The following is a 72,089-nucleotide window of genomic DNA, read 5'->3' as shown; positions in this document are numbered from 1 at the left end:
AGGGGGGCTTGACAAGGTAGATGCAGAGAGGATGTTTCCCTCATGGGGAAATCTAGAACTAGGGGACATAGTTTCAGAATAAGCGGTCTCCCATTTAAAACGGAGATGAGGAGGAATTTATTTTCTGAGAGTCGTGAATCTTTGGAATTTTCTACACCAGAGAACTGTGGCGGCTGGGTCATTGAATATATTTAAGGTGGAGATAGACAGATTTTTGAACAATAAGAGAGTCAAGGGTTATGGGGAGTGGGCAGGAAAGTAGAGTTGAGGCCAAGATCAGATCAGCCATGATCTTATTGAATGGCGGAGCAGGCTCGAGGGGCCAAATAGCCTACTCCTGCTCCTATTTCTTATGTTCTCTAACGCCAAAGTTGGAGGGATATGTAACCATGCGAGTCAGCAGAATTCCATTCGTATCCATCTGGACATACCAATTTTATGTTACGGATATAGATCGGAATTTGATTTTAAGGTGCTGGCTGAGCTGTTTTTTCAACATCAGGTTCTTACATCATATAACTTCAGTTCTGTCCATTCATGTGAATAATCAAAGGTGCCAACAGAGATTGGGTTAAATATACATCTTCCTTTTCATAATTGATATCGGTAGGTGGAGAATCAATACATTTTTCTCTAATTTTTAGACTAATAACTGTCTACTTTTTATTTTAATATAAGCTTATGGCATTTTCTATTTTTAAATGGCTTAACCAATACAAACATTGCCTTCTGTAGCCTCCATCCACTTTCCCCTTTGCCCTCCTCACGCATAAACTCACAGAAACAGCATTGACTAGTTATGAATACTGTATTTCACAAATATCTATTAATTTATTAATGGAGATGATGAGACGATGTGATAACAATTGTGTCTGTAAAATAATAAGTCTCATAATAATTCAACTCCAGAACCTACCCTTCATGTATTTTTATGAGACAGTTGAATTTGCAATATAAGCTCAATTTTAAAGCAAACGAAAGTTCCTTTTCCCAACACACTGCTTTTGCTATTTAATAGGTACTTCCTTATAATTTTCTAACAATTCAGCTACCTTCAGAGATCTGTGGACCTGCACTCCAAGGTCCCTTCGTTCCTCTACATTTTTCAGTGTCATACCATTCAATGTGTATTCCCTTGCCTTGTTAGACCTCCCCAAATGCATTACCTCACACTTATCCAATTGAATTCTATTTGCCACTGTTCTGCTCACCTGACCAATACATTGATATCTTCCTGCACTCCGTAGCTTTCTTCTTCATTATCAACCACACAATCTATTTTAATTTCATCTGCAAACTTCTTAATCATACCCCCAACCTTTAAGTCCAAGTCATTGATATATACCACAAAAAGCAGAGGACCCAGCACTGAGCCCTGCAGAACCCCACTGGATACAGCCTTCCAGTCACAAAAACACCCATCAACCATTACCCTTTGCTTCCTCTGAGCCACTTTTGGATCCAACTTGCCACTTTGCCCTGGATCCCATGAGCTTTTATTTTCGTGACCAGTCTGCCATGTGGGTCCTTATCAAAAGCTTTGCTAAAATCCATATACACTGCATCATACACAAAGCCCTCATCGACCCTCCTGGTTACCTCTACGAAAAATTCAGTCAAGTAAATCAAACACGACTTTCCCTTGACAAATCCACGCTGACTGTCCTTGATTAATCCGTGTCTTTCCAAATGAAGATTTATCCTGTCCCTCAGGATTTTTCACAGTAATTTTCCCACCACCGAGGTTCGGCTGACTGGCCTGTAATTACTCAGTCTATCCCTTTCCCCCTTTTTAAACAAAGGTACAACATTAGCAGTCATCCAGTCCTCTGACACCATACCTGTAGCCAGAGAGGATTGGAAAATGATGGTCAGAGCCTCTGCTATTTCTTCTTTTGCTTCTCTTAATAGCCTGGGATACATTTCATCCGGGCCTGAGAATTTATCCACTTTCAAAGCTGCTAAGTCCCTTAATAGTTCCTCTCTCACTATGTTTATCTCATCTAATATTTCACACTCCTCCTCTATCATTGCAAAGTCTGCATCACAGCTCTCTTTTGTGAAAACAGATGCAAAGTATTCATTAAGAATCCTACCCACGTCTTCCGCCTCCACACACAGATTTCCTTTATGATCTCAAATAGGCCCGACTTTTTCTCTAGTTATCCTCTTGCTCTTAATGTATTTATAAAACAACCACAACAACTTGTTTTTGATAGCACCTTTAACCTTATGAAATGTCCCAATGCGCTTCACCGGAGTATTATGAGATAAAAAATTTGACACCAGCCACATAAGTAGAAATTAGCGCAGGTGACCAAAAGCTTGGTCAAAGAGGTAAGGAGCATCGTGAAGGAGGGTAGAGAGTGGAGAGGTTTAGTTCCAGCGTTGGGGTCTGGGTAACAGAAGGCACAGTCACCAATGGTTCAGCGATTATAATCAGGGATGCTCAAGAGGGCAGAATTAGAGGAGTGCAGACATCTCGGGAGGGTTGTGGGGCTGGAGGAGATTACAGAGATAGGGAGGGACGAGGCCATGGAGGGATTTGAAAATAAGGATGAGAATTTTGAAATCGAGGCTGTCATGTATGTAACCACAATATAACACCACTGTATTGCTGTATACACTCAACCTAAATGCACACCTTGACCACAAGGGGTAAACTTGTGGGAGAAACTCCTTACCTGTCTTAGGTATTAAAAAGGGAGGTCCCACGCAAGGTCATCACTTGAGGTCCTGTGAATAAAGAGTTAACGTTACAGAGTGACCTTGTTCCCAGAATGTGCCTTGTGTGGTTTCATATTGTAGAGTAAGGACTTTACAGAGGCGTTGCTTAACCAGAAGCCAATGTGGATCAGCGAGCACAAGGGTGATGGGTGAGCGGGACTTGGTGCGAGTTAGGACACGAGATGGATCACCTCTAGTTTACGTAGGGTAGAATGTGGGAGGCCAGCCAGGAGTGCATTGGAATAGTCAAGTCTAGAGGTTAAAGGCAGGGATGAGAGCTTCAGCAGCAGATGAGCTGAGGCAAGGGCGGAGATAGATGATGTTACGGAGGTGGAAATAGGCGGTCTTAGTAATGCTGCAGATGTAAATTAGTGCAAAGGGTGCTGGATTTACTTTCAAATCTAGCCAGATTAATGAACTTCTATAATGTAAGGTATTTTAGGGGAAGTGAATTGACTGAATTGTATTTGCATTTTTTTGCTGACCAAGAAAGAGCCACCAGCCTAAATTAGAGATTCAATCCGTCAAAGATTTTGCGCATGATAAAATTTGCCACGTTAGTTAAATGTGATCAGTTATGGAGACATTTGATGAGGACTGGATTAATGGCTCAAGATTTCCTCTCAAAACTACTGACATTGCTTCTCTAATTTTATCCTGATGTGAGAACACGAGAGTTAATGCAATAAGCAAATCTGCTCGTCAGGCTTTTGAAATACCAAGTAGGGACTGGACCTGCTGAGCGGGCAAAAATTCTGCGTATATAGGTTGTCCCACAGACCATCAGACACTTCTAGTGTCCAACCATCGAGTCTCTTCGTTGTTGACTTTCTTCATGGTAATTAGGGTATTAATGATAGTATAGTAACCCTAATTGATATTCGTGATATTGAGGATTAGTTATTTAGACATCCCACCGTCTTTAACGTGTTGGAATGTTATTGTTTTTTATTTGTAATTATAGACTGGAATGTAACAAACCATTATTGTTTTGAGACTGACTCGCATAAAATGAAATGATTTTGTATACCGTATTTCTAAAGATGGCCTTCCATTTTCAGTAATGACATACGGATGATTTACCTATCCTTTTTCTTTTGTTACAGTTGCTGTACACATCTTTTCATTGGCCATGATCATTCAAGGTAAGGGATGCTAATTCAGCTGAATCTAAACTACATTGCTTAAAGAGAAAACAAACCTTAATAGATCACCTTAAAATTAAATTTTATAGAAAGTGCTGATTATTTAATATATAAAGCTCCACTGCATGTTAATTAGTCATTATTGACTGGCATACTGGTTGTCATCCAAGACCATACCACAAGCAGCTGGTTCAGAAACGATGTACACACAGTATCATATATCAATTTCAGTGACATCTGATCAACACACACTGTCATGTATCCAGCTGCACAGAACACTCAAGGGTGTTCATACATTTCTATTAATGCAGAAATTGCAATGTAATGGACTCGCGAGCTACTTGCTGGTCTGAAAATTAAAATTAAAACCATATTGTAAATATGTTAGACAAGGAATCATTAGATTGAAACATTGTGTTAAGGTAGCATTCTCCCCCAACATTTTTTTTGCAACATTATTAAGGTGAAGGTAAAATATTATACACTACATAATTGTAAGGATTTTCTAAAATAAAACCACCTTCCACTTTTTAGCTAAAAAAAGAATAGGGGACAGTAAAGTTGCACTGTTTTACATTTTTAAAACAAAGTGCCAGGAAATAAGAACAAAGTGTTGAGTATAACCCAGATGTAATTCCATTAAACAGTAAGCAACAATTGCATCGTTTATATAAATATACACACTTATGTCAGCAACTAACATTAGTTAATATTAATCGCAGCTGACCAGGAACAGTTTACACGGATTTGTAAAAGACAGGTTATGCTTAACTGCTTTAATGGGATTATTTGAGAGTTATAGATATGGGGAGAGATATAAAAACCTGGAATATGTGCTCATTAGAACAGAAAAGGTCAAGAGGATCTAATGAAAATATTTGAAATTCTGACAGGATTTCAGAGGCTGAATGTATGAATATAAAGGGGCTGCAGGAGGGGTCAAAACTAAAAATCATGGTTTAAAAACTAGTATTAAAACACTCTACCTAAACGCACGCAGCATTCGAAATAAAGTAAATGAGTTGACGGCACAAATCATTACAAATGGGTATGATTTGGTGGCCATTACAGAAACGTGGTTGCAGGGTGGCCAAGACTGGGAATTAAACATACAGGGGTATCTGACAATTCGGAAAGATAGACAAGAAGGGAAAGGAGGTGGGGTAGCTCTGTTAATAAAGGATGATATCAGGCCAGTTGTGAGAGACGATATTGGCTCTAATGAACAAAATGTTGAATCATTGTGGGTGGAGATTAGAGATAGTAAGGGGAAAAAGTCACTGGTGGGCGTAGTTTATAGACCCCCAAATAATAACTTCACGGTGGGGCGGGCAATAATCAAGGGAATAATTGAGGCATATGAAAAAGGAACGGCAGTAATCATGGAGGATTTTAACCTACATATCGATTGGTCAAATCAAATCGCACGAGGTAGCCTTGAGGAGGAATTCATAGAATGCATACGGGATTATTTCTTAGAACAGTATGTTACAGAACCTACGAGGGAGCAAGCTATCTTAGATCTGGTCCTGTGTAATGAGACAGGAATAATAAACGATCTCCCAGTAAAATATCCTCTCGGAATGAGTGATCACAGTATGGTTGAATTAAAATACAGATTGAGGGTGAGGAAGTAGTGTCTCAAACGAGCGTACTATGCTTAAACAAAGGGGACTACAGTGGGATGAGGGCAGAGTTGGCTAAAGTAGACTGGAAACAAGGACTAAACGGTGGCACAATTGAGGAACAGTGGAGGACTTTTAAGGAACTCTTTCATAGTGCTCAACAAAAATATATTCCAGTGAAAAAGAAGGGCGATAAGAGAAGGGATAACCAGCCGTGGATAACCAAGGAAATAAAGGAGAGTGTCAAATTAAAAACCAATGCGTATAAGGTGGCCAAGGTTAGTGGGAAACTAGCAGATTGGGAAAATTTTAAACGACAGCAAAGAATGACTAAGAAAGCAATAAAGAAAGGAAAGATAGATTACGAAAGTAAACTTGCGCAAAACATAAAAACAGATAGTAAAAGCTTTTACCGATATATAAAACGGAAAAGAGTGACTAAAGTAAATATTGGTACCTTAGAAGATGAGAAGCGGGATTTAATAATGGGAAATGTGGAAATGGCTGAGACCTTAAACAATTATTTTGCTTCGGTCTTCACAGTGGAAGACACAAAAACCATGCCAAAAATTGCTGGTCACGGGAATGTGGGAAGGGAAGACCTTGAGATAATCACTATCACTAGGGGTGTAATGCTGGACAGGCTAATGGGACTCACGGTAGACAAGTCCCCTGGTCCTGATGAAATGCATCCTAGGGTATTAAAAGAGATGGCGGAAGTTATAGCAGATGCATTCGTTATAATCTACCAAAATTCTCTGGACTCTGGGGAGGTACCAGCGGATTGGAAAGCAGCTAATGTAACACCTCTGTTTAAAAAAGGGGGCAGACAAAAGGCAGGTAACTATAGGCCGGTTAGTTTAACATCTGTAGTGGGGAAAATGTTTGAAGCTATCATTAAGGAAGAAATAGCGGACATCTAGATAGGAATAGTGCAATCAAGCAGACGCAACATGGATTCATGAAGGGGAAATCATGTTTAACTAATTTACTGGAATTATTTGAGGATATAACGAGCATGGTGGACAGAGGTGTACCGATGGATGTGGTGTATTTAGATTTCCAAAAGGCATTCGATAAGGTGCCACACAAAAGGTTACTGCAGAAGATAAAGGTACGCGGAGTCAGAGGATAGCATGGATAGAGAATTGGCTAGCTAACAGAAAGCAGAGAGTCAGGATAAATGGGTCCTTTTCGGGTTGGAAATCAGTGGTTAGTGGAGTGCCACAGGGATCGGTGCTGGGACCACAACTGTTTACAATATACATAGATGACCTGGAAGAAGGGACAGATTGTAGTTTAACAAAATTTGCAGATGACACAAAGATTAGTGGGAAAGCGGGTTGTGTAGAGAACACAGAGAGGCTGCAAAGAGATTTAGATAAGCGAATGGGTTAAGGTTTGGCAGATGGAATACAATGTCGGAAAACGTGAGGTCATCCACCTTGGGAAAAAAAACAGTAAAAGGGAATATTATTTGAATGGAGAGAAATTATAACATGTTGTGGTGCAGAAGGACCTGGGGGTCTTTGTGCATGAATCCCAAAAAGTTAGTTTGCAGGTGCAGCAGGTAAACAGGAAGGCGAATGGAATGTTGGCCTTCATTGCAAGAGGGATGGAGTACAAAAGCAGGGAGGTCCTGCTGCAACTGTACAGGATATTGGTGAGGCCGCACCTGGAGTACTGCATGCAGTTTTGGTCACCTTTCTTAAGGAAGGATATACTAGCTTTGGAGGGGGTACAGAGACGATTCACTCAGCTGATTCTGGAGATGAGGGGGTTACCTTATGATGATAGATTGAGTAGACTGGGTCTTTACTCGTTGGATTCAGAAGGATGAGGGGTGATCTTATAGAAACATTTAAAATAATGAAAGGGATAGACAAGATAGAGGCAGAGAGGTTGTTTCCACTGGTCGGGGAGACTAGAACTAGGGGGCACAGCCTCAAAATACGGGGGAGCCAATATAAAACCGAGTTGGGAAGGAATTTCTTCTCCCAGATGGTTGTGAATCTGTGGAATTCTCTGCCCAAGGAAGCAGTTGAGGCTAGCTCATTGAATGTATTCAAATCACAGATAGATAGATTTTTAACCAATAAGGGAATTAAGGGTTACGGGGAGCGGGCGGGTAAGTGGAGCTGTCCACGGCCAGATCAGCCATGATCTTGTTGAGTGGCGGAGCAGGCTTGAGGGGCTAGATGGCCTACTCTTCTTCCTAATTCTTATGTTTATGTTCTTATGAAAGATTATTTCCGCTGGACTGTGAATGATTAATAAAGAGGCATAAATTTTGAATGAATGCTAAAATTATAAAGGGAGAGGTTAGAAGAATATTTTTTCACAAAGAATTAAAATATAGAATGCATTACAATCGGTCAATCAGTAAAGCCAAGCCAATCAGAGCATTTAAGATGGAACTAGACAAACACTTGAAGAGAAAAGCTAAAGGATTCGAAAACAAAGAATGGGGAAATGGGATTGGAGAAGATAGCTTCAATGAGGATTCAACACTAGTACAGACAGTATTTGAGCTGAATGATTCCTGACCTGAAATGTTATTCTAAACTAAAAGCACTGGGATTCAGAAGTGGTAGAATTTGGAGCAGCTGCTATATTTGTGAAAATTTAATAAAGAGAGACTCGAAAGTTAGAACCAACTATTGGATGCTAAGATTTACAACTGACCTGGCTCCAGAGTTATTTAACTATGGCAGCTGAAATTGTTCTATGTGAATGTGACAAAAATGAACTTTTAACTAGATTCAGTTTTGAATTATGTTTTGTATTGCTAGAAACAGCATGCAAGAGATTGACACCCAATATCACACAAAACAACTTTTCAGCAGTAAAGCCATCAGCTCAGAACAGTTGGGTTGTCTGAAAAGGACCCCATAAGGCACTTTTTTTTAATGCTCATATAGTGGTTAACGTGTTTATTGATTAATCAAACCAGGGCAAACATCTTTGCCGTAGTCAAAGATTACCAGTTCAATATTGATGAATGGCTGTTTAATTTAATGTTGCCTTGGTAAACAAGGCAGTCTATTTTGGGATAGCTGTGTTGGTGGTCCATGCCACCTGGAGAAAGATAGAAGGATCAGCTCCAGTTTAGGGTAATGGTTTTGATAGACAGCTGTTTCAGGGTCATTGATTGCGTGGAATCATTGTTGATTGACAGATCAGTGGTCAGGGAATTCTTCTTGCAGAATACTATTAGGAGCCAGTTGTCAGCCTGCCATCAGTTCTCTGTCTCAAAGCCAACGGCTACAGATGTGTATGTTTTTGAAAGTCAGTGCCAACAAATGTATGTCTGGTAAGTTCAATTGATGTTACAGTAAGTGCATTTTTGTTTAAAGTCTATGGGCCCAAATTTGGCCAATACAGATTTCTGGCACACCCACCAGATGTGCGCCACTTTTGTAGAACTCCAAGGGTGCCAAAAATCTTCCGGCCAAGTTTGGCCACTCCCCAGCCTCTCCTCAATGGTGGCGTAATGTGGCAACTGGATTCAGGGGCGGAGCCAGATCCCGGCACCGAAAACAGTGCCGGGACCTCTGCTCATGCGCGCTGAAGTGTGCGCACATGCGCAGTAGCTTCTCGCCCCCAGAATCTGTGAGAGTGTGCTGCAGGATGTGTGGGATGGGTCAAAGAGCGCCGCCCCTATCCCTGGCTAAATGGACTCCCTCATCGGCAGCCCGCTGCCTTCCCGGGCCATGTTTTGATAGGACTTCTATTTTTTTATTTGTTATTGATTGATTGATTGCTTATTGCTTTGGTCTTGGTGCTTTAGCTGCAGAGTTTCTTCTATTTTTTATTTGTTAATTAATTGCTTATTACTTTTTGTGCTTTGTTTAGTGCTTTGTAAGTCTTGGTGCTAGATACAGGTCCTCTCAGCTTCCTTGTAATTTTTATTTGTTATTGAATGCTTATTTTTGTGCTTTGTTTAGTGTTTGGTGCCTTAGAATGTACTTACCTGCGCTGATTTCTTAACTCTCCACAAGTGGCCACATACGCTGGCCTAAGTTAGTTTAGAGCAACTATTGGCTGTCCTAACTGGTTTAAATGGCCAAAACAGGTGTAGGTGGCTGGTAACGCCCCCTTATGAAAAAAAAAACGAATTAAAAAAAATCCTAACTAACTCACTTACACTGGCACAAGTTAAATGTGCAGAATGGGGATTTTTAAGGTACTCCAGAAAAATCAAATTGCTCCAAAAAAAAAACTGAGCATCTTCTGGCCAAATTTGGGCCCTATGTCTAGAGAAAAAGTGAGTAGTATTTATATTATTTTTATGTATCACAAAGCATAAATAAATATGTATTTTATACTATGTGATACGGTTTATTGTTCATATATCTATCTTGTGAAAATAAAGCCACTGGTCCAAAACCTGTGTCTCAATTTGATAAAAGTGCACACCGAGTCGGTCTTTGAAGGAGAGAATCACGTGGTGGCACATGATACATTCCAGGAGCCACAGTACAGTGTCAGTGTTATAATCATTGGGTCTCACTATTATCTACCTACGTAATGGGCAGAAAAGGGTACTCTCCTGATTGTATGGGGATGCAAGGTCTCCTTACAGGAGACGCAAATAATGCTGAACCTGAGAAAATATCTAGTGTAAAAAACTTGTAAGTGCTTGTATAACTGTACCATAAAAATACAATCCTCTGTTTCCCTATAATTTGCAGTGATATCTTAAATGTTTTACAATTCTTGTTTTTTATTTTACTGCAAAAATTGTTCCATCTAACGTTACCTGTTAGAATTTAAAAAAAATATCCACATAACGTCTTTATTTCCTCTGGTTTTCATTTAGAATGGTAATGGAATTTTGTATGCACGTATTTATGTTATCACCACAAACAGCTAACAGCAGGACCCTTTTGTCTACAGAGTTCAAATTGCAACTTCGATTGTATCTCCTGGCGATTGTGTTTCATATGGCTTTCTGAAATAGTGACAACCAGATATAATCCTTTTATAGGGCCCAAGTATGGCCAGTACAAATTTCTGGCGCACTCACCAAAGGTCCGCCGCTTTTGTGAAGCGATTAGGGCACCATAAATCTTCAAGCCCATTTTGACCGATCCTCAGCCTCTCCTCAATGGTGGCATAGTGTGGCAACTTGATTCGGGGGCGGAGCAGTGCCGGGACCTCTGCAAATGCACGCTAGAGTGTGCGCGCATGTGCAGTAGCTCCTCGCAGCCCGACGCTGTGTGGGAGAGGCCGAAGCACACCGTCCCTAGCCCGGGCCGAGTGGCTTACCGCATACTCTGATATCAAAGAATCGCAGACTGGTGCAGAGCCTGGATGGCAAGGAGAATTCACAGGACACTGAAGAGGAGAGCATTGACAGCCAAAAGTGCCCAGTGTGTGAGGTCGTTTTAATGTTCAACCTGGAGGACTTTGATTTCGAACAGCACGTTGCAGTACTTTGTTTACGAGTGTCCAGTGTGCCAAAGGACCTTTCCAGAGAACAGACCAGCTGCCTATGAAGACCATGTGCAGTCCCATTTTATGGAGGCCAACTGAGGCGCAAACAACAAACCAGTTTGAGTTCTACTTTATAAAGATGCTGCCGAACCCAGCCTTTCCTCTCCCTCCCCCCCTCCCGACCCGGCCCACTGCCTTCCCCGGCCAATTTCAACTAAAGGTAGGATTTAATACAATTTTTTAATTGTTGTTTAATTGTTTACCCTATTTTTATGTAGTTATTTGAACTTTTATATTGAATGTTTGCTGCTTGGTGCTTGGTGCAGGTCTTACCTGCGCCGATTTGTTAACTGCCCACAACGTTTTTCAGAGTTGGCCACATACGCTGACGTAAGTGGATTTGGAGTAACTTTTAGCTGGCCAAAATGGCATAAATGGCCAAAACTGGCTTAGATGTCTGGGAACACCCCCTTTTGGAAAAAAAAGCTGAACTAAAAAAAAATCGTATCTAACTGACTTACTCTGGAGCAAATCTTTTAGGAAAAATGGCATTTTTTAACTTACGCCAGTAAAAAACAACTTACTCCAAAAAAATTGATGCAAGTCATGGCCAAAATTGGGCCCATTGTCCCTTTGAACTGTCTGTCTAATAGTTTGAAGTTGACTCTATATCGGTAACAGTTATGATTTTTATTTTAGCATAAGTGGGACTTAATACATGCAGTATTTGAGCAGCAGTTTACAAAGAATAATAGAGAATTATATTACCCTGTTGATCTTTGGGTTGGGCTGTGATTTTGTCCCTTGTACTCCCTGCAATTCATTCTCATCCACTGCCTGGTGTCCCCTATTAAAACCACTACCCGGAGCGCAGCCCCAGCCCCTACAGTTATACCCCAAAACTAAATTGTAGCAAAATTCATCCAGTCATGTATCTATGTATCTTCCATACACCCCCATGCTACACAATCATGAGATCGGCACATAAATGTCCAGACCCAGAATAATGTCTCATAACCCCTTTGTCTTTGTTTTTAGCCTTTCTACAAGCTTCCTTTGTTTCAGCAGTTAATGAAGACCTTGGGGGCAATTATCCGGTGAATCAGCGGGCACATTCGTTGACGGGTCGGGGGGGGGGGGGGGAAATGTTTTCTTTTGACAGCGGTTCAGGACCCCGTTCTGTATCCAGTGTCACCTCATTGGAAAAACCTCTCACACCACAGACAGATTGCTTCTGTCATCTCAAGTTCACCTGCCATCCATTACATCAGAAAGGGTACGTTTATACTGTCTCACCTTGGTCCTCAGAACCCCACCACGATCAGCCCCAACAACAGCATCTTTTTAAACCCTTTTCCCCCATCTCCACACTCACCTCTGTCAATAACTGTGAGGAGTTCATGGACTTCTTTGTCTCTAAGATTGAGACCACCTGTTCAACCGCCTCTGCCTCTTTCCTTCCTTCTCCTAGCCCACAGGGCCAAACTTCCTCTAAGGATCCCCCCTGCCCTAGCCATGACCTCACATCTTTCTCCAGTTTCTCTCCGATCACCCACAGTGACGTTTCCGAGCTCCCTTGACCCTATTCCCACCAAACTGCTGAACATCCAACTTCCTTTTCTGGCTCCCATGTTAGCTGACATGATTAACTGTTCTCTGTCCTCAGGTACTGTCCCCTCTCCCTCAAATCTGCTGTCATCACCACTCTCCTCAAAAAACCAACCCCAACCACTCCGTCCTTGCAAACTAATGCCCCAACCTCCCTGTCCTCTCCAAAGTTCTTGAAAGTGTTGTCGCCTCCCAAATCTGTGCCCATCTTTCCCGCAATTCCATGTTTCAGTCCCTCCAATCCAATTTCTGTGCCTGCCACAGTACCGAAACGGCTCTCATCAAAGCCACAAATGACATCTTTTGTGACTGTGACAAAGGCAAACGATGCCTCCTCGTCCTTCTTGACTTGTCTGCAGCCTTTGGCACGGTTGACCACTCTATCCTTCTCCAATGCCTCTCCACCACCGTCCAGCTGGGTGGGACTGCACTCACCTGGTTCCATTCTTATCTATCTAATCGTAGCCAGAGAATCGCCTGAAATGGCTTCTTTTCCTGCCCCCGCATTGTTACCGCTAATGTCCCCCAAGGCCACTAATGGTTGAGCGATTATAATCAGGGATGCTCAAGAGGTCAGAATTAGAGGAGCGCAGACATCTCGGGGGATTGTGGAGCTGGAGGAGATTACAGAGATAGTATCCTTGGCCCCCTTCTATTTCTCATCTACATGTTTCCCCTTGACGTCATCATCCAAAAACACAGCGTCAGTTTCCACATGAAGCTGATGACATCCAGCTCTACCTCACTAACACTTCTCTCGACCCCTCCACCATCTTTAAATTGTCAGACTGATTGTCCAACACCCAGTACTGGATGAGCAGAAATGTTCTCCAATTGAATATTGGGAAGACCGAAGCCATTTTTGATCTCCACCACAAACTCCCTTCCCTAGCCACTGACTCCATCCCTCTCCCCAACTTCTGTCAGAGGCTGAACCAGACTGTTCGTAACCTTAGTGTCATATTTGACCCTGAAATTAGCTTTTGACCACACATCCACAGCATCTCCATAATATCGCCCATATCCACCCTTGACTCAGCTCATCCACTGCTGAAGCCCTCATCTTTGCCTTTGTTACCTTCAGACTTGACTATTCCAACGCACTTCTGGCTGGCCTCCCACATTCTACCCTATGTAAACTAGAGGTGATCCAAAACTCGGCTGCCCCTGTCCTAACTCACACCAAGTCCCGCTCAACCATCATCCCTGTGCTCGTTGACCTATATTGGCTCCTAGTTAAGCATTGCCTCAATTTCAAAATTCTCATCCTTGTTTTCAAATCCCTCCACGGCCTCAACCCTCACTATCTCTGTAATCTCCTCCAGCTCCACAATCCCCCGAGATATCTGCACTCCTCTAATTCTGACCTCTTGAGCATCCCTGATTATAATCGCTCAACCATTAGTGACCGAGCCTTCTGTTGCCTAGGCCCTAAGCTCTGGAATTCCCTACCTAAACTTCTCCACCACTCTACCCCTCTTTCTTCCTTCAAGACACTCCTTAAAACCTGCCTCTTTGACCCTGCCCTAATTTAAGGAGGGATATACTTGCATTGGAGGCAGTTCAGAGATGGTTCACGAGGTTGATTCCTGAGATTAAGGTGTTGTCTTATGCAGAAAGGTTGAGCAAGTTAGGCCTATATTCATTGGAGTTTAGAAGAATGAGAGGTTATCTTATTGAAATGTATAAGATTCTGAGGGGCTTGACAGGGTAGATGCAGAGAGGATGCTTCTCCTCGTGGGGGAATCTAGAACTAGGGTGCATAGTTTCAGAATAAGGAGTCACCCATTTAAAATGGAAATGAGGAGGAATTTCTTCTCTGAGTAGTGAATCTTTGGAATTCTCTATGCCCAGGGAGCTGTGGAGGCTGGGTCAGTGAATAGGTGGAGATAGACAGATTTTCGAACGATAAGGGAATCAAGGGTTGTGGGGAGCGGGCAGGGAAGTGGACTTGCATTCAGCAATGATCCATCGTTCACACTGACTTATTCCAGCTTTTAAAGGGGAAGTTGTATCATTGTGCAGCTGCTCATTTTCAGCATTGCTGACTCTGAAGGCGATCTGCAAGGAAATGAATCCTATGATGGCAGTGGCTGATCCCAATCCCAGAGAGAGAGCTCGTTGCTTCACATACGTGGCATTGAAGGTCTTTGTGTCTACAGTGAGCAAAGGAAGGAAATGCTGTTCCCAGCCAGTGGAAGGGGGCCATTGCCCCAGGTCTTCAAGGATATGTGGAAGGAAGTGGCACAGGAGGATTTGGCCACTACTGTGGTGCAACGCAGCCTGATACAGTGTCGGAAACAATTCAATGACCTCAGTTGGGTGTTCAAGGTGAGTACATGCTTCAACAGTTCCTACATATCAGCATCTGAACCTCAGTCTGTGCACACTGCACAAAGCACCACACCCCACCACTCACCCAGCAAACATCTGCACCTACTGAAACTCACATCCATATCTCACACCTTGCATACAATCACACCTGTTCAATGACGACAGGCATATCTCCAAAACAAAAAACAAAAACAAAACTCTGACTCACACACATTCATCTTTTTTGCAGGCCAAGATGGCACAAAACAGGAGGGAGCAGCAGAGGACAGGCTGGGGTGAACCTCAGCTACAGCAGATCTGGAGGAGCGAGTGCCGCCTCTCATTGGGCGGCAGGTGGTGGGTGCTGTGACCGTCGGTGACATGGAGCCTGTTGGGGGCAACAATGGTATCTTCATCCTCTCTTTTCTCATCCCACTTCCCCCTCACACCAGAAGCCTTTATCACTTTCCAGTTCATATTTACTGCCTGCATTCCTTGTTCCATTCCTGCCTCCCTGCCCTCAACTTAACATGAGTCTTGTGCCTTTATGCTTTCAGATAATCAGCAACCAGATGAGCAGCCTGTCCCTAAGCCCCCCGAGAATGAGGAAGAAGAGGATGAGGAGCAAAGCACTGCGTCACTGCATCTATCACCTGCAGGTAGCACCTCAGAGACTAGCACTACGCAATCATTACATTCTTTGAAGAACCCAATCAAATTAGTCAGACATGATTTGCCTTTAACAAATCCATGTTGGTTGTCATTTATCAACCCATGTTGTTCCAAGTGACAATTTATTTTGTCTCGGATTATGGTTCCAAGAAGTTTCCCCATAGCCGACTTTTGGCTGACTGGCGTGAAATTGCCTGGTTTATCTCTCTCCCCGTTTTTAAACAGGGGTGTAACATTTGCAACCCTCTAATCCTCTGGCACCACTTCCATATCGAAGGAGGATTGAAAGATTGTCCAAAACCTCTGCTATTTCCACCCTTCCTTCCCTCAACATCTGGACTGGGTCACTTTTCTACTTTGAGCAAGGCCAATTATTTTATCCTCTCCAGTTCCTCTACTACTCCTCCTTCATTATAACATTTGTTGCATCCTCTCCTTCAAAGAATACTGATGCAAAGTACTCATTAAGTACATCAGCCATACCCTCGGCCTCCACAAGAAGATTTACTTTAAGTTCTTAAAAGGCCTCACCTTTCATTTGACTATCCTTTTACTCTTTATATGTTTATAAAATATTTTCGGGTTCCCTTTTATGTTACGTGTTAATCTTTTCTCATACAATCTCTTTACTGCTCTTACTTCCTTTTTCAGTTCTCATCTGCATTTTCTGTATTCAATTTCATTCTCTACTGTATTATTAACCTGGCATTTATCATAAACCTTCTTGTTCTCTTTTACTTTAATCTCAATTTCTTTAGTCATCCAGGGAGCTCTAGCTTTAGATGCCATCCCTTTCCCGCTCATAGGATTGTGTCTCGTCTGTGCCCAAATTATTTCCTTCTTTGGCGTCCTCCCGTTGCTCATTTACTGTTTTACCTCCCAATGTTTGTTTCCAATGCACCAGGGCCAGATCCCTTTTGAACTCACTGAAATGAGCCCCCGTTCAGCTCAGGAACTTCACATTTGATTTTTCCTAGTCTTTTTCCCTCATGTCAAGACTGAGCAGTGATGTGTGGAGCAGTCATTAGCCCTGCCCTGGTGAGGATTCTTCAACAGTCACTGCAGCCTAAGCAGCAGCCAATAATAAAAGTTATGTTTTTTTTATACAAAATTATTCCTGTGGAGCCAGGAGGGGCAGAAATGCTTTTCCAACTCCATACTTTTCACAGTCGTTCCACTGTTGCCCTCTCTAAACCCGCTCCTGAGAATGACTTTCAGGCTGCTGCTGGCAAAGTCAGTGATCAACAATCTTCAAATCTGCGAGCTGCCCATGGAGGCAACACAGGTGCCGGCAGCCGGTGTTGTCTGTGGGACCAGACGAATTTGCACCGCATAATTTCAATGCTATAATAAAGACATGGCAGATTCTTGATTGCCAAGATTTCATATGCACCATTCTAAAGATATGGCAGATTCTTGATTAGCAAGATTTTATATGCACCATTCCAATAATTTTTCATTTTTATAGTCACACCAAACTTATGTTTGCAATGTAATTTTGTTGCCGTTTTTCTGTGCATCACTTTTTTCCTAGCATGATTATTGAATCATCGAACAATCATAAGATGACAAAGAAACATTTTTCAGAATTGCCATTTTATTTCTATGGACAGCACTACATTTATAAAACTATGTTACATGAAATACACATTTTGTGGATTTCTTCTTTGGATCATTTGAGATTGTCATTTACTCTTCAGCGGACTAAAAGGTAAAAAGAAAATGCAAATGGTTAAATCAATATAATGAAAAGATTGCTTTTAAGCATATTTATATTCTGTTTAACAACAGAAAGCTTTACCAACAATTGCAATTATTGTCAATGTTTCTTGAGCTGTATTATTGATGCAATTTTAAAATCAGTTGCATGTACTGTACCTTGACACTTATGTCACGGCTTTTAGTTCTAAGTTTGTTGACTTGAGACTCTGCAATGTCAGCGCGTTCCTCAGCTTCCTCCAGTTCATGCTGCACCTTCCTGAACTTGGAAAGGTGAACATTGGCCTGCTCCTCCTAAAGGGAATACAGTAAAATAAATGATCAGATTGCAGGCTAGAATATTGATCACAGGAGAATGTAAACTATCAGTGGAATAGTAAAAATGCGTGTTATTCACAGAGTTTTTGACAAAAGCCATTGTGTGTTTAGAGGGTGACTATCAGTTGTAGGACTGTGATCCACACATTTTGAGATTCCTAGTCCAACTACTCACAACATACACCAGCGTTTTATTCTTTGTGAGAGAAGATTGGATAGTGGACTAGTTTAGCACATTGTTCTTTTGCATCAGGGGCATCAGTTTGAATCCAACCTAGATTGGATGAAGGTTTCTGCTCACTGATAGGGCATTGGGTGTTGCAGTGGTCCCTGAAAATGGGCTATACTGCACATGTTTTACACCCATAAAACAGATACAATGTGATCTAATTTCTGCCCCAAAATGTCTTCAGGCAGGATGGAAGACAGTAATGAAATGAGAGGGGAATTAGGTAAAATGTCATAAAAATCTTTACTGGAAAAATGCTTGAGGACATCGCACTGGGTGCTACCAGTGCTGCCCTGAAGAGCAACAGGTCTACCCCACTCATTGCTAGAATTCTTTGAAAATGTAGTGGATGAAGACTACTAAGTGGATATCATTTATATTGATTTTCAGAAGAGATTTCAGGAACCATGTGTAAGTCTTTTAAAACAGCCAATTCCCGTGGAAAATAACAAATTGATGAGGTAGATTGAAAATTTCCTTGGCAGTAGAAAGTAGAAATTAAAATAAATGGAAGAGCTCTGTCACTTATGATTAGAGTTCTGAATGCCATATTCTAGGGTTCCTTCTGGTCACAATATTCTTAAATAATGATAATAAGCTTTATAATCAGATGATAAATATAAGGGAGATTAAAAGCAATCACAAAGATCTAGACCAATTAGTTACAATACGGAATGACACATTGATTTTAATATAAAAAGGGTAAACATGAAAGGTGAAGAATTTCAACGTGAATAATAATAAGTCACTGAAATCTTCTGCTTAATTTAATGTTGTTAAGAAAGAACTAATAAAATTCTGATATATGTCTCCAAGCACTCGAGTATAATGAAGTTATTATAATTGTATATAGATGGTTAACTCAAAATTATAATCCTGTGTGTAATTTTTGGGCACCTATTTCCAGAAAATATTGATGCAGTTGAGAGTTTAGTTAAGAGCGTAAATAATGATTCTGTACCTTAGTTCTGAGCCTAAGATATGAGTAGAAGCTTACAAAGCTGAATATGTACTTAGCGAACAGTATAGGATACATGGATCAGTGAAAGGAGATGGCCTGATAACCTAAATGAGCTATGCTTTCTGTGTAAACAAATTGATGATGTTCCTGACTTTCTGTTACTGTAGGTTGCCTGAGCATTTGATGATCTTTACACTGCAGAAAAAATCTCAAATATTTAAAATTTACATTTTAGTTTTACAAAATAATTTTCTCTATTTTTAAAGAATAAATGCATCTACTGTCCTCAGTTACTTACAGTCTCCTCAGATTGTCTCTTGTAGGCCTTAACCTTCATCTGCAGCTTGTCAACTAAGTCCTGTAATCTCAGCACATTCTTTCTGTCTTCTTCTGACTAAACAATGGAAAAGAGGCAACATTTATATCGATATTTTGTAAAAATGATTACTATTAGTTCCTACAATGGTGTGCCACTCCAAGTAATGAGCTTATGAACTGTACAATACCTGGTAGGACAGTTCCTTGACTCTTCTTTCATATTTGCGAACACCTTTGACAGCATCAGCACTTCGTTTCTGCTCAGCTTCCAGTTCATTTTCCAGCTCACGCACCTAAACCAGTCACCAATTGGTGTTAATTGTTTTACAGCCACGCAAGTTTCATGTTGCCTTTTAAATGATTATGTTCCTTATTTTGTTGCTAAATCCTCAACATATTCACAAGCTTCAGCATGCAGCATATAATAACACAATCTTGATGCTTACCCTAGACTCCAGTTTCTGGAGCTGTTTCTTTCCTCCTTTCATTGCCAGTTGCTCAGCCTCATCCAGACGATGCTGCAGGTCCTTCACTGTCTGCTCGAGATTCTTCTTCATTCGTTCAAGGTGAGCACTGGTATCCTGTTCCTTCTTCAGCTCTTCCGCCATCATGGCAGCCTTATAACAGTGAGGTAATTGGGCAAATCATTATTCAAGCTCAAGCTTGAAATAATATCAACAAAGTACTCGAACTGAGACAATCAGTAATTGTAATAAGATGAATAAATAGTTAAAATAACTTCTGACTTACATCTGTGATAGCCTTCTTTGCTTTATCTTCAGCATTTCTTGATTCCTGAATTGTTTCTTCCATTTCAGATTGGAGATGATTCAGGTCAGAATCCAGCTTCTTCTTCGTGTTGATGAGACTTGTGTTCTGCAGGAATCAATTTGTCAGAACTTGTTTTCTATGATGTCTAAACTGCAATAAAGACTGCAGCCTTGTTATTAATCCCCATGAAGGGCAATTGGGAGCCCAATTTAACATTTCGTGTTGCTGCTCAGGTTTCCCAGAGGTCGGAAACTCAGCACTGAAAGGAAGACAGGGGCTACAGCCACCTGTTGCTGGTATTTCCACCTATCAGCCAGCCATGTTATCCATTTGGTTGGCTGCCAGGTGGGAAACGGAACTAAAAATGTTAGTGAGGTCCTGCCGTTAACTTCGGCAGAAACACCCGCTCCCCAGCCTTGCCGGATTCTTTGGCCATTTTAGACCTCAACCACACCCTCTCCGTATATAACAGGACCTATGTGTCTGTATGGTTCAAATTAACATTGGTGTGTGGACAAACCTGAGAGTGCAGCAGCTGTACCCTCTCTGTGACATCAACAAGCTCTTGTTCAGCAATTTTGCGAGCTCTATCTGTCTGTTCCAGTGCTGCTCTCATTTCTTCAATCTCAGCCTGTTGCAGACCACTTCTGCGCTCAACCATGGCCAATTGTTCCTTCAAGTCTTCCTGGCTTCTGCAAGCATCATCCAGTTGTATCTGGGTATCCTATTTAGAATGTAGAAATATTTTGTGAGCAAATAGCGTAGTAAACTGCAATATTCATATATTAGCATAAATTAGAATAATACACTTTTTAGTGAAATCTAAGTCATTTGAATGATCTAAAACTGCTGACAAATTATAATTCCGGCATTTTTCTATTAAATTAGGTCATAGGAAAATATCATTAAATTTACTTAATTGACAGATGATTGCACAATATTTAGAGCTAGATTAAAACTAACTGTAAATCAGAAATAAATGCACTATTATACAGACCTTTAATTGACCCTGCAGGTTCCTGAGATGTTTCTGAGCTTCTGAAGCCTGACGATTAGCATGTCCCAACTGAATCTCCATTTCATTTAGATCGCCCTCCATTTTCTTTTTGATTCTTAAAGCATCATTTCTGCTCCTGACTTCAGACTCCAAGGCACTTTGCATTGTGTCTACAACCCTCTGGTGGTTCCTCTTCAGCTGATCAATCTCCTCATCTTTCTCAGCAATTTTCCTGTCAATTTCAGATTTTATTTGGTTCAGTTCTAGCTGAATACGGAGCATCTTGCTCTCTTCGTGTTCCAGAGAAGCCTAAAAAGGGCAGCACACATATTTTTGAACATTTCACACATTTTAGTCATAAAAGTTGCTTGCATTCTCTAAGATATTAGTGTGAATTAAATTGAGCACATAAATTGAGCACTGAAGTGCAATGTTGAGGGAGTGCTACACTGTCAGAGTTGCTGTCTTTTGGATGAGACGTTAAACCGAGGCCTGTCCTCTTGGGTGGATGTAAAAGTTCCTATGGCACTATTTTGAGCATAGGCGTTATCATCGGTGTCCCGGCCAATATTTATCCTCAATCAACATAACAAAAACAGATTATCTAGTCATTATCGCATTGCTGTTTGTGGGAGCTTGCTGTGCGCAAATTGGCTGTCGCATTTCTCATATTACAACAGTGACTACACTCCAAAGGTACTTCATTGGCTGTAAAGTGCTTTGAGATGTCCGGTGGTCGTGAAATGCACGATATAAATGTAAGTCTTTCTTTCTTTCATCAATCTTTCCAGACTATTATACTATGACATTACTTGAAGAGCAACCACCTAAGTAACAACTCCAAAAATTCTTATATTCTGCGCACAATGGTCACAGTGATTATCCTCTTGAATAACACCCAGAAATGGGCAGAACCAGGGCAGATAATAGAGGAAAAGGGGTCCCCAACTCAGCATATATAGAATGTTCCATCGCTCATCGCAGGAGCGTTATCAAACAATGTCTTCGTACTTCCCAATATTTAGTTGGAGGAAATTGCTGCACCTCCTGGGCTGTATGTTGGACAAGCAGCATGAAAAATCAGAAACAGTGGAGGATCCTGGAGTTATTATTTTGCTGTGCTCTTCCTCTATTTCCAGCCTTTGCCCTGTTCAATTTTTTGAAACAACAGCTTCACACTTTGGGAGCCTGCCCAGTTGCTCCAGCCAGCCCTTTTAAGAAGTTTCAGTGAATGAAATGCTGCAGCAGTTGATTTCCCTTCCACTCAGAGCACACTCGCAGGGAGGAGTGATACAAGCCTTGGGAAGTCAACTTGAATATAAAATTAACACGTCCCAGGAAAATGGAAGAGATTCACAGTGGTGTCAGAGCAGGAGACAGAAATACCATCTCGCCCCAATTCTGGTCGGAACCCCAATGATAAGGAACATCCAGGCTATCACACAGAAATATGATGTTAAAGATGAGGCCAGAATTTTCTTTTGAGGTCCTGATATAAAGTCAGTAATTGTGCAAAAATGCCAGCATCCAATCAGTACCTGGACATTCATCCCATTGTTGTTTTTACAACACTGTTGGTGCAGAGTGGTTGCCACATTTGCTTACATAATAAGTTGTTGCACTGCAAAATGAAATTCATGTTGTTAATTACTTTGAAACATTTTCATAATGTAATAAGCTGTTGTGTTGCTGAAAATATTATTATTGTAAGTAGCCAGAAAATGTTTGAAACTTCACAACCATCTATCTCTGCCACTTCAGGGCTGCATTCTAATATTGACCTCCTAATGTGAATATGCAAGAAAAAGAGTTGTAACTTTTGAGATTTAAAAGCTTATCATTTTGAAATGCAAAAATAGTAATCCATTTATATGGCTCAAAGGTATACTAACCAGTCATAAATGGCTGTATATAAATCCAGTGGTTTATCTGCTATTACAAAGTAATGCAAACTTTGCTAAGGAAAGATCATCCATAAATTACTTTCAGTGGATACCATTTAGACCATTTAAAGCGTTCCTTTGGAACTGATGCCTTTTAGATATTTCAATCAATTTTTAACCCTCTCCAATACCCAAGACTATTGTTGCAAGTGCATTTCATCATTTGACAAATACTACTGATCTAAATTTAGATTTCTAATGTGTACTGCTAAAATAATTATTAGTTTTACCTCTGCCTCCTCCAGAGCCGCCTGAATTTCACTCTTCTCCTGCTCAGCTGTCTTCTTTGCCTTTTCTAGTTCATGCAGGGCCTTGCTGCTTTCACCCAGCTGCTCAGTCAAATCAGAGATCTCCTCTGTTTTATGAAGCAAAATTGCAAATTATATCTATTTTAGCAGTGATAAAACTAAGATTACAAAAGAAGTAAGTGTATAATTATAATATTGATGTGAGACTGATTCATGGAGAGTATGAAGCACAGTGGGCAAGAATGGAATTTGACTATGGGTTTTAACTCCAAGGTAGACATTTATCAATTTAATATCAACATTTATAAATATTTAAATGACAAGGAATGTTTAATACTTACGCTGCAGATTCTTGTTCTCGCGTTTAAGAGTTTCAAGCTGATCCAGAGACTCCTCATATGCATTCTTCATTTTGAAGAGCTCAGTACTGAGACTGCGGGATTCCTTCAGAGCTGCTTCCAGTTCAGACTGGCCTTCCTCATATTTCTGTTTCCAATCTGCCAGAACCTTTATTGCATAATTGCAAAAGTTACAAATGAAATATGAGGATGTAGTTATATCTCAATAACAATTTGAAATGATGGCTGGAGAGTATGAAGTGCAGACTTCAACTTCAAGACTGGAATTATACTTTGGGCCGCAACCAATACCCTGCCTGTCATGACAAAACTTCATGCATGCATGTTTCAACAGATGCACAAAGGTCTGCTTCCCAATGACTATAATTTGTTAGGTTAGAGCAGGGGACAGCATTTGCTTTCTTATATTAAAAAGATCCAGTACTGAATTTTGAAGTACCTAGGAGATGAAATGCTCAGCCTAAGTACATTTTAAACATGTTTTCACACATAGGAAGAGGAGTAGGCTATTTAGCCCCTGGAGCTTGTTCCGTCATTCTATTAGATCACGGCTGATCTGTAGCTCAACTCCATTTATATGCCTTTTCTCCATATCCCTTCATAACTTCACCCAACAAAAAGCTATCAATCTCAACATTGAAAATTTTAATTGACCCAGCAGCCACAAACTTTTCAGGAAGAGAAAATTACACACCACCCATTGTGAACTGTATATGTTATTAGATAGGTACCTGGTGAGGCCTCATACACTTGCCGTTAGTCCATTCACGAATCAGGTCTAATCCTAATAGAGTTACACTGCCACTCTTATATATTTTCACAGCTGAAATTACTTAATATCAATATGAAAGTGGTATTGTAATTGTCTTTAGAATGACAGAGAAAGGGAAACATTGAGACAACATACTCTTACCTTGTCAAAGTTTCTCTGTTTCTTGTCAAGAGCTGCTGCTGCTGAATTTGCCCTCTCTACATCTATCATAAGATCTTCCACTTCACCCTGCAATCTCTGTTTTGTCTTTTCCAATGAAGCACATTTAGAATTCACAGCCTCAATGTGCTCTTCTGCATCCTGCAAACGCTGAGCAAGTTTTTTCCTGAGAAGTACAAAACCAAAGATGTTGTAGTATCATCCCACTGAACATGTTGTATGAAGCAAACTTCTAATTTTATTATCACATACTTGGCTTCCTCCAGTTCCTCTGTGCGCTGGATTGCATCAGTTTCATATTTTGTTCTCCACTGAGCTACTTCGCTGTTGGCCTTGGACATGCCACGCTGGAGCTCAGCCTTTGCCTCCTGTTCCTCTTCATATTGTTCACGGAGCAAATCACAGTCATGGCGGGCGGATTGCAGAGCATGTGCCAAGGCACCCTTAGCCTGAAATAATTACCAAGTTGGATGAAGAAATAATTGTTAATATTTCTATAATTATTAGTGTGTTATTGAACCGTGATACTTTGCTTATGGTCACTAATGTGTCTCTACTTATTTGTAGAATAACTCCACAAGGCCTAGTGCTGTGCTTGAACTGCTGTGACCTTAGTCTCTTTATTTCTGCAGAGTGCCTTCACCGCGTAGTGCCCAGCCTTTTATACAGCTCCTGCCTGGGCCTCCAACTCACAGTTGCACCCTCTAGTGGTACCAGCATAGTATATACACAGAGTATACATATATGACAACATTCCCCCCCCAAAGTCTTTGATGCGAGTTAGTTACAGGTTGAGGCGATCCGGAACTCTGCACTCCCTAGTTGATCGTCTGAGTATCACTTCTGGCATGGGTGAGTTGGTTGGGCCACTGCTCTCTTGCAGCGCTGTTGGTCATACTGGACTGTTGGAGATGGTGGGATCATCCTCGTGGTTGGCAGCTCGGTCTGTTGCTGATTGGGTGTGTGTAGATGGATCACTGAAGGTAAGGTCCTCTCCCGGTAGTTCCTGGTTACCTGTAAATCGCAATTTGGTCTGGTCCAAATGCTTTCTGCATGTTTGTCCGTTAAGCAGTTTGACAACAAACACTTTATTTCCCTCCTTGGCTGAAACAGTTGCCAGCGACCCATTTGGGGCCATGACCGTGATTCAGCACAAACACCGGGTCGTTTACAATAATGTCGCATGATACAGCTGCGCGATCATGGTACATGTTTTGCTGAGAACGCCTGGTTTCCACCTGATCGTTGAAGTCAGGGTGGACTAACGAGAACCCGGTTTTGAGTGCACGTTTCATTAGTAGGGGGGGCCCCGGTAAGCGAGTGGGGTCGTATCCTGTAATTGATCAGCCCTCAGGATAGGCAGGTTTGTAAGGAGCCCTGCTCTGCTTTATGGTTTGGACTGCCCGCTCCGCTTGGCCGTTGGATGTGGGCTTGAACGGGGCAGACCTGACATGCTTGATGCCATTGTGGGTCATGAATTCATTGAATTCCAAGCTGGTGAAACACGGACCATTGTCGCTGACCGGGCATGACATGGTTGGCGAACATGGCCCTGAGGCTTTCAGTGGTGGCGGTGGAGGTGCTGGATGCCATTATTGCACATTCGATCCAATTAGAGTAGGCGTCCACTACAACAAAGAACATTTTTCCTAGAAAGGAACCCACATAGTCTACATGGATCCTGGACCATGGTTTTGAGGGCCAGGACCACAAACTGAGTGGAGCCTCCTTGGGGGCATTGCTCAATTGTGAGCAAGTGTTACACTGGCGCACGCACGACTCCAAGTCCGAATCAATGCTGGGCCACCAGACGTGGAACCTGGCAATAGCCTTCATCATGACTATGCATGGGTGGGCACTGTGTAGGTCACATATGAAGATTATCCTGCCTTTTTTTGGCAGGATGACGCGGTTGCCCCATAAGAGGCAATCCGATTGGATGGACATTTCTTCTTTACGACGGTGAAACGGCTTTATCTCGTCTTGCATTTCTCTTGGGACCGCTGACCAGCCCCCATTGAGGACGTAACTTTTTACAAGAGATAACACGGGGTCCTGGTTGATCCAGGTCCTGATCCGGCGGGCCATTACAGGTGACCCTTCGATTTCGAAGACGTCCATGACCAGGCACAGGTCTGCGGGCTCTGCCAGTTCCACCCTGGTGGTGGGCAACGGTAGCCGGCTGAGGGCATCGGCGCAGTTCTCAGTGTCTGGCCTGTGGCAGATTGTATAATTGTAGGCCAACAATGTTAGTGCCCATCTTTGGATTCACGACGAAGCATTGGTGTTTATGCCTTTGCTTTCTGAAAACAGTGAGATTAGGGGCTTGTGGTCAGTTTCTAACACGAACCCGAGTCTGAACAAATACTGGTGCATTTTTTTTTAACCCATAGACACAGGCCAAAGCCTCCTTCCATAAGCTCTTTCGGCCTTGGATAGACTTCTAGATGCATATGCAACCGATTGGAGTTTGCCCGCTACATTTGCATGCTGTAAAACACACCCGACACCATACGATGACGCGTCACACGCTAAAACTAGACATTTACCTGTCATACAATACACGCAACTTGTTCGAACACAGCAAGTTTCTGGCCTTTTTGAAGGTGGCCTCTTGATTTTGACGCCAAACCCAGTCATCTCCCTTGCGTAGTAACTTATGCAACGGTTCGAGTAAGGTGCTTAACCTTGGAAGTTACCGAAATAGTTGAGGAGTCCCAGGAACGAGTGCAGCTCCGTTACATTTCATGACATTTCGTATTCTTGATGGTCTCTGTCTTCAAGTCCGTGGGCCTGATGCCATCTGCCTCAATCTTCCTCCCCAGCAATTCTACCTCTAGCGCCAGGAAGACACACTTGGATCGTTTCAGCCGGAGTCCGACTCTGTTTAGTCGACTTAAAACCTCTTGCAGGTTGTGCAGGTGTTTGGTGGTGTCTTGACCAGTGATTAGGATATCATCCTGAAATACAACGGTGCATGGAACTGATTTCAAGAGACTTTCCATGTTCCTTTGGAAGATGGCTGCAGCCGAGCGGATCCCGACCGGACACCTGTTAATTTTTTTCGACGACTCAGCCAGCTCCTGGGTCATGTAAGTAGAGGTTAGATCCAGCTTGGTGAACGCCTTTCCCTCTGCTAATGACACAAAGAGATCATCGGCTTTGGGTAGCGGGTACTGGTTCTGTAATTAAACTCGGTTGATCGTTACCTTGTAGTCGCCGCAGATTCTGACTGTGCCATCGCTCTTTAGTACCGGAACAATCGGGCTGGCCCACTCGTTGAATTCGACTAGTGATACGATTCGCTCGGATTGAAGTCTGTCCAATTCGATCTCCACTTTCTCCCTCATCATGTAAGGGACTGCTCGAGCCTTGTGATGAACAGGCCTCGAGGACCAAGTGGATCTGCACTTTGGCACCTGTGAAGTTGCCGATGCCTGGTTCAAATAAGGATGGCAACTTGCTCAGCACTTGAGCACAGGAATCATCGTCCACTGAAGATAATGCTTTGACGTTTTCCCAGTTCCACCGAATCTTCCCCATCCAGCTTCTACCAAGCAGCGTTGGCCCGTTGCCTGGTACAACCCACAGTGGCAATTCGTGTATCTCTCCATTATAGGATACTTTTACGTTCACACTGCCGATAACTGGGATCAGTTCCTTGGTGTAAGTGCGCAGCTTGTCTGAATCGGGCTCAGCTTGGGTCTTTGTTCTTTGGTGCCCCACAGCCTCTCAAATGCCTTCTGGCTCATGAGACTGACTCGCCCCCGTATCCAACTCCATGGAAACAGGAATGCCATTTATCTTGACTCTCATTATCATGGGGGGACTTTTTGATAGTGAAGGTGTGCACCCTGTGTACTGCTTCCTCGGGCTGAGTCGCCTCTCTAGCTTGTACTTTATGATCCTTGCTGGATTGGAAACCTCCTGCCGACTCCTCTGCCATGTTTTGAGTCGCAGTTCTTCTGCACATTCACTGTGGGTGGCCCTTTTGGCCGCAGCCTTTGCACACAGTGTCTGAATCGACACAGATGGGCCCGATAGTTACTCCCGCAACGCCAGCATGTGAAACGATTCACATTTACACCCTTTGGCGGTCTCTGAGTCAGACTAATTCTTTGATCAACAGTTATTTTCTGCACAGTACTTGCCAGTGAGTTTTGATTCTGGGAGAATCTCAACATTGAGGTCGTGAACGCCTGGCTTAAGGTGATAGTCCACTTCACATCCCATCCCGTTGCGGAAACGTCCCGCAACACATAGTTGAGGAGTTCGCCAAATTCGCACGGTTTCGCGCGTCTTCGTAGGTCTGCGACATATTCCGTTAAATCCTGGCCCTCGGTGCGGCGGCGTATGTAAAGCGATACCTGGCCAGCGAAACCTGAGTAAAGGCTTCACCCTCTGTAAACTTTTCTAAACTATCAACGACAACCATCTCTGTGTGTAAGTCCATGATCTGTACTCGTCGCCAATTAACGTGTCTCTACTTATCTGTAGAATAACTCCATGAGGCCTAGTGCTGTGCTTGAACTGCTGTGACCTTAAACTCTTTATTCCTGCAGAGTGCGTTCACCGCGTGGTGCCCAGCCTTTTATACAGCTCCTACCTGGGCCTCCCACAGTTGCATCCTTTAGTGGTACCAGCATAGTATATACACAGAGTATACGTATATGACGGTCATGATGAATAGAAATAGCTCCACTTCCAAAAACAGCATCTTAAGTCAATCACTAGACAACCACATCACAAATGTAATATTTTATATTGTTGCAATTTGAAAAATTTCAATTGTTGCAAAAGTAAATTCTCAAACACATGGAAATTCTTTTACATTAATGTAAAGGTTTTCTTCTAAAACTAAAGGGGAAGATTTACTTAAATTATTCAGTTACCTTTGTTTCTTCCTCCAGCTGCCTCTTGAGCTCCTCAAGCTGTTGAGCATATCCTTGTTTACCTCTTGTCAGCTGAGATACCAAGGCTTCCTTCTCCTCTACCTGGCGATTCAGTTCACCTGCAAATCAGAAGAGGTTGCGAGCAAAAAGGTTACAAAATAACATAGTATTTTCTAGACACCTTACAATAAATAGTTATAGAACTGATAAATACCATTTTCCGTTCCAAGGCGAGCTTTATGAGTTGATAAATCATTGATCAAACGTTGATGCTCATCGTGTTTGGCCTTCAGTTCGCCGACCTGGTCCTCAAAAGACCGGGACAGCTTCTCAAGGTTCGCCTGAAACCAAAATTCCCAATTCTCAAAAGATTCAAAACCAAACGTTTAACAATTATTAACTAAAGATAATATATGAAGAAATAGAGCTTAGCAACATTCTGAACCGCACCTTAGCTTTGGATACAGATTCCATGTTACTGGCGACGTCATCAATTTCCATCTTCAGCTCACTCTTTTCCTTCTCAAGTTTCTGTTTCACACGTTGCAGGTTATCGATTTGTTCCCCAAGTTCTGCAACGGTATCAGCCTGCTTCTTACGAAGAGCAGCAGCTGTGGCTTCATGCTGTAGGGTAGATTCTTCCAGATCGCGGCGCATTTTCTGAAATTCTGCTTCACGCTTCTTGTTCATTTCAATCTGTGCTGAAGTTGCACCTCCAGCTTCTTCTAGTCGCTCACTGATCTCTTCAAGTTCCCGAGCAAGATCAGCTCTCTGTTTCTCAGCCTTAGCACGAGAGGCACGCTCAGCTTCAATTTCTTCCTCAAGCTCCTCAATGCGAGCCTTAAAATAAATTTGTGTTGATTATAATCTTAGAACAAGTAACATTAGTTCTTACATTTAATATTTATAAAGGTAGCATCGATAACTTCACTGGCCATCTACATCACCTGTAATTCTTTAATCTTTTTCTGTAGTTGGGAAGCCAAAGCCTGCTCATCTTCAACTTTGCTTTGAAGCTGGCTGATTTCAAATTCCTTCCTTTAATAATAAGAGTGAAAAGTTAAGTTAAACCATTCTATTAATGAATTTCTGTATGATTAATGAACTCACAAGAAACCTTTTTATTTTCATTGACATGCTGCTGAAGCAATAAATTATATAATAACTAGGAGATATTTAGAAAGCAATCTTAATTCTCGAGTTAACACCATATTACTCTCTATTAGGAGAACGCTTGTTAAACCATGACACCAACTTAGGTACACCAGGTCAATCACATGGTCAGGTTAATGAAAATCTTTTGACAGAAGTGTCAATATCTGCAATAACAATATCCTGATCAACAGGACAGATTGGTTAAGAATTTAAGCAAAGGGATTTGAAACAAAGGACTTCTTATAAGTTAAATACTGACTTTTTTAGCTTCTCATCCAATTGCTGCTTATCATTCTCCAAATCCATTGTGACTTCTTGCGACAGCTTCAAGTCACCTTCAAGCTTCCTCTTGGAGCGTTCAAGATCCATGCGAAGTTTCTTCTCCTGTTCTAGAGAACCTTCAAGCTATCAGAGGAAAAAAAAACATTTTTATCAGAACTTGCTTCAAAAAATTACCATATTCTCAAATCCATTTGACGTAGTTGTGTTTAAGAACACTTACATCATCAACTTGTTGTTCCAACTTAGTCTTTGTTTTGGTTAGAGTATTGACTTTGTCTTCCTCGGCCTGGAGATCATCCAAAGTCTGCTGATGGGCCTCTTGGAGGGCTTTCTTTTCCTTTGTTACTTTAGCGATGTTTTCATCGAGACTAGCCATCTCTTCAGTGAGGTTTTTAACCTATGTTCACCAAAAAACAAAATGTATAGAAGAATGTCATGCAGGTAATCACCAGGTATGAAATTCCTTTCATGAGTTGTATATTTATTGTACATAAAAATCACCTATTCATACCTTGTTCTCAGTGGCATGTTTTTCTTTTTCAACTTTGGCTAAAGTGAGCTCCAAGTCATCAATATCTTTCTTCAGTTCAGAACACTCATCCTCCAGTTTTCTCTTCTTAGCTGTGAGTTCAGCGTTTATCTCCTCTTCATCTTCCAATCTTTCATTAGCTTCCTTCACTTTAGCCTCCAGTTGAATTTTATTTTTAATCAGTCCCTCACATCTTTCTTCCGCGTCTGCCAGAGTTTCACCTTCCTGCAAAAAAATTATACGATGAATTATATCAGGTTACAGTTTTTATAATTTGTATACAGAATATTTTAAGACTGTGAATGTTGATACCGATTGGACTTGGAGTAGGAGATCATTCTTTTCTTGTACAAAAGCCACCATTTTCTCTTCTAATTCCTTCCTTCGTGCTTCAGATTTGGCAAGTGCCTCCTTAGTTTTCTCAAACTCATCTTTCATGTTCGCCATTTCCTTTTCAGTTTCAGCACTCTTCAAAAGAGGTTTGATCTTGAAATATAATTGCATCCATGGCCAGTGTTTGACATTCGTGAATGCACGGATGTTGTACTGTAGAGTGTACAGTGCTTCCCTAATGGAAACAGTTAAACAGGAGAACACAGTTCATAACAAACCTTCTTCAGCTTTTGCGTAAGAGTAAAATGTAATAGTGTTATACAAAATATTTTTTTACTGGGAAATACATTTTGGGATGGTCATACATGATGATATTTACCTCCTTTCCATCATTCTCTTAAATTCAACCCTCATTAAAAATCCACGGCAAAGAGCCTGGGTGCCGGTAACGAGTTGTGCCAACTTTTCATCTCTCATCTCTTCAAGTGTACCCAAGAGACCAGCCTTGAAGAACACCTTAAATAAGTGAACAATGTGAAAAATAGGTTTAGTTTTCCGAAGGTACATTGGAGACTGGCAAATTATTTTGCTTGCCATTTCCACTTTTTGCCATTTATATTATATAGTTGTGTGTGTGGTAGTGGTTGGGGTGGGAGGGGGGGTGGGCTAGGGAGAGGAGTTAAGTTTCAAATATATTTACCTTAGTGTGTCCAAATTTGTACTGGGTATGATCTACATCAATAGATCCCAACAGTTTCTCAGAAGCCTTCTTGCTATCAATGAATTGACCTTCGGGAATGGCACTTGCATTAAGAACCCTGTATCTGTTGTATTAAAGTTTTAAGCACATTAGGTTTCTTCCCCCTATTTCAACCACATATACTCAGCATTTTGATAAACAGACAACTGATGTTGAGATTGAGATTCATTACCTTTGCTTGAAGTCACCATAGAGGATTCTGCTTGGGAATCCCTTTCTGCAGATTCTGATACCTTCCAGCACACCATTGCACCTCAGCTGGTGTATGACAAGTTGGTTTTCCATTTCACCTGTTGGATGTAACGTAACCATTAAAACATAATAAAGTAGTTGATCTTTTTCATGGCATTCTGCCCAGTTCAAAACCGTTATCTGCAACCATTACTAATTTCACATGATTTATATTCACTATATGAAAACATACTATTTTACAAAATGTAGAGTATAGAAAGGGAATTACTCTTACCTGGTGTCTTTGTCTCGTTGGGGATTAAACAACGCACAAAATGTGGATGCGTAGTTCTCAGGTTAGCCATCAGCTTGCCTAAGTTTTCCTGTGAGGTGCACAAGAAAGTAATATAGATCACAGATACATAAAAAATAGGTGCAGGAGTAGGCCATTCGGTCCTTCGAGCCTGCACCACCATTCAATAAGATCATGGCTGATCTTTCACCTCAGTACCCCTTTCCTGCTTTCTCTCCATACCGCTTAATTCCCTTTAGCCATAAGGGCCACATCTAATTCGCTCTTGAATATATCCAACGAACTGGCATCAACAACTCTCTGCGGTAGGGAATTCCACAGATTAACAACTCTGAGTAAAGAAGTTGCTCCTCATCTCAGTCCTAAATGGCTTACCCCTTATCCTTAGACTGTGTTCCCTGGTTCTGGACTGCCCCAACATCGGGAACATTCTTCCTGCATCTAACTTGTACAGTCCCGTCAGAATTTTATATGTTTCTATGAGATCCCCTCTCATCCTTCTACGCTCCAGTGAATAAAGACCCAGTCGATCCAGTCTCTCCTCATATGTCAGATCACCTATCCCGGGAATCAGTCTGGTGAACCTTCGCTGCACTCCTTCAATAGCAAGAACGTCCTTCCTCAGATTAGGAGACCAATACTGAACACAAGATTCTAGGTGAGGCCTCACCAAGGCCCTGTATAGCTGCAGTAAGACCTCCCTGCTCCTATACTCAAAACGCATAGCTATCAAGGCCAACATACCATTTGACTTCTTCACCGCCTGCTGTACCTGCATGTCAACTTTCAATGACTGATGTATCATGACACCCAGGTCTCGTTGCACCTCCCCTTTTCCTAATCTGCCGCCATTCAGATAATATTCTGCCTTCGAGTTTTTGCCCCCAAAGTGGATAACCTCATATTTATCCACATTATACTGCATCTGCCATGCATTTGCCCACTCACCTAACCTGTCCAAGTCACCCTGCAGCCTCTTAGCGTCCTCCTCGCAGCTCACAACGCCACCCAGTTTAGTGTCATCTGCAAACTTGGAGATATTACACTCAATTTCTTCATCTAAATCATTAATGCCTGCCATTCTGAAAAGGACCCATTTATCCCAACACTCTGCATCCTGTCTGCCAACCAGTTCTCCATCCACGTCAGTACATTATCCCCAATACCATGTGCTTTAATTCTGCAAACCAATCTCTTGTGTGGGACCTTGTCAAAAGCCTTTTGAAAGTCCAAATACATCACATCCACTGGTTCTCCCTTGTCCACTCAACTAGTTACATCCTCAAAACATTCCAGAAGATTTGTCAAGCATGATTTCCCTTTCATAAATCCATGCTGACTTAGACCGATCCTGTCACTGCTTTCCAAATGCGCTGTTATTTCATCTTTAATAATTGATTCCAACATTTTCCCCATTATTGATGTCAGGCTAACTGGTCTATAATTACACATTTTCTCTCCCTCCTTTTTTAAAATGTGGTGTTCCAGTCCATAGGAACTGATCCAGATTCAATAGACTGTTGGAAAATGATCACCAATACATCCACTATTTCTGGGGCCACTTCCTTAAGTACTCTGGGATGCAGACTATCATGCCCTGGGGATTTATCGGCCTTCAATCCCATCAATTTCCCTAACACAATTTCCCGCCTAATAAGAATATCCTTCAGTTCCTCCTTCTCACTAGACCCTCGGGTCCCCTAGTATTTCCGGAAGGTTATTTGTGTCTTCCTTCGTGAAGACAGAACCAAAGTATTTGTTCAACTAGTCTTTCATTTCTTTGTTCCGCATTATAAATTCACCTGAATCTGACTGCAAGGGACCTATGTTTGTCTTCACTAATCTTTTTCTCTTCACATTTCTATAGAAGCTTTTGCAGTCAGTTTTTATGTTCCCGGCAAGTTTCCTCTCATACTCTATTTTCCCCCTCCTAATTAAACCCTTTGTCCTCCTCTGCTGAATTATAAATTTCTCCCAGTCCTTCCCATAATACAGGACTGATCTATTTATTAATCATATTTGGCACACTTATATCAATGTTTTGCTAATCCACTGATATTTATTAAACCTTAGTTCACGACAGATTGATAAATCCACATGTAAGAGAAAATCATACCCTGAACAGAGCAGACACTGTCTGGAAGGAACCACCCTTCTTTTTGCCAGCTTTCTTGCCAGAGGTTTCAGCTACAAAAAAGCAACACATTTGTTTGGTTTAAACTGATTAGGAAAGGGAAGAATACAATGTTAACAAAAAGGAATATTAATATTTGAGCGTAATAGAGTTTTACCTTCAGCACTTGCAGCATAGAGAACACCCAAAAGTTTTACTGATGATTTCTGGAACAGTCCAATTACAGTTTCATTCAAGGGGTCCTTGTTCTTATCCAGCCAGCCAGTAATGTTGTAGTCCACATTGCCAGCATAATGAGCCAGTGAGAAGTGAGCTTCAGGCTTTCCTTTGACAGGCTTCGGTTTAAGGAAGTTGTTTGACTTTCCAAGATGCTGGTCATACAGTTTATTCTTGAAAGAAGTGTCTGAGGCCTTGGGGAACATGCACTCCTCTTCCAGGATTGAGAAGATACCCATGGGCTGTGGCAATGACAATGTTTATTGACATTGAGACATTGCAATTAATAAATTGGTGCCTATATAAATCTATTTCAACTCATATTAATGTCATACATGATCTGACTTACCTTTTCAATGAGTTCAATGCAGGCAGCCAGATCCATACCAAAGTCAATGAATTCCCATTCAATTCCTTCCTTCTTGTACTCTTCTTGTTCCAGAACGAACATGTGGTGGTTGAAGAACTGCTGCAGTTTCTCATTAGTGAAGTTGATACATAACTGTTCCAAGCTGTTGTACTGAAGATATAGAGCAATTTAAGGTGTTATTTAATCATTGGATTGCCTTTTTAGTGCTGTTCATTTTAAGTAATTTATTTTGTTGATATTTATGTTTCTGATTCTTACATCAAAAATTTCGAACCCAGCAATATCCAGCACACCAATGAAAAACTGTCTGGCCTGTTTTGTGTCCAATTGCTGATTGATACGGATAACCATCCACAAGAACATTTTCTCAAAAATAGATTTGGCAAGGGCACCAACTGAGTTGTAGACCTGAAAGAATACAATATACAGTTTAACCAAAAGCAGCAACCTAAATTAAATATTTTAAATGTTTACACACAGTATTTTACTTGGAAACTGTACCTGCTGAACAGTCTGGCCTTTGGTCACAAATTCATTGCCAACTTTTACTCGTGGAAAGCATAAAGCTTTTAGCAAATCTGCAGAGTTGAGGCCGGTCAGGTAAGCAACCTTGTCGGCATCTAACAAAACATATAGAGCAATTGAGTATATTTGTGTATAGCATCTACTTTTGTATTTAGAATACTGTTGTGCAATAAAAATTGAGAAGTTAGGTTTTCTATCTTTAATTAAGATGCCTTACATATATGTTGACCTTTAGATCCTGCATTTTAATGCAGTAGTCAAGACAAAAATGCTGTACAGATGGCAGCATGGCAAAAGGAGATTTTTGTTCTTGCATCAAATAGTGAAAATTACTGTCAAATATTTTTTATGAGACATTAAATGGACAGGGTAAAATGAAGTCAGAACTTGCATTTAAACAATAGTGTATCATGTTCACAGGATGTCTCAAACAATTTACAACCAAAGGATTACTTTTGAAATGTAGCCATCATTGTTACAACCCTCCAAGATTTCGGTGTTCCTCCAATTCTGGATTCTTGTGCTTCCCGGATTTAAATCACTCCACCATTGGCAGCCGTGCCTTTACCTGCCAAGGTCCTAAGCTCCGGAATTCCCTCCGTAAACCTCTCCTCCTCTCTACCTCTCTTTCCTCCTTTAAGATGCTCCTTAAAACCTACTTTGACTAAGCTTTTGGTTATCTGTCCTAATATCTCATGTGGCTTGGTGTCAAATTTGGTTTGATAACACTCCTCTGACGTGCTTTTTGACATTTTACTGAGTTAAAGGTGCTATATAAATACAAGTTGTTGTTATATTTCTTGTTAAACGTAACTTAAAAATTGGCTTCTGTCATTTGTCAAGGTTCAGCTAAATTATGAGCTGTTCTGATTGATCCAGATTTTCCAGTGGAGTCTGGTGGTTTCTCCTCTTGCTGCTGAAGTATGTATATAGAAACCAATTAGGTCAATGGCTGTGAACAACAGCTAAAAGTATTGGGAGAAACTCCAAGCCATAGTAGTCCGCTTGCATGATTCATAATCGTGCTGTCTAACGTATAGAAATGATGATGTGAAATTGCAGGGTACAAATACCAAAGAGAGGTCCCAAAGCCTTCAGCTTACAGAAATAGTTGATTTGCTGGCCAACATTGCTTAGCATGAGATAAACTGGTTAAAGGAACAGTGGTCTCTATCTCTGCAATATAATTGGTATAAGAGACCACAATACCACCCCACAAACATACAGACACTAGAATAATATAGGAGACGCAGGCAATACCTTCCAAATTTAGTAATACTTCCTCAAATTAAATAATGCCAATATATCACAATACAACTTTGATAAAGTTTAGACTGTAAATTGAAATAAATGATGCATTTGATGAAATATTATTTTGAATATTTAAATCTTAGTAAATAATGCTAAAGTGAAATGTATGAAACTCTTACCTTCTGTGCCATCGGGCTCAGCCTGCTCTTCACGTTGTTTTTGCTTGAATTTCATGTTACCAAAGTGCATGACTGCACCAGTGAGTTTGTAGATGCCCCATTTCTCATCAATTACGAAGCCCAGGATATCGATAGCACTCTTTAAATCAAATAATAGACTTAGAATCCAACAGCAAGACTAATATACTGAAACAGTTTTACCTACTTCGTTGTTGAAACTTTTGAAATTTACTTTAAAACATTTCATGCCGGGACTTCTACTTCAAAATTTCTTGAAAATTTCTAAATTTCATCTTCCTTACTAACAGTGCGGACAAACACTGCTAGTGTCATCTTTCTTAATGATCCTCATTCATTTTTAGAGTGGAAGCATGTCTTCCTCGATTCCGAGGGACTGCCTACGATGATGAATTATCCTTATTTATTAACATTTAATAGCACCTTCTTTCTAGACATGTCCATCTTTATTGGAAAAATGGATTATTGGTGCTGGTCAGGGTAAGAAAATAAAAATAAAGATGTCCGTCCAATTCCCACCGCATCAGCCTACTCCCAATCGTTAGCAAAGTGTGAAAGGGGTCGTCAACAGTGCTATTAAGCAGCACTTACTCCCCAATAGGCTGCTCACTGATGTTCAGTTTGGATTCTGCCAGGACCACTCGGCTTCAGACCTCATTACTGCCTTGATCCAAATATGGACAAAAAAGCTGAATTCCAGAGATGAGGTGACAGAGACGTACCTTTAAATCAAGGCAGCATTTGATCAGGTATGGCTTCAAGGTGCCTTATTAAAATTAAAGTCAATGGGAATATGGGGAAATACTCTCTACTGACTGTAATCATATCGAGCACAAAGGAAGATGGTTGTGTTTGTTAGAGGCCATTCACGTCAGCCCCAGGATATTGATGTAGGAGTTCCTCAGGGCAGTGTCCTAGGCCCAACCATCTTTAACTGCTTCATTGATGACCTACACTCCATCATAAGGTCAGAAGTAGTGATGTTCCCTTATGATTGCACAGTGTTAAGTTCCATTCACAAATCCTCAGTTAATGAAGCAAACTGTGCCCATATGCAGCAAGACCTGGACAACATTCAGGATTGGGCTGATTAGTGGCAAAGAGCATTTGTGCCATATAAATGCAAGGCAATGACCATCTCCAACAGGTGAGTCTAACCATCTCCCCTTGGCATTCAAAAGCATTACCATTGTCAAATACTCCACCATCAACTTCCTGGGGATCACCATTGACCAGAAATTTAACTGGACCAGTCACATAAATACTGTGGCTATAAGAGCAGGTCAGAGGCTGGGTATTCTGTGGCAAATGACTCACCTCATGATTCCACAAAGCCTTTCCACTATCTACAAGGCACAAGTCAGGAGTGTGATGGAGAACTCTCCACTTGCCTGGACGAGTGCAACTCCAAAAACACTCAAGAAGCTCGACACCATCCAGGACAAAACAGTTTGCTTGATTGGCACCCGAACCACACCATAAACATTCATTCTTTCCACTACCAATGCACCATGTCTGCAGTGTGTACCATCTACAAGATGCATGGTAGCAACTCGCCAAGGCATTTTTTACAGCACCTCCCAACAACCTGTAGCACCTAGAAGGACAAGGGCAGCAGATATATGGGAACACCACCACCACCAAGTCACACACCATCCTGACTTGGAAATATATTATCGTTCCATCATCGACATTGGAATAAACATGGATTATTGATTTTGGCTGTCTAAACCTGTACATGCCTTACAATGCATAAGTTGGATTAAGAAAAGAAAATACAAGTTGTACAGCTGATACTCACGTCAGTCGCCATCAATTCTTCTGTATCGTCAATGCTCTTGACACTAATCTCACCCTGACTGATGAATGGATAATCATAGGGGTTGGTGGTAATGAGACAAGATTCTGAGGAAAACAAAATAAATGCTTTGTCGAAATGCATGCTTTGTGATCAACTGAATAAAAAGTAGCGTAAGTATCACCAATTTTACAGTTAGATTTCCCATCTTCCATTCAGCCAACTTGTCAAACTCCATTTTTATTCAACATTGTAGTCACAATACTAAAATACGATTGAAAGCATTTTGTGGGTCGCCCAGACCTGTGTGAGAACACCACCACAGGTCGGGGCTATAAATAGAGTTGGAGCGCCGGGCCCTAGAAGATCGTGGCGGAGGTGCGACGAATGGGGGTATGGGGCCCAGAAGAGCCGAGGGCCCAGGAGCAGCACGGACTTGCTCACACTGCGATATGTGTGCGCACTAGGTCCGTGCAGCAGAGCAGGTCTCCAGTCGTTCTGGTTAATCCTTGCCACTGGATAAAGGCCTAGCTCTGTCAAGCCCATGTGGTGGCTGATGTGCAATGGTCACCACGCATTAAAAAAAATTCATGCACAGGCATCTTCCACCCTCTCAATTGGAATTCAGGACTGGAACATTGGGTCCTTCATTGAACCATCTGTGAACTCTTGTGGAAGCAAGTCATCCTCGTTGGAGGGACCACCTATGATGGTGATGAGACAAGAGATACATTCATAAAAGTCAAGTCAGATTCAGGTAAGGTTGAAAGAAAATTAGGGAAATAACATCGTATGAAATTGTAATAGGTCATACTAGAATGTTATTTATGTCGATATATTTATAGGCTGAAATAAAGTTATATTGCAATCATTAACGTATCATAATATGTTAGAACTATTCATCCCCATGTTAGCAGAGAACAAAAAAATGAAGGTAGCAACATTCCAAAACTTCCATCCTTACCAACAATTTCTGGCTTATGGTTGGTCATCATCTGGTAGAAAATGTGGTAACTCCTTTCAGCTTTCAGTTGGAATGTTACTCTGGATTTTTCCAGTAGATCTGAAGAGACATGTACACATAAAAATGTAGATTTACTGAAGAACCAGTCTACCTCGCAACAACTTGATTTACGGCTGATATTTACAAATCAAGTTCAACGGCACTTACAAGTTTCAATATCAGCGGAAGCTAGTTTCCCGGTGGCACCGAAGTGAATTCTGATGAATTTACCCTTGAAATGTAAAGTTTATTCAAGTCAGAGATTTGAAACACGATTTCACAACACGCGCACAATATAATTGTGTTACTGAAATATATTGATTGTTACACTGGATTGTTAATCAATATCGTGCACGCTATGACATAACAGATGCAACTGTGGGAAATAGTCAAGAAACTTACGAAGCGAGACGAGTTATCATTTCTCACTGTCTTGGCATTACCAAAGGCTTCCAGCAACGGGTTAGCCTGGATGATTTGATCCTCCAGTGACCCCTGCAGAAATACTTTTGATTACCACGAGTTGGAGCATTTACCACGAGAAGAAATGAATTGCAGCTAAACAACAAGCAAATCCCACAATGTATTGTATCAGTTTTGTCTTACCTGTATCTTCCCAGGTTGATCCTCCTTCTTCTTGTCAGTAGTGCATGCAACTGATGCAAAGTACTGGATGACACGTTTCGTGTTCACAGTCTTTCCAGCACCAGATTCTCCGCTGCAAGAGGTGGGAGTAGAAAATGAAAAAAACTTAGCGTACTAAAAAAATATTTATAAAGGCTAGAGTCAATTAGAATTCTATCAGATAACAACCAACATCCAGGGGGATATATTAAACCAGCAACACTTACGTGATCAAGATGGACTGGTTTTCACGATCTGTAAATAAGACGATCACAAGATCAACGTTCAGTTCGGACAACAGAGAGAATGTTGCATAACTTTGTTCCGTGATTCTGGGTTCAACGAGAATCAAGAATAATTCCGCGCTGGAGAGCAAAAAAACTGTAAGAAAAACCTACATACTTACCGGTTGACATGGCCTGATAAGCATTGTCAGAGATGGAGAAGATGTGGGGAGGAGCCTCTTGACGCTTCTTGCCTCTGTAACCAGTCACGACCTCGGGATCGTACACTGGCAACCACTTGTAGGGGTTTACAGTGACACAGAACAGGCCAGAGTAGGTCTAACGTCGGAGAAAGGAATTAAGAAATTTTAATTATTCAATTATCGTTTTCATTTTGCAATCTGAAGCTATTGTACTTACGTAGATCATCCAGGCTGCATAACGCTCTTTGAGGTTATACAACACAGTGGCTTCATTCAGGTGGGTCATCATGGCCATGTCTTCGATTTTATCGAATTTTGGAGGGTTCATTGGGAAGACTTCATCTTCTTTAACAGTTACGGTCTGAAAAATAATCGACAGACTTATGTTATTTAACGAAATGCGGCTTTCGTGAAGGCAACAAGACCTTTCAGAATGATTTATTTATTTATTTTAAAATTTTCAACTGACCCTCTTGTCATTGGTCTCCACGGTGGCTTTGCCACCCTCCTTGCTCTTGACGGTACCTTTAACGTACAATTCTTTTGGGTCGATGACAAAGCAGGCAGTTTTTGCATCGAATGGTCGATTCTGAGCTTCCAATCTTTCTTTATCAGTCTTACGCAAAAACTGCGCCGCCTTTCCAAACACTGCCATTTCCGCGTCCCCCATGGCTTCGCTTTACTGCTGAAATGTATGTGCATATTTATAAATAATACAAATCCAATCCAAGCCAAAAAAAAGATTAACATACACTAAACTGTCTTACCGAAATTTAAATCTCCTGGTATAAATACTTTGCATTCTGCCCCTTCCCATAATTCAATGATAGTGCACCTTTCTAGTTTGAATTGTCGCACAAACCAAAACGGTCTCAGCTTGGACCCGTGCTGAGTTACTCCTTGTGTGAAAGCAGAGCCTCAATCTCGCGCTCAGCACTTTATCCTGGAGTTCCTGCTCCCAATGGTTACTTTCCAATTTGATGTTTCAAGGGTCGCTAGGGCAATAGTGTGACACATTTATCTGCTTTGTAAAATATATTTGTTCAATCTGATGGAATCATGCATTTCATGTATTGGTCAAACCTCCTCCTTCTCCAATGTTTAAACTAGCTCAATACTGTTAAGAGTTCTATCTGTGCACATATTTTATCCACCGGGTATACATGACTTTCTTACTCAATGTCCTCTCCCAGAAAGTTTCTTGTGGTTGGGCATTGTCATTGAAATATGACAGTTATTTTATTTCCCACTAGCCGCCTTTATTACAGCACCGGATGGATTCAACAGGTGATTCCCCTCTCCCCACCCCTCATCGATTTGTTTTCTGCTATTAACATGTCATATAAATTTATATATTTGCAAAAATGCATATGAATGCATTGTTCAATAACATTTGTGTGAGTAACCTAAATTGTATTAAATGGCAACTGTCCTGATGTGGAGGCGTCACTCCCCTGGAAAGTTCTAAAATAATAGGTTGAACTTTGTGGAAGCTTACCTTGATGATCTCCACACCAAAAGAAAAACGGCTTCCGCAGCACCTGCACTGGAAAATAAATACAAGTAAAACATTAACTTGATATCAATTGTTAAAAAATAATTTATCCTAAACCACTGAAATTACTGTGCACTTCATGTTTCAACTTGCGGGTATAAGTTACGACCTTTGCATTAGAAAGTACTACACTCTGCACTATTATCACGTCAAACGTTTCACACATGTTAAGACCGCTGAATAATGGAATAATGCATTGACAACATGACTATTAAAAGTTCAAAATACTAGCAACAAGATTTTTGTTAATGAGAAACCCAGCAGTGTCCCTGGAGTACATACGGTGAAGCTGAGAGAGTGGCTGATTGGCAACGTTCCCTTGCGTATCTTTATAGATAACTTTCTGCTGACACAGCAAAGCAAACCTCTATATTTGGTATACAAAGGGCTAACCACCAGGCCTGCTTACCCCATCAACTCTCGCTTTCTCATCTGAGGTTATTTTTAAGAATACAACGTCAGTCGGTCCATATGGGAAAAAAATGTATTGGAGTGCCACCCGCCAGGAATGTCTGGAAAAACTAGAATGTAAGATTGTATTTAATCAAGTATAAATATTTAATTAAGAACCTTTCAGTAATCTGTTGCAGAGTTTATTAGTAAAGCACATTTGGTGTTTTATTTTAAGCAGTTTTTAAGGTGACTGGTTATTAATATTTGGTGTACTCGTTACGGTGTTCATTCATATCAAATAACTCAATGGTGGTTTATTTTCCATCACGCTAAATCTCTTCACGTTCTCGACATCATTCCTTCAAGGTTAGAGGGAATGTAGGTTTACAGCTCAGTAGGTTCCGGAATCTGATCTCAATTATTGAAATCTTCAGATAATTGGAGCTTTTCATTGAATTGACTTGATGAGAAGAGTAATGGATTTTTTCAACAATCGCCACATATAAAAGATTGGAGTTAGACACATTTCACCAATCTTCCTTGTAATTTCGATGTGAAGACACTAGAATTGGTGCGAGACCACCGAGAGGAGGTAAACGCCGCATACCCGGATGACTCACCGACTGCAGCATAATTGCAATTAAAGTGACATTTTGAACCTCCAGTTTTTTTGAATAGTAGCAGAGAGCTGACAGTCTCATCGATGCTAAATCAATTCAATGGATCATTTTGTAATATATTGTAAACACAAAATTGAGTAATGTTGATGTCGTTAGAAAGTGCGTTTTGTCACCCGTGTCCTCCTAACATTAAAAATAGCTGACAGAGAGCAAAGCTCTGTTCGTGAATTTAAATCTCAGACCAGTACCACTTTGTATTAACATATAATTATCAGTGTAATTTGAGAGTCAGATTAGCAATCTGACTACCTTTGGTTTCACACTTTGTGCAACTTTTAACAAATATCTAGGTGACCCATTGGACCAGCTGAAAACTTCATAAACTAAATTAGTGTTATTTTAGTGTTATGTTAATTTTCAGGGCGTTTAAAGTTACTGACTAGGAAGGAGAGCTCCCATGTTTCCAGAAAGTCCTATGATTTGATTCAGAAAGAACACATTCTTAAGAAGCATTGAAAGGGGGGGGGGGGGGGAAGAAAGAACAAAAGGGAAGGTCTTTGAGAGGGTGGAAGGCAGGAGAGATTAGAGAGACAAAAGGGATGATGGGCCGAATTGAAATGGTAATGTCAGGAGTTAGAGAAACATTAGTCAAGATAGGGTGTGAATCGCGGAATAATGACCAGCTGTCATTGGAGACAAGGCGAAAAAAAACAGGCTCAGAGGAGGGGGGAGGGGGGTGCGGGGAGCGAGCCAAAGATTAGCAGAGGTTATGCTGTGAAATTGTTGAACTCGATGTTGAGTCCATAAGGCTGTAAAGTGCCTAAATGAAAGATGAGGTGCTGTTCCTCGAGCTTGCGTTGAGCTTCGTTGGAACAGTGTAGGAGACCAAGGATGGAGCCATCTCTGACTCTTCCCTTCCCCAATGTAGAGGAGACCACATTGTGAGCAGCAAATACAGTATAATAAATTGAAAGAAGTACAAGTAAATCACTGTTTCACCTGGAAGGAGTATTTGGGGCCCTGGATAGTGGAAAGGGAGGAGGTAAAGGGGCAGGTGCTGCATCTCCTGCGCTTGCACGGGAAGGTGCTGTGGGAAGGGGAGGGAGTGCTGGGGGTGACTGTGGAATGGACCAGGATGTCACGGAGGGAGCGGTCCCTTCGGAATGCTGACAGGGGAGGGGAGGGAAAGATGCGATTGGTGGTGGGATCACGCTGGAGGTGGCGGAAATGGTGGAGGATGATCCGTGGAGGCTGGTGGGGTGAAAGGTGAGGACAAGGGGAACCCTGACATGGTTCTGAGAGGGAGGGGAAGGGGTGAGCGCAGAGGTGCAGAAAATGGAATGGACACGGTCAAGGGCCATGTTAACCACGGTGGAGGGGAATCCTCGGTTGAGGTAAAAAGAAGACATGTCAGATTCACGAGTGTGAAAATGGCATCGTCAGAGAGCAGATGTGATGGAGACAGAGAAATGGGAGAATGGAATGGAGTCCTTACAGGATGCAGGGTGGGAGGAAGTGTAGTCCAGGTAGCTGTGGGAGTCAGTGGGCTTATAGTGGATACTGGTTGAAAGCCTATCCCCAGAGATAGAGACGGAGAAGTTGAGGAAGGGAAGAGTCAGAGATGGACCATGTGAAGGTGAGGGAAGGGTGGAAATTTGATGCAAAGTAAATTAAATTTTCAAGTTCGGGCGAGAGCAGGAAACGGCATAGATACAGTCATCAATGTACCAAAAGAGGTGAGGGAGGGGACCCAAGTAGGACTGGAACAAAGATTGTTTCACATATCCCATGAAAAGGCAGGCATAGCTAGGACCCATGCAGGTTCCCATAGCAACACATTTAATTTGGAGGAAGTGAGTGGAGTTAAAGGAGAAGTTCTTCAATGTGAGAACAAGTTCAGCCAGGCGGAGGAGAGCGATGGTGGATGGGGACTGGTTGGGCCTCTGCTCGAGGAAGAAGCAGAGCACCCTCAGGCCATCCTGCTGGGGAATGGAAGTGTAGAGGGATTGGACGTCCATGATGAAAAGGATATGGTTGGGGCCAGGAAACTGGAAACTTTTAATGTGATGGAGGGCATTGGAGGAGTCACGGATGTAGGTGGGAAGAGAGTGGACAAGGAGAGAAAAAAAAGAAAGTCGAGATAGGAAGAAATAAGTTATTTGGGGCAAGAACAGGCTGAAACGATGTGTCTACTGGGGCAGTCCTGTTTGTGGATCTTGGGAAGGAGGTGGAAGCAGGCTGTGCGAGGTTGGAGAACTATGAGGTTGATGGCTGCAGAGAGAAGATCCCCAGAGAAGATGAGGTCAGTGACGTTCTGGGAAATTATGGCTTGATGTTCAATAGTGGGGTCACGGTCCAGGGGGAGGTAGGAAGAGCTGTCAGGGAGTTGGCGATCAGTCTCCAAGGTAGAAGTTGGTTCGCCAAACCAAGTATAATTCTAGTCTGGGGTGAATTTTAAAATCTGTTTACATGATCCATTGGATCTCCTCGGCACTTTTCAAACTGCGTACTGAGTCTAATTAATGTCCCAAGGAACGACACCGGCTGCCACCTGTTCTCTGGTAATATTTTTTAAATAGCCATAGGGGGCAGCAAAGCTCTCTCCTGGCATGCAGAGAGTACTTTATTGCAGAAACAGGTAACAGTACCATTCTGGTATTACTGGCTGCACTAATAACTTCATACAGGTTGAGTGTCCGAAATCCAGAGTTCCGGAATCCGGAAAATGTTTTGAAATCCGGACTTTTAAAAAACCGATTACCGAGTCGGGCCGAGGGAGAGGGAACCGCCACCCCCGACACCCCGCCCCCATCCCACCCCCCCCCCCCCCCAAAATGTCCAAAAAACAAAAAATTCACAAAACATTCACAAAACCCTTACCTACTAAATTACTGAAAAATAATTTTAAAATAAAAACTTTAACTTACCTTTGTTGCAGGTCTTCAACGCAGGTTTTTTCCGGCCTCTGACCCCAGAACCATCAACCCCTTGACCTGCAGCCGACGCTGCCGAACCCGGCACCATTGACACCTCCACTCTGCCGCCGAACTCTCCAGGCCCCCTCCCCCGAACTCTCCAGGCCCCCTTCCCCGAACTCTCCAGGCCCCCTCCCCAGAACTCTCCAGGCCCCCTCCCCAGAACTCTCCAGGCCCCCTCCCCCGAACTCTCCAGGCACCCTCCCCCGAACTCTCCAGGCCCCCTCCCCCGAACTCTCCAGGCCCCCTCCCCCGAACTCTCCAGGCCCCCTCCCCTGAACTCTCCAGGCCCCCTCCCCCGAACTCTCCAGGCCCCCTCCCCCGGACAATCCAGGCCCCCTTCCCCGGACTCCCCGAGCCCCCTTCCCCGGACTCCCCAAGCCCCTCCCTCAGACTCCCCAGGCTCCCTCCCCCAGACCTCCCAGGCCCCGCTGCCGGACAATCCAGGCTCCCTCCCCCGGACTCCCCAGGCCCCCACCCCCGGACTCCCCAGGCCCCCTCCCCCAGACTCCCCAGGCCCCCCTGCCCCGGACTCACCAGGCTCCCTTCCCACCCGCCCACCCCCACCTCGGCCGGGTGTTTCCAGATTCGGGACATCGGAAAGACGTTACGAAATCAGGAAATACCCTATACACGAAATCTGGAATGGCCTTGGTCCCAAAGTTTCCGTATTTCGAACGCTCTACCAATAGTTACTGATCTTAGATAAGTAGTGTGGTGTAATTTCAGCTTTACTCACAACATTTTAAGCTTTTATTTAAAAAAAATGGAAGTAGACTAAATGCTAATAATTTTTGAACTCTATATTTAGCACAACACGTCTGCAGAGACAAAAAGGAGAAATTGCAATTCTGGAAATATGAAACAGTAACAGTGAATCCTGGAAATAGACAGCAAGTTCTTCAGCATCTGAAAAAACAAAAGATATGATCAACATTTTGGCAGAGACTCTTTGAAGGGTCCCTGTCTGAAACATTAACATACCTTTTGTTTATTCAGGTTCTAATGGACTTGCTCTGTATTTCTACTTTTCTTGCAAAGGTCACAATCTGTATTTGTCTGTGACATAAATTTAGAAAATTAGTTGAACAACCAACTGAATTGAATGTAAAATTTAGTTGCAAATTTCAGTCACACAGATTACACCATAACAGACGATAAAAATGTAATGCTTTGGAGATGTAATTTTGTGGATCTGACTGCAGATTAATTTATATTCATCAATATGTGTCTTAAAATTAAGTACGTTGCTAGTGCAATGATTTTATCAGCTATCATCCTTCAAAGGTCTACTGTGAGAAGGCTAAACAACAAGTAACTTATTAATAATGTTCCTTGCTCAGTCCTGTTTCACATTTTATTAATGCAATGGTCAAATTACATCTATACAGCTTTTTAGATATAGCTTTCGGCCTAATAAATTTTGTTTTTGACAAGCATGTATCTCTTTCCATCTTTCTTGGCAACATCGTCAACCTTCATTGCATTAGCTTACCAGCGCATTATTAGAATAGCCAGAAGTCTCAACACATGCTGTGCATCCAGCAGAAAACGTTGTGAAGGAAATACTGGCAGCAAAAGAGCATGAGTCATGAATGTGTTAGCTTTTTGTACCTAGTTGTTTAATCTATTTTCACAGGATGAAGATGTGCCATAACTGTAGGAATAGCTATGTTAACTGAGTGGCCTTTATTGATAGAGCACTTCTCCAATGGACACTGAACTGACCTTTTCAAAAGTGAGTTTCCCTGGATCAGCAGTGCAATTGCCGTGCTACTATTTTAGACATGCTATCTTTCATAGTTTTTCTTCCCCACATCGGTATGATGTTATAACTTGTACAGTTCTTTACATAACAGCAGATTCAATCTAAATTGGGAGAAAAATGGTAACTTTTACAAAAAAAATGTTGTCAGCAATACTTTTACTCAAACTCCACATGCATTTAAATTCAGTAATTTTCTTTTCTTTGCTGAATAATAAAAATGAAAACCAAATATTCCTTTTTACAAATCAATGCAAGTAATTTAATTGCAAGCTTATGATTAAGGAGCTCTCCGGATAGATGCTCTTTTGCCCAGCACAAATGAATACTTCCAAAGGCAAGCCACCTTTCCTATGGTAAGAAACATTATGCATGAAGTCAATCGGAGAAGTAGTGTGCCTGACGTGAACAACAACCATTTATGCTGCTGCTAAGGTCATTAAAATTGTATGAGATGCTTCAGACACACCTGGTCCGAGAAATTCGGTTGCGTAGCGCCTGTTGTTTGGGCGCTATGGGTGCCGAATTGGTACCAAAATGGCGTCCGAGCAATGCACACACACTTCTGCTGTGGGTCGTGGCAAACACCATCTTGGTGAGGGCACTATGGCGCCTGTTAGTATGGTAAATATGCAGATCATGACATAAATCAGCGTGCAATGCTGATTTGACTCCATTTTGCATTCAGGAGCAGGAAAGAATCCCCACCAGTGATATTTAAAGGAATCATCAACAACTTACAGGTAACTTGATTTTTGATTTCTATTGGCTCTAAGTTTGTGGAACTGTTTGGAGCTTTCTAGAATTATTTAAAGTTGGTGAGGTGACAGGGAACGGTGCTGCAAGTGGAGAAGGCCTTGCTTCTGAATTCAATAGTTCTGGTCAGACCACTTGCTCCCAGTCATGGGTGTTCTATTTGTTATTCCCCTTGACCTGCAGCATGGGAGATGGAGCAGGGGCAGCAAAGAGGATCAGCTGCTTGCAGAGGGAAGAGGAGGAGGAGGGCAGAAGGGGTCTCAGCCTTACCCACCTAGTGCAATCCAAGAGCAATTCTCTTACCTCAGCCTGAGCCAGGAGCAGTGTCTGAGGCATCTGCTTTTTATGAACGAGGTGCTTACAGAACTCTTCCACATCTTGCAACCAGACCTGCAGCCTCACTCCAGGGCAAGGACAGCACTGCCAATGGCTGTGAAGGTGACTGTGGCTCTGAATTTCTTCAAGTCAGAATCCTTCCAGACTGGAGCATGCGACATCTGTAACATCTTGCAGTTCGCTGCCCACTACTGCATAAATGGGGTGACAGAAGCTCTTTATGCCAGGAGAGAGGATTTCATTGTCTTCTCTCTGACCAGAGAGAAGCAGACAGAGTGTGCACGTGGCTTTGCCAGGATAGCGGACTTTTCCATGGTGCAGGGTGTCTCGAATGTATGCACGTGGCGTTGCAGGCACCGTATATAAATGCTGAGTTGTACTACAACCGCAAAGGTTACCACTCGTTGAATGTGCAGTTGATGTGTGACCATGCTCAGCATATCAGCCCAGTCGACCCTTCAAAGTCTTTCTCACCAACATCTGGGGACTTGTGACAAAATTGGCAGAGCTGTCCCACAGACTAGTCAAGCAACAGCCAGACATAGTCATACTCACAGAATCATACCTTTCAGGGTATGTCCTATTCCACCGGCAGGTCAGACCCACCTGAGATGGCAGCACAGTGATATACAGTCATGAGGGAGTGACCCTGGGATTCCTGAACATTGATTCCGGACCCCATGGCTTCCGGTTAAGCATGGGCAAGGAAACCTCCTGTTGATTACCATCTACCGCCCTCCCTCAGCTGATGAATCAGTACTCATCTATGTTGAACATTATTGGAAGAAGCATTGAGAGTAGCAAGGGCACAGAATGTACTCTGGGTGGCAGACTTCAATGTCACCACCAAGAATGGCTCAGTTGCACCACTACTGACCTAGCTGGCTGATCCTGAAGGACATAACTGCCAGACTGGGCCTGCAGCAGGTGGTGAGAGAACTGACACGAGGGAAAAACCTATTTGACCTCATCCTCACCAATCTACCTGTTGCAGATGTATCTGTCCATGACAGCATTGGTAGCAGTGACCACTTGTGGAGTCGAAGTCCCATCATCACACCGAGGATATCCAGTTGTGAATGGTGGTGGACCATTAAACAACTAATGGGAGGAGGAGGCTCCATGAATATCCCCATCCTCAATGATGGCGGAACCCAGCACGTGAGTGTAAAAGACAAGGCTGAAGCGTTTGCAACCATCTTCAGCCAGAAGGTCCCCACCATCACAGAAGCCAGTTTTCAGCCAATTCGATTCACTCCACGTGATATCAAGAACCGGCTGAGTGCACTGGATATAAAAAAGGCTATGGGCCCTGATAACATCCCAGCTGTCTCGCTGAAGACATCTGCTCTAGACCTAGCTGCGCCTCTAGCCAAGCTGTTCGAGTACAGCTATAACACTGGCATCTACCCGACAATGTGGAAAACTTCCCAGCTATGTCCTGTCCACAAAAAGCAGGATAAATCCAATCCGGCCAATTACCGCCCCATCAGTCTACTCTCAATCATCAGCAATGTGATGGAAGGTGTCATCGACAGTGCTATCAAGCGGCACTTACCAATAACCTGCTCATCAATGCTCAGCTTGGGTTCTGCCAGGGCCACTCAGCTCCAGACCTCATTACAACCTTGGTCCAAACATGGACAAAAGCGCTGAATTCAGAGGTAAGGCGAGAGTGACTGTCCTTGACATCAAGGCAGTATTTGACCGAGTGTGGCATCAAAGAGCCCTAGTAAAATTAAAGTCAATGGGAATCAGAGGGAAAACTCTCCACTGGCTGGAGTCATACAAAGGAATATGGTTGTGGTGGTTGGAAGTCAATCATCACAGCCCCAGGATATTGCTGCAGGAGTTCCTCAGGGCAGTGTCCTAGGCCCAACCATCTTCAGCTGCTTCATCCATGACCTTCCCTCCATCATAAGGTCAGAAGTGGTGATGTTCACTAATGACTACACAGTGTTCAATGCCATTCACAATCCTCAGATAATGCAGCAATCCATGCCCACATGCAGCAAGACCTGGATGACATTCAGGCTTGAGCTGATAAGTGGCTAGTAATATTCACGCCATTTAAGTGGTAGGCAATGGCTAGCTCTAACAAGTGAGAGTCTAACCACCACCCTTTGACATTCAACGGCATTACCATCACCGAATCTCTCACAATCAAAATCCTGGGGGTCACCATTGACCAGAAACTTAACTAGACCAGCCACATAAATACTGTGGCAACAAGAGCATGTCAGAGGCTGGGTATTCTGTGGCGAGTGCCTCACCTCCTGACTCCCCAAAGCCTTTCCATCATCTACAAGGCACAAATCAGGAATACTCCCAACTTCCTTGGATGAGTGCAGCTCCAACAACACTCAAGAAGCTCGACCAGGACAAAGCAGCCCGCATAATTGGCGCCCTATCCATCACCTTAAACATTCACTCCCTCCACCACCATGGCTGCAGTGTGTACCATCTATAAGATGCACTGCAGCAACTCACCATGGCTTCTTCAGCAGCATCTCCCAAATCCATGACCTCTACCATCTAGAAGGACAAGGGCAGCAGGCGCATGGGAACATCACCACCTCCACGTTCCCATCCAAGTCACACACCATCCTGACTTGGAAGCATATCGTTGGTCCTTCATCGTCGCTGGGTCAAAATCCTGAAACTCCCTCCTTAACAGCATTGTGGGAGTACCTTCACCACATGGACTGCAGTGGTTCAAGAAGGCAGCTTACCAGCATCTTCTAGAGAGCAATTAGGGATGGGCAATAAATGCTGGTCTTGCCTTCGACACTCGCATCACATCAATGAATTTTTTAAAAATCATGATGTTGAATGCCCAGTATCCTGGCAGCAGTTTTATTCTGTGCCAGTCCACTGCTCCCTCAGTCTTTGAGCAACCAAGACAAACCAGAGGGTGGCTACTGGGAAACAAGTGCTATCCCTTGACCACCTGGCTCATAACTCCGCTCCTCACCCCAACCAATTGTGGCCAACGTGCATACAACAAGAGCCATGCTGCCACATGAAACATCATAGAGCAGACCATTTGCTTCCTTAAACAATGCTTCCGCTACCTCGACCTCTCGGTAGGAGCGCTACAGTACTCACTGAAGTGTGTATCCTGATTCGTTGTGGTCTGCAGTATCCTCCACAATATTAGCCCCACACCTTAATAACTATTAAGTTATTGACCATCATGGCAACCACTTGGCCACAATGCTGAAATAAAAGCCAGCATAAATCAAATTTTTCAATCAAACTTTATCCATATATCCATCAAAAATTCAACTAATCACCCTTGTGCATTCCCTTAATGACTGTCTTGTGTGTGCCTTTGCCTATCCTAGTGCTCTTATGCAGTGCTACTTCAGTGGCTGCAGCATGGCTGGTGGAAGGCTGCTGACTTTCAGTGGGGGAGACTGCAGATGGCCTTGCTGGATGAACTCGGGAAGCTCTAGGCCTAGTAGGCCTAGTAGGCCTGGCTTCGGACTGCACCACCTCGGCATGGGCGGCAGCAGTCTGGGCTGGCTGGATGTAAGGCAACATCAAGAGCACTGGTTGGAGTAGCAGTGGTGGGAGGACAAATGCTCTCACCGAGAGAGAGGACAGCAGGGTCGTCCTCCACAGACTGCGAGACTGCTGTGATAACCTGCAAGTCCCTTTCAACACTGGTAAATCCAGCCATGATAGCAGCAATTTGTGCTTGCATGACTTCAGTCTGAGCTTCCATTGCAGCACTGAAACATTGGGTGGCTTGTGCTTGTGCTGCAATAGAAGCTGAGTGTATTTTCACTCAGGGGAAACTAAAACTTGGGTACATAGTCTCAGAATAAGGGGCTGCCCATTTAAAACTGAGATGAGGAGGAATTTCTTCTCAGAGGGTTGTAAATCTATGGAATTCACTGCCCCAGAGAGCTGTGGAAGCTGGGTCATTGAATATATTTAAGGCGTAGGCAGATTTTTGAGTGATAAGGGAATAAATGTTATGGGGAACGGGCAGGGAAGTGGAGCTGAGTCCATGATCAGATCAGCCATGATCTTATTAAATGGCGGAGCAGGCTCGAGGGGCCAGGTGGCCTACTGTTCTGCTCCTATTTCTTATGTTCTTATCAGACGCAGCATGATGGTTGGGTCCACAAGTGGTTAATGGATCTGCCAAGCCCTTGCACGCTGGAAAGGATGGGTTCCAAGCTCTGCGCAAAGCCCTGTGCAAGGTTGATGCCAGACTCCACCATGCTCCTTGACATTGCACGCAGGCTTTCTGGCAGGCCTGCCAATGCACGAGGCATTTCATTCAGCGTTCTTCTGTAGACCACCCATAGAGGTCTTCATCTGAGTCCTGTGCAGCAGAATTCATGTGCGACCTCACCATCTGGGGAGCTGGCAACTGAACTACCATTTCCCCTTGCCCTCGCTGCAGGCCACTTGTGTCGGTGTCTCATTATGTGTAGATCTGGCACCTTACCTATCCCCTTAAATACTCAGAGTGTCAGTATCTGAGCTGGTGCCTGGGAGTGTGAAATGGAACGACGTTTTTTCTTCTTCTCCTTGACCCTCCTCCCCCTCTTGTTTGATTACAGGCTGGGGCGGTGGGATTTCTTGGGTGTCTAAAATGTGAAAGACAAACGGATAGGGTTGTGGTGAGGAGAGGGTGGAAAGAAATCAAGAACTGCATGCTTACACCATGTATAGATTGTAAATCAGAACAGATTGTGGGATGAGAGGGAAGTAGGAAGTGAGAAGGAGGATTACATATGAGGATACCAGCATTTTGTATTCCATCAGTCCCGCTGCTGGCCATGGGCTCAGCCATGCTCCTGCCAAGAATGGCTAGCACCATCTCTTCCATGGGGCTGAGGTTATGCAGCCAAGCCATTCCCCCGCTGTTTAAGGTCTGCTGACGTCTATTATGCTCCACCTTTTCCTGCAAGAGAAAGGAAAGTGTGCCAGTGAATGTGGTGTAATATGTTTGGGTGATGTGCCTGTCATGGTTGAATAGCCGACAGTGTGTTCAAGCTGTGAGATGCGGGTGTGAGACTTGCAGCAGTGTATGCGGGCGAGGTGAAGTTATGAATGTGAGGTATGAGTGGTGTTTGGTAGAGATTGTTGGACAGGTGTGATGGGGTGTGATGCGCTGAGCAGTGAGTGAGGTTAGTGTGTAAGCTGTGGCTCAATTGGTAGCAGCCTTGTGAGTGAGTCAGAAGGTTGTGGGTTTAAAAATCTAGGCTGGCACTGCACTGCCAGAGGTGCCGTCTTTCGGATGAGATGTTCGAGGCCCTGTCTACTCTCTCAGGTGGATGTAAAAGATCACATGGCACTATTTCTAAGAAGAGCAGGGGAATTATCACTGCTGTCCTGGCCAATATTTATCCCATAATCAACATCACTAAAACAGATTATCTGGTCATTATCACATTGCTATTTTTGGGATCTTGCTGTGCACAATTGGCTGCCATATTTCCAACATTACAACAGTGACTACACATTTAAAAAAAGTACTTCATTGGCTGTAAAGCACTTTGGGATGTCCGGTGGTCATGAAAGGCAAAACGTAAATGCAATTCTTTCAAGTCTTTTTCTTTGTAGTGGTGCAGATGATGGGATTCGGCATTTGAAGATGAGTTCACTGACCTTAACCACGCGTGTGAGATAATTAAACTTCTTCCTGCACTGTGTCCAGGTCCTCGTGTCTATACTGCTGGCATTGACCACATTGGCTATCTAGTCCCACTGCAGTCTTGTCTGTTGCCTAGAGGGCAAGCTGGCCCCCTGTTGTAAGAGGATCTCTCCCTCTGGAGCTGACATCCTAGACCATCGCCTCAAATGCTTCATCGGATAATCTTGGAGCGCTTTCTCCTTCCTGTGGGCCATTATTCAGTCTTCTTTTTCTGACAGCAGCCTGCACAAGCACTTCCACCACCTGTTGCAGGCAGAAAGCACCTCCCCTTTAAGAGGTGTAAACTGTCTTTAGTTGTGCAGGCTAGCTTTAATTGGAGCTTGCCTCGCACAAACTTGCACCCCCTGCTGAGTGTTCCACCACTTATTAGCACTCAGCTGAGAGCTGCAATCATGCAAAGTAGCAGGCAGCATGAATTTTAATTGCTGGTTGCATTCCTCCGAACAGGCGTGGATTGCAATCGCATCATGATCCCCGCACCTGCTTTCGAGGGCTACCAAATTTCTCCAAATCACACTTTTACAGACAGTTAGTATATCTCAGCTATAAATATCACACTAGGGCCTAGAAACTGGCCCCTTTGGCACCTCCTGTAATCGCCTCCAGGGGTGATAACAGGGCGCTAAGCACTTACCGACCTGGTTGCAGCGAGATCGACTCTCGCTATAATCAGCTTAAAGGAAATATTGCCAACAACTGTCCAAGATGTCTGTGCTCCTCCAATTCTGGCTGCTTGAGCATCCCTGATTTTAATCTCTTCACCATTGGCAGCCGTGCCTTCAGATGCCAAGGCCCTAAGTTCTGGAATTCCCTCCCTAAAGGTTTCCACCTTGCAACCTCTCTTTTCTCCTTTAAGATGCTCCTTAAAATCTACCTCTTTCATCAAGATTTTGCCCTAATATCTCTTTATGTGACTCATGTCAAATGTTGTTTGATAACACTCCCCAAAGGGCCTTGAGATGTTTTACTATGTTAAAGGTGCTATATAAATACAAGTTGTTGTTGTTGTTGATTATCCTACGATTGATTCAATGTCCCCCGGGGCATTTAAACTTTAAGGGCTGGATTTTCAACTCTGATTATTTCGGGGCAGTAATGGTGGCACAGCGCTAAAGTTTACGCCCGGGAACAGTTTGCGTCTCAGTCATCAAAATTGGGCAGCTGGGCCCCGAGTCTGGGGAGCAACGCTAAGGGAGGCATTGTACACCTCTCTATCATGGGAAAATCCCGAGCTAAAGAGCTGGTTCGGGAGTGCTCCAAGAGACGCCTGGGGAGGAAAAAAAACCCTGAAAACCCCCCCACAAAAACATTCCCAATACATAGCCACATCACCATAATAGAAATTACAAAAAAAAATTTAAAAGAAAAAAACAATCACACTTACCTTAGAATGGCATTGCTTACCTCTCTACAGTCGGTATAGGTTGGACCACCCGATTTCCCAGGCGGTCACTGCAGGGCACGCTGCGGGGCGTATGGGTCGGGCGGGAGTCAAAACGTGCGCCAGTGTCGCAACCAGGGGAGCAGCTATTTCGGGTGGTGCTGCTCTGCGCCTCCACAAAACCAGCATTGAAAATACCCATGGGCAGCTGGAAGTTGACTGTTCGCCCAAAACATCCCACCGCCACCATTGCCACAGCTCCGGGGCAAAAAACGGAGCACAAAAGCTCGGAAAATCCGCCCTTAAATTCTCCCTCTACAAATGCCAGGAATGCATGGCAATCCCAGTGCTCAGTTACTATGGCACAAACGAATGCAACAATGTTGTCTGTTTTGTTCTTGTCATTTGTGCATTATTGGCATATACCCATCTATATCAGGGATGACAGTCTCAGAATAAGGGGTCGGCCATCTAGGACTGAGATAAGGAGAAATTTCTTCACGCAGAGAGTGGTGAATCTATGGAATTCTCTACCCCGGAGGGCTGTGAAAGTTCAGTCGTTGAGTATATTCAAGACAGAGATCGATAGATTTTTGAATATTAAGGGAATCAAGGGATATGGGGATAGTGCAAGAAAGTGAAGTTGAGGTAGAAGATCAACCAAGACCTTATTGAATGTAGAGCAGGCTCGAGGGGCAGAATGGTCTGTTCGTGCTCCTATTTCTTATGTGCCTCATCAGACCCAGCAGAAAATCCTAGAGGGAGCTGGCTCCCAAATTTCCACTCCTCCTGCTGCAGTTACAACAGGGAGCCAAATTAACTCCAGTGGAAAATTTTACCCAGGGTCTATTATCATCTAAAACAAGGGGATCAATAACTCACCAGATAGAGCGCTAAATAGTTTAGCAGTTGATAGAAAATCATAGCCCTTTACAGTTACAGAAAGCCTTTTTTTATGATTCTGTTTTAAGTTTATTCATGCTTTGAACATGGAAAGAAAAAAGGCTTGGATACAATTTCTCTCTTTCTATGGGGCTACTTTTATAATTCTGTGCTATTGGCAGGGTGCCTTGTCCTCCGGCCATGCACATTAAGAAATATTTGGGTGCACTGCCTGTAATTTCCCATTCATTCATTTTAAGAATGGAGTATTGCGAGCAGCGCACCAGTTATTTCCCAAATGCACAGCTGGTAGGTGAAGCTTCTTGCTAATAACCTGATGCAGAGAATAAAATAAGTGAGGCTAGAAATTGTTTTCCATGTGTTATTTGGAGGTGCCAAATAGTAAACAGGTGATTCAGGCAATTATTCTGTTGGCTATGGGAATTATTCCAGTCAGGGCTGTAGGCTGCAAATGTCCAATTATAACAGTCCTTCAAAATACTACTCCTCTCCCCTTCTGCGAACTGGTGCCAAATTTCTAGAGGAGTTCCAGGGGTAATGCTGCCCTGGAAAAATTTTCCCCTCAAAATTGATTGTTATTTTCTTTTTAATTAAAAATCTACCAAAGTGCTAACTTCCTCATCTCCCAAAATACTTATCCTGGCTTCTTTCTCTCCACCACCCCCCCCCCCCACCGCCCCCCCCCCCCCCACCCACACACACACATCTCTCGCCTTCCAGTGCTACTTCCAACTTGCTCCAAAAAATGCTTCTCCTAGCTTCTCTCGCTCCACATTTCAGAGCATTTCCCTCACAAACCTCGAAGGCATTCATCAAGCAATTTATGGGGCACTGTTCCAACATTAGGGAGCACTGAAAGAAATTAGCACTGTAGCAAACTTTCTGGCAGCAGAAACTCAATGAAACATTAGTTTCTTATAGAATCCTGTTGGACAAGAACCTGATTCAGATGTAACATACGTTTCATGTGGGTGCTAAGAGAACCTCATGCCTGAGATCTGAAAAGACTGGAGTTTGGTAGGCTCCCCTATTAATCAGTAATTATCCAGGAGACAGTGAGTGCAACAAGGCAAACAAATGGCTTAGGCACAATAGCGCACAACGCCCTTGATGCTTCGACATTAATTTCGAAAACCAGGCAGCAAATGTACATTACAACAGACTCTACACATTGTTGCAAATTTGCCACCAGCATAACAGTTTTCTCAATCACATCACATCAATTTCTAGGCCATATTATTTGTATATTTTTTAGAGAGCTATATATAAGGATAACATGATCTTTGTTTTCCCTTACTCACCTCGGGCTGCACTAGAACAGTGAGGTTGAGACGCCCCATTGGATTTTTCCTTACCTTACCCTTTGCATGGTCATGCTTAGTCTCTAGTGAGCTCATTCTCAAGCAGTTACTGAAATTGGTGTGCAAATCTGTGTCTTGGCCTTTTAACCTCATCGACACTGTGGTAAATATTGAAAGATTCTGGCTTCAGTATTTGAATCCACAGATTTTGATGTAAACTGAATCTTGAAATCTCAATATTATCAAATATTATTTTCTCTGTTGTCAGTACCTACTCATGCTAAGAACATAAGAAATAGGAGCAGGAGCAGGCCATATGGCCCTTCGAGCCTGCTCCGCCATTCAATAAGATCATGGCTGATCATTGACCTCAACTCCACTTTCCTGTCAATCTCCATATCCCTTGATTCTCCTAGACCCCAAAATGCTGCTTGATGGGAACTGGTGAATGGTACTTACCACTGAATTAGCCTTGTGACAGCAGTGTGCTACAATTAATTTTAGATAAACCATTTCACTCACTCTTTTTCCAGTCGACCCAGTGCCTCCATCCCCTTCTCCCCAGCTGAAATTGCACAGCTCTTACTTGGATAAACACTGGTTGAAAATTTGTGCCAATCAATTGGCACCTTCCATAGATATGGATGGGTGGTAGGGATTTCCCAAAGTCCTTGTAAAAAATAATTGTGAAAGTCAACATTGTATTTGTAAATATGAGAACATATTTGTGGTTAGACCACACTTGGAATACTGTGTACAGTTCTGGGCTCCATATTATGAAAAGGATGTCGAGGCACTGGAGAGGGTGCAAAAAAGATTTACAAGATGATACCAGTATTGCGAGGTTATACCTATCAGGAAAGGATGAATAGGCTGGATCTCTTTTCTCTTGAAAATACAAGGTTAAGGGGTGACCTAATAGAGGTCTTTAAAGTTATGAAAGGCTTTGAACGAGTAGACACAGAGGCTGTGATTTTTCCTACCGGATCAGGAGAGAGACGGGCGACTTCGGGTAACTTCGGGTGCGGATTGAAACCCTGCTGCCGGTTCCATCCTGCTATGTTAAAGTGATTTTACCTTGATTGAGCTTGTTAAGCCTGTCCTGTGAGGTTCCCAGCCAATTAAAAGGAAGCGGGTCTGATGGCATCATTTGATGTCACGTCATGAGACAGTTTCCTTAAAGGGACCACGTCCACATTCATTTTGACAGTTGTTCTGTCAGTGTTCTGCAGCATTGAGGTGCTGCAAACCATGACTACACAAAGGTACATGGCTGCACCTTGGCTCTCCCATGACTCCCTCCAATATGCAGGAAAGTTCTCTTCCCTTCCAAGGGTGGAAGAGTCCGCTCCAGGACACCAATGGAGCCTTGTTGCACATTGCACAGGAGGGTACAAGCAGGGTGTCTTCAGGAGGACTTGGCTGCATGTGGCACAAGCCTTTCAATGATCTCAGTAGATCACAAAACATTACTGCAAAGCCACATTCAACCACATCCTGCTGTGCTATTCATTGCATCCCCATCACGCTGCCTTCCCTACCCTCACTTACACAAACATACCTTGCACCTCCACCCATCCCTCTCTATCTACATTATCACATCCCCATCTCACTAGCCACCCCTCACGCTCATCCTCATCCTTGCCCAATCATACCAATTAACAACACACAAGGGTAGGCACTTGGGTCCTTTAGCCAATGTTCATGTAGAGTTTCTGCTAATGTGCTGTCAAACATTGAAATCTTTATTTTGAACACTTTGCCTTCTTGGACAGATTTGAGTGCACCTTTGGACTGATTTAATGAGTTGTAGTGAATGGTGAGACGTAAAGGTACCTCACCCACCCCCACAATGGCAATGAGTGTGAAAGGAATGGCTTGGGCATTGCAGGAATACATTATGGAGCTGGTGTGGGGTGGTGCCAATGTGGCGCATCATGTGGCAGCCAGGGTGTACAGCATCAAGTGAAGTAAATGTGGCCATGGTGAGGCCATCCCTGGCATCCCAAGCTGCATTGTGGTCAGATGCTGACTCCTGTGTCCTGTCCAGCATCAGTTGATTGCCGAGAAGGTTCTGTTGTTGTTGGTGCTGCTGGTGTGCCTGGTGCTGCTGCTGTTGTGGCTAATTGTGGTGGGATTCTGAGGACTAAGGTGAGATTTTTTCAAGGGCATCGATGCTGCTGAAAAATAGATGGCAGCTGAAGTTGAAATGACAGAAGCGATCTGTCAATGGTGAAAGAGTTTGCACAAAGGAAGTAACACTGGATAGAGAGTTTACTCCAAGCACTTCCAACCTTCCTAAAGCTGAAAGGTGAATTCCGAATCCTGAAGGCTCCAGCTTCTAACATTGGAAAGTGAACAGCTGTGAAATGGTAGCTTTTATACCATTTTTGCAGCTGTCACCTATTCAAAGTAATAGTCATTGAAAACCCAACATACATACCTGATGTGATTCCTGAGCGAAATGAAAGTTGTCAAAAAAAATTTGAATAGTTGGTAATATGGTGCATAAATACCAGCGTGAGCTGGTGCAGGAGGGCAACGGCAGGGAAGAGGACAACTGAATTGGACGTCATCAAGGTCCAGGTTGGTGATTGGAGCGTGGGCAGGTACAGCAGGAGTGGTGCGGTTGGGGCGCAGGAGCAGCGAGTGTTCGTGGAGCGACGTGATCAGGGCCCAGGGGAGGCATGAGTTTGGGGCCCAGAAGAGGCGTGGGCCCAGGGGCAGCACAGGCCAGCCCACATTGCGATATGTCTGCGCACTAGGTCCATGCAGCAGAGCTGGTCTCCAGTCGCCTTGGTTAATCCATGCCACTGGACCAAGACCAAGCTCTGTCAAGCCCATGTGGTGGCTGGTGTGCAACGGCCACCACACATTAAAAGAATCCACGCACAGGCATCTTCCACCCTTCAACATGTAGTTCGGGACCAGGAATTTTAGGTCTTTCATTGAAACATCTGTGAACTTATCCCTTTTTGGCGTGGAAGTAAGTCATCCTCGATACGAGGGACCGCCCTGATGAAATACCTTTAAACAACTTTTAAAGTATTCTATTGCCTGACCAGCTGCTTAGTGCCGGAACTGCAAAGCGCAGGCAGAATCGGCACTTGGGAAATATACAAGGAGACAGGATACCGCCCCGTTGTCAATCTTTTAGATTTTGACAGCGGCCCCACCTCCAAACCAGCCCTCTGAGCGCTGGAAAAATCCTGCCCAGAGTGTGTGTTTGCACTTGTGGGTGAGAGGAAAAATAGAGGCCATCAATATTAGATAGACACCAAGAAGTCAAATAGGGAATTTAGAAGAAACTTCTTTATCTAGAGAGTGGTGAGAATGTGGAACCCACCACCACAGTTAATAGTTGAGGTGAATAATATAGATGCATTTAAAGGGAAGCTGGATAAGCATATGAGTGAGAAGGGAATAGAAGATTATGCTGATAGAGTTAGAGGAAGGATGGGAAGAGGCTCACGTGGAGCTTAAACTGGTTGGGCCGAATGGCCTATTTCTGTGCTCTATATTCTACGTAATTCCATGTAATTCTATTTTTTGTATTTTATTATTTCTGCATGCTGATTTAATGTTGAATACAATTTTGTTGTTACTCTCGACCTACTAAAAGTAAAATCACAGGAGTTGTGAAACGTGTAATGCTGAGAGTATGATTTTGTCAGTGATACTGAGAAAAACAGCTAATTATGACACACCGGCAGTAATAATCCTCAACATTGCTCAAGTAGTTAATAAGCTGCTTAACCCAGTATGATAATTAAATACAGCTATTTTTCAAAAATGGCTCAAAGTAACGACAGGTTTAGTAACCAGGCTCCAGATAAGCTTCTGAACTGTACATCGGAGAAATGTGGTGACATTTTTGATACAGGAAGACAGTCTCCAGATGTGATTCAAAACCAGCAGCATCGCAATATGCCATAATGTGAAGTCTGTGTGAACAACTTCTGATCCCTTGCTGGACTCCTTAAAGAAGCTGCATGATTTAAGAATGCAGCAATAAAGCAGCGATATTGTTATAGAGCAGCAGCACAAGAAACATACAAGGACATGGAGGAAAGTCATAAAGATATGTGAAAAAATACTGTATTGACAGTGATATGTTAGTAAAGATAAAACAACTAAGATAGGAGAACTAAGTAGCAACATTATACAAATTAGATGTGCCAGGACGGCAAAGAGAAAATATTGTAAATGGAATTTCCATGCCTAATCATCCTGTCTTAATCCACACTGCACTTTGTTTGAAGCCAAGTGTAATATATAATGACAGGGCACATCATGGAACAGGCAGCAGATGTGTGCACAAACAACTCACTACATATAGGACAGATGTAATCAGAAGGGAGACTGCAGAATGCATTAGTGTAATAGGTGTTGCCTGCACAGACCAGCTGGTATGTTCCATTTAATCATATATTCAATAATTTAATGTTACAGCAATGTGTCCATACACAATTATTATGCAAGTATATAATTTACAACTAATGATAATATAGTCCTCCAATGGATAAGTATACTCAAGCACTCTTAATTTCCCCTCTGTTCTCTTCACAGAACAATGAGAACCCAGTGGTCTTCAAGGCACATCCACAGCAACTTCCACCGGACCAGTCATCACCACCCAAACTTCAATTAGACACCAGCATAAATCTACGCATTCGAGGAATAAAATCACAGTGAGGTTGATCAGGAAAACTGAGTGAGGCACAGAGCACTGAAACTGAAGTAGTTGCAGCGGTCAGTTGCTAAGAGGTCATCTGGTACAAGGCAAAGGTTTAACATGTGGAGCCCTCCACCTCAATTGTCTGGGGATACACCTCTTAGTGAGTGTGCTTCACAACAAACAATTCTGAAATACATGATTTGGACAGTAGTTTGCCTAAATACACACAGCTGTATGAAAGATGATATGGTTAGTTGGACTAACAGTTGAGAACATTGCAATAGCAATGGTATCTGTAGTGTAGACATTAAATATGCAGTCCATAGGCAGTGTATCATTTATAAATGCTCCCATTGCTGTAGGGTCCAAACTCCATGATGCAGCTTCAAAGCAATTGGAGAACATTTACAATTAACCAAAAGGGAGAAATTCCGAGATCTCAAAAGCCCTTATTTTAACTTGGGGCGCAGGTTTGAATGGTGAGCAATAAACTTGCCTGGCCATGCTGGGGCCATTTTAGCTTCCCATCTCCAAGGAGTACCTGGCTGGTGGGAGAGAACAGGATTCGGGCAACAAGAGGCCACCACCGGGGAACCGCGTGAACGCATTGGTGGATCGGAAGCCAATGTAGGTCAGCAAGCACAGGAATGATGGGTGAATGGAACTCGGTCCGAGTTAGGTTAAGGGCCGCAGAGTTGTGGATGAACTCAAGTTTATGGAGGGTGGAAATTGGAAGACCAGCAGGAGAGCATTGGAATAGTTGAGCCTGGAGGTAACAATAGCATGGTTGAGGGTTTCAGCAGCAGAGGGACTGAGGCAGGGGCAAAGACAAGAAATATTATGGAAGCAGCCATTCTGTGCCATTATTGAGCCCTTTACAAGTGATTGTAGGACTGCCTCAGAACGCAGCAGGACCACAGTAACTCCAGCAAAGATCCTTGGCACTGATGGCGATACATCAGACAGCAAACATTCTATATACCCTGTGACTATAAGAACAGAAGAACATAAGAACATAAGAAATAGGAGCAGGAGTAGGCCATACAGCCCCTCGAGCCTGCTCCACCATTCAATAAGATCATGGCTGATCTGATCATGGACTCAGCTCCATTTCCCCACCTATCAGCGACTATAAGCCATCAACCAGTGCTACTCAGTCATTTAGAGCATTTAAATGTAAGAAGGAGGAGAGGGAGGTGGTGAGGCAGAGGACATTTATGAGGGTATTCCAGAGCGTGGAGCTGAGAAGGCTGAAGGCACAACTGTCAATGGGTGAAGGGATGGTGGGGGGGCAGGGGGGAAGGTGCACAAAAGTCTAGTATTGGAGGAATGGAGAGTTCAGCAAGATGGGGTCATAGGTTGTTACATAGATAAGAAAAGGCATGGCCATAAATGGAGTTAAACACAAGGGTGACCATTTTAAATTGAAAGGGTTGAGGGACTGAATGTAGGTCAGGAAGAATATGGGCGACAGATGTGCAAGACATGGCACAGAATAGGAATGTGTGGCAGAATTTTGGATGAGCTGAAGTTTACAGAGGGCGGAGAATGGGAGGCCAGCCAGGAGATCATTGGAATAATCGAGTCCGAAGGTGACAAAGGCACGGATGAGGGTTTTGGTGGAAGGTAGGCTAAAGAAGGAACTGAAGCAGACAATGTTAATGAAGTAGGTGGTCATTCAGATAGAAAGTATATGGAGCATATGAAAGTTGGAAGCTCAGCATTGACTAGAATAGAATGCTGAGTTTTGCAAACAGTCTGGATTCAATGGCCGGAGAAAGGGATGGAATCAGGGGCAAGGTGATGGCATTTGTGATAGAAGCCAATGACAGTTGCTTCAGACTTCCCAATGTTTATTGGCTCAGCAATGATTGGATATTGGTCAAGGAGTCAGTGGAAATGTCAAGAGAGGTAGCAGAGAGGTAGAGGTAGAGCTGATTATCATCAGCATACATGTGGAGGCCGACCCCATGTCTGCAGATGATGTCGCTAAGGGGCATTATGTAGAGGAGGGGGTCAATAATAGATTCTTGTGGGACTCTGGAGATACTGGTGTGAGGGCGGGAGCAAAGTCATTGCTGGAGATGGTTATGTTACGATTGGATAGGTAAGAGTGGGACCAAAAGAGGGAAATCCCATTAGGTGGACAACAGGGGAAAGGCAAGGAAGGAGGATGGTGTAGACAACCATATCAAAGACTACAGAGAGAATGATGAGGGATAATGCACCATACACAGAGCATGTCATTTGTGACTTTGGTTAGGGCTATTTTGGGGCTGTGGCAATGACAGAAACCTGATTGGAGAGATTCAAACATGGAGTTGTGGGAAAGATGGGTACAGATTTGAAAGATAACAAGATTTTCAAGAACTTTGGAGCGGAACGGGGGATTGAGATGGGGTTGTAGTTTTCAGGGACAGAGGGGTTACAGGTAAGTCTTTGCAGGTGGGGGTGATGAGAAAGGGGGGCAGACAGTACTTGAATAGCAGGAACTATTTACAATATCAGCTAACATGGGGGCCAGGAAGGGAAGTTGCATAGTCAACACTTTAGTGATAATGGAGTCAAGGGAGCAGGTGATGGATCTCATAAGACGAGTTTGAAGAAAAATAGGGGAGTTATCCCTGGTGTTCTGGCCAATATATATCCCTCAATCGACATCACTGAAACAGATTACCTGGTCATTATCACATTGCTGTTGGTGGGAGCTTGCTGTGCGCAAATTGTCTGCCACATTTCCTACATTACAACAGTGACTACACTTCAAAAGTACTTAATTGGCTGTAAAGCTTTGGGATGAAAGCTTTGGACAAGTGTAGATTAATTAAGGAAAGCCAACATGGATTTGTTAAAGGCAAACGTGTTTAGCTAACTTGATTGAGTTTTTTGATGAGGTAACAGAGGGTTGACGAGGGCGATGCGGATGATGTGGTGTAAATGGACTTCCAAAAGGCATTTGATAAAGTGCCACATAATATGCTTGCCAGAAAATTTTAAGCCCATGGAATAAAAGGGACAATGGCAGCATGGATATGAAATTGGTTAAGTGACAGGAAACAGAGAATGATGGTGAACGGTTGGTTTTCGGACTGGAGGAAGGTGTTTCCCAGGGGTCGGTACTAGGACCACTGCTTTTCTTGATATATATTATTCACTTGGACTTGGGTGTACAGAGCACAATTTCAAAGTTTGCAGGTGACACAAAACTTGGAAGTTTAGTGAACAGTGAGGAGCATAGTGATAGACTTCAAGAGGACATAGACAGGCTGGTAGAATGGGCGGACAAGTGGCAGATCAAATTTAACATGGAAAAGTGCAAAGTGATACATTTTGGTAGGAAGAACGAGGAGAGACAATATAAACTAAAGGGCGCAATCCTAAAGGGGGTGCATGAATGGAGAGATCTGGGAGTAGATGTGCCCAAATCATTGAAGGTGGCAGGGCAGGTTGAGAAAGCGGTTAAAAAGCATACGGTATCCTGAGCTTCATAAATAGAGGCAGAGAGTACAAAAGCAAGGAAGTTATGATGAACCTTTATAAAACACTGGTCTGACCTCAACTGGAGTATTGTGTCTAATTCTGGGCACCACACTTTAGAAAGGATGTGAAAGCCTTAGAGAGGGTGCAGAAAAGATTTACAGGAATGATTCCAGGGATGAGGGACTTCAATTACGTGGACAGACTGGAGAAGATGGGGTTGTTCTCCTCAGAGCGGAGAAGGTTGAGAGAAGATTTGATAGAGGTGTTCAAAATCATGAGGGGTCCAGACTGAGTAGATAGGGAGAAACTGTTTCCATTGGTGGAAGGGTCGAGAACCAGAGGACACAGATATAAGGTGATTGGCAGAAGAACCAAAGGCGACATGAGGAAAAAAAAATGTACGCAGCAAGTGGTTAAGATCTGGGATGGACTGCCTGAGCAGGTGGTGGAAGAAGATTCAATCGTGGCCTTGAAAAGGAAATTGAATAACTACCTGAAGAAAATAAATTGCAGGGCTACAGGGAAAGAACAGGGGAGTGGGATTATCTGAAATATTCTTACAGAAAGCTAGCAAGGGCTTGTTGATTCAAATGGCCTCCTTCTATGCTGTAACCATTCTATGAATCTATGATGCTATGGAGCCCTAAGCGATAAAATGTCTGCACATTGAAGCTGTGACACCGTGCTGTCACTTAATTGCTATTGTTTGTCTCTTATTTATTTATTGCTTTTAACAGTGATTTTCTACTGCAGTGTGCATGTTGCACTTTCACCTTGGTTGCTCAATAAAAAAGCTGTGACAAGGTAGTCAGTAACATAGGAACATCAGTATGTTACTGATTTGAGTCATGATTCGGTGCATGATAAATTCCCAGTCTCAGCCATATCACGTCAAGCAGAAAGCAAGCATTTCCCAGAGAGAGAAAAATCACAATTCCAGTCACCTTCACCTTTCTCAAGTGTTTCCTAGTAGGTAGATCTGGACTTGTAGCAGTAAAGGGCTGGGACTAGGTCATCTGTCCTGATGGTTTTGAATTGTTGCTATGAGTAGCATGGACAGTGAAATACAGAATCACTGAAAGGATTAAAAAATGACCATATAGCATGCTAGGAGGAATAATGTGATAAGTAATGTTCTCTTTGCTGTGAATAACAATGTGCAGCAGAAAATATAATTCTCTTACACTTTGTCGTAGTCAAATTCAGATCTCTTAATAAATAAGGTTGCCTTTGGATATCAAGACTTTGAGAGTAACCCTGAATGTAGTTGTCACTTCTGAGTAATTCTATGTCCTGAGATTTATGAAATTAATTCAAAATTAATTCTTTACATTTTGGTCTCGTGGAACTGAGTTATTTTGTCCAGTTCCTACAAATCTATTATATAATAACACAACATTCTGGTAGTTATGCCATGAGATGTACACAAAACTAGATCTTGATTTCCTTTGACTTATACACATGAAACTTACCCAAAGATGGCACCTGTTCTGTCCTGTCATTTCTCTTGCATTGACATATTTCCTGTGTTCAGCTACTTCTATGTATTCACTGTAGCATAGTCATAGAATCGTAGAAAAGTGCAGCACAGAAGGGGGTCATTCGGCCCATCATGCCTGTGCCTGCTCTTTGGTAGAGCTGTCCAATTAATCCCACTCTCCTGCTCTTTCCCCAGAGCCCTGTAATTTTTTCCCTTGAAGTATTTATCCAATTCTGTTTTGAATGTTACTATTGAATCTGCTTCCACCACCATTTCAGGCAGTGAATTCCAGATCGGTACAACTCGCTGTGTCAAAGAATGTTTCCTTATGTTACCTCTGGTTCTTTCGCCAGTCACCTTAAATCTCTGTCCTCTAGTTCATCATTATCATAGGCGGTCCCTCGAAATGAGGATGACCTGCTTCCACACCAAAAAAGGATGAGTTCACAGGTGTTTCGAATGAAGGACCCGAACTACATCCTCAAGGGTGGAAAATTCCTGTGCGTGGATTTTTTTAACGTGTGGTGGCCGTTGCACACCAGCCTCCCCATGGCTCCGATCATATCCCTCCAGTCTCTCGCCGCTCCTTCGCCCCGACCTCGCCACTCCTGCTGTATCTGCCCATGCTCCAAGCACTGACCTGGACCTTGGTGATGTTACTCATTGCTGCCGTCGCCCTCCTGCACCAGCTCGCGCTGCTCCCTGGAGTAGTACGCCTCCACACTGCTCCCGGGCCTCTCACCTCCGCTCCTTTTATGGCCCCCACCTGCCACTGATGTTCTCATGCAGGTCAGGGCCTCTTGGGGGATATTAAAGATGAACTTTATTTGATATGAAATAGTTGAACTACAATGAGTTTGAAAATTGTAATATTTAAATAACCATCTACAGGAAGAATTTTCTTGCTTGAAATAGTTGACTTACTGACCCTTCGGCTACTGGAAACAGTTTCTCTTTATTTGCTTTATCAAAACTATTCATGATTTTGAACACCTCTATTAAATCTCCTCTGAACCTTCTCTGCTCAAAGAAGAACAATTCCCGCTTCTCCAATCTCTCTACATAACTGAAGTCCCTCATCCCTGGTACATTCTAGTAAATCTCTTCTGCACCCTCTCCAAGCCTATCCTTTCTAAAGTGTGGTGCCCAAAATGGAACAAAATACTCCAGCTGAGGCCTAACCAATGTTAACTTCCTTGCTGTTCTACTCTATTCTATAATTAATAAAGTCAAGGATCCCATATGCTTTTTTAATAGCCTTCTCAACTTATCCTGCCATCTTCAAAGATTTGTGTACATACACCCGCATATCTCTCTGTTCCTGCACCCCCTTTAAAATTGTATCATTTAGTTCATGTTGCCTCTTCTCATTCTTCCTACCAAAATGTATCACTTCACACTTCTCTGTGTTAAATTTCATCTGCCATGTGTCCGCCCGTTTTACCAGTCTACGTCCTCCTGAAGTCTGTTACTATCCCTCCTCACTGTTTACTATATTTCCAAGTTTTTTTTAATATCTGCAAACTTTGAAATTATGCCCTGTATACCCAATTCCAGGTCATTAATATATATCAAAAAGTGCAATGGTCCTAAAACCAATCGCTGGAGAACACAATTGCAGTGTGAAAACCAACCGTTCTCCGCTATTCTCTGCTCTTTGTCCCTTAGCCAATTTTGTATCCATGCTGCCACTGTCCCTTTAATCTCATAGGCTTAAATTCTGCTAACACGTCTATTATGTGGTACTTTTGAAAGTTTATATATACAACATTAAACGTACTACCCTCTTCAACCCTCTATTACTTCATCAAAGAACTCGATCAAGTTAGTGAAAAACAATTTGCCTTTAACAAATCTGAGTTAACTTTCATTTATTAGCCCATACATTTCCAAATACCAATTAATTTTGTCCAGATTAGTCTCTAAAAGTGTCTACACCACCAACGCTAGGCTGACTGGTCTGTAGTTGCTGGGTTTATCCCTCTCTCCTTTTTCAAACAGGGGTGTAATATTTCCAATCCTCCAATCCTCTGGCACCATCCTCATATCCAAGAAGGACTGGAAGATTGTGGTCAGAGGCTCCACAATTTCCACCCTTAATTCCCTCAGCAATCTAGGATGCAATCCATCTGGACTGGGTGACTTATCTACTTTGTGGGCTGCCAACTTTTCAAGTACATTTCACTTTATTTTTATTCTATTGAATATTGCTACTGTCAATTTTCCTTTGTACTTTGAATGGCACAACAAAGTCAGCTAGAAGCAACTAGAATAATAAGAGATGGCTCATTAAACTGACTTTAGTTATTGCTGATTGCACTGTAAGACCAAGAAATTTCTGCTTGGCACTCCAGTAGCTTCAGCAGCCCAGACTCACCAAATGGCACTTTGTATTTGAACTTCAACATTCTTATATCTATAGGAGCAGGGAGCTCTTACTGCAGTTGTACAGGGCCTTGGTGAGGCCACACCTTGAATATTGTGTACAGTTTTGGTCTCCTAATCTGAGGAAGGACATTTTTGTTATTGAGGGTGTGCAGCGAAGTTGTTGAGGACAGTTCGTTACATATATTCAAAAGGGAGTTAGATGTGGCCCTTACGGCTAAAGGGATCAAGGAGTATGGAGAGAAAGCAGTAATGGGGTACTAAAGTTGCAAAAATGATCAGCCATGATCATATTGAATGGTGGTGCAGGCTCGAAGGGCCGAAAGGCCTACTCCTGCACCTATTTTCTATGTTTCTATGTTTCTAAGAGGATCCCACATCTAACATTCTTAATGGGAATTCAGATACGTGCAAGACAATAGCAAACTGCTAACCTTGGGCTTTTGTGCCCCATTGTTGCCTGTCCACTTCACTGGTATCAATAAGATTGAAGAGTTTCAGTGCCCAAAATTATTATTCTTGCTCCCACTGCTAGTTGTTGTTTCCCAGTGTGTACTAAGCCCCAGCAGCAGCTTCAATTTGAGCTCCTCCAGATCAAGATGAGAAGAAAGTGAGGCATGGAAATGAAGGAAAAGTAAAGGACAAAGAAGCCAGAGGGAAAAAAAGTAGACAAATAAAGAAAATAAGTACAGAGATGTAAAGAAGATAAAGACGTCAGTATATTAACAGAGTGAATATTAAAGGTAAGAGAGAAAAGCAAACAATAAAAGGAAATCAAAGACGAGAGTGAAAGACCAAGTTAGTAATAAATATCAGTTTAGGAAAGAGCTTTATGCGTAAAGTAAGTAATTTTATGGTGAAATTATAATTTTGGCACAGAGCCACCCATATATGAAAGTGACTCAAGGATAAATTAGTGTCAACAATTCTTTAAAGCATATTGCAACTTTGAAACAGTCATAATTAATGCCTGATTAAAAAAAAAGACCAAAAAAACAAACACATGGCATTATACATAGAATACTGTGCCTGTACAATTATAAATATGAATAACATAAAACTGAACTTCCGTAATAAAGGTAGACTACAGACATCAAATCT

The 72,089-nt window shown here is 42.7% G+C and overlaps 1 protein-coding gene across 1 annotated transcript; it reads right to left on the bottom strand.

Moving 5' to 3' along the window:
- Positions 1-17,108: 17,108 nt before the first annotated feature.
- Positions 17,109-43,158, bottom strand: LOC139226637 (myosin-4). Its single transcript, XM_070857531.1, has 41 exons — positions 43,141-43,158; positions 42,802-42,849; positions 41,773-41,988; positions 41,521-41,664; positions 41,283-41,439; positions 41,104-41,131; positions 40,859-40,970; positions 40,655-40,747; positions 40,421-40,484; positions 40,214-40,312; positions 39,253-39,356; positions 37,434-37,572; positions 35,980-36,098; positions 35,737-35,886; positions 35,458-35,628; positions 35,050-35,350; positions 34,875-34,945; positions 32,741-32,828; positions 32,447-32,564; positions 32,215-32,338; positions 31,894-32,030; positions 31,494-31,749; positions 31,164-31,406; positions 30,873-31,049; positions 30,630-30,775; positions 30,163-30,253; positions 29,666-30,055; positions 29,430-29,556; positions 29,216-29,334; positions 24,576-24,772; positions 24,306-24,489; positions 23,375-23,540; positions 23,016-23,140; positions 20,843-21,151; positions 20,366-20,569; positions 19,825-19,950; positions 19,521-19,691; positions 19,263-19,367; positions 19,055-19,150; positions 17,408-17,542; positions 17,109-17,233 (listed from the first exon to the last, which is right to left on the bottom strand). The coding sequence occupies exons 3-41, from the start codon at positions 41,971-41,973 to the stop codon at positions 17,219-17,221; spliced, it is 5,802 nt and encodes a 1,933-aa protein (XP_070713632.1). The 5' UTR covers positions 41,974-41,988; positions 42,802-42,849; positions 43,141-43,158; the 3' UTR covers positions 17,109-17,218.
- Between the last annotated feature and the right edge of the window lie 28,931 nt (positions 43,159-72,089).

Source organism: Pristiophorus japonicus, chromosome 16, assembly GCF_044704955.1.
Source record: "Pristiophorus japonicus isolate sPriJap1 chromosome 16, sPriJap1.hap1, whole genome shotgun sequence".
NCBI classification, from domain to species: Eukaryota; Metazoa; Chordata; class Chondrichthyes; family Pristiophoridae; genus Pristiophorus; species Pristiophorus japonicus.
This window is presented reverse-complemented; position numbering and strand designations above follow the sequence as displayed.

What these genes read in the sequence shown, in the direction of transcription:
- LOC139226637 (XM_070857531.1), bottom strand. Translation starts at nt 41,973, where the DNA reads ATGGGGGACGCGGAAATGGCAGTGTTTGGAAAGGCGGCGCAGTTTTTG. An exon ending in TTGGATGAGAAGCTAAAAAA is followed by an intron (nt 30,254 to 30,629) that starts GTCAGTATTTAA and finishes TTATTATTAAAG; the next exon opens with GAAGGAATTTGAAATCAGCC. An exon ending in AAAAGATTAAAGAATTACAG is followed by an intron (nt 30,056 to 30,162) that starts GTGATGTAGATG and finishes ATTTATTTTAAG; the next exon opens with GCTCGCATTGAGGAGCTTGA.